The sequence below is a fragment of the Callithrix jacchus genome, chromosome 2 (assembly GCF_049354715.1).
Source record: "Callithrix jacchus isolate 240 chromosome 2, calJac240_pri, whole genome shotgun sequence".
Taxonomy (NCBI): Eukaryota; Metazoa; Chordata; class Mammalia; order Primates; family Cebidae; genus Callithrix; species Callithrix jacchus.
The window spans coordinates 199,358,324-199,430,245 of NC_133503.1; the positions used below are offsets into that span (position 1 = coordinate 199,358,324).

The 71,922-nt window shown below is 47.8% G+C and overlaps 1 protein-coding gene across 1 annotated transcript; it reads right to left on the minus strand.

Moving 5' to 3' along the window:
• Window positions 1-4,466: 4,466 nt before the first annotated feature.
• On the minus strand, window positions 4,467-50,274 carry UBE2QL1 (ubiquitin conjugating enzyme E2 QL1). The gene is made up of 2 exons (XM_002745142.6): window positions 48,962-50,274; window positions 4,467-5,812 (listed from the first exon to the last, which is right to left on the minus strand). Exons 1-2 carry the CDS (start codon window positions 49,736-49,738, stop codon window positions 5,681-5,683), a joined length of 909 nt encoding a protein of 302 aa, XP_002745188.4. The 5' UTR covers window positions 49,739-50,274; the 3' UTR covers window positions 4,467-5,680.
• Between the last annotated feature and the right edge of the window lie 21,648 nt (window positions 50,275-71,922).

Here is a 71,922-nt window from a genome sequence, read left to right on the forward strand (position 1 = left end):
CCAGAATTATTATTCTATAAGTTCTCCAAAGAAATATCTCTATAGTTCAGTAACAGTTTAGGCTATAGTTTTGTGCTAAGCACACTGTCTCACTTACGTTGAGAAACTTTAATGGAAACCTTTGTCGATAATGTTTACGAATCTTTATAATGCAGCTGAAGGAGAAATCTAAATCGCACTGATTCGATTCACTAGATTTGGTTCCGTTACATTTCATTGATTTTTTATGGAGAATACTCGTGATATGCTTCAAGGTTTTCATTTGGCAAACCACGAATGAATCAAGGGACAAAAGCTCAGAGGGTGTCAAGTGGCAGAAAGTCACCCTCCATGGCCCATGGGGAGGACATGCGTGGAGACCCAGATAAATCCTGACAATTGCTGAACACAGACCATGCAAGGACACAGCAAGCATTCCCTGTAGAGATGTTTATTGGTTTTAAAGTTTTGTTTTCCAGAATCAGTGTTCTTTTTTCTCATTAGAGCAGTGCCTCTAGGTTTTCTGACTCATGCACTCACCGTCTTCTGGTGGTAAACAGTTCTTTCCTTGATTTCTGCCACATGCATTTTTCTCTCTTCTTTTGAGGACCACAGAAGAAGGTAACTCTGGAAACAGGGTACACCAGATTCTCCCCGTGAATCTCAGTGAGAGTGTGAAGTTTCGCAGTCACCCACAGTATACAGATCAGCATCCTAGCATTGCCATCACGGCAACCACATTCACGAAATGAAGTCACATTGTAGAGAAGGCAGGAACGAAATGAAGCACCTCAGGTGACAGCAGTTTCTGTGTTAGCCCAATTGGTGTCATCACCAGTGATTGCCCAAGATCTAGAGATACAAAATGATTGCATGTCTACAAAGTAGGATATCCACTTAATTTACCACCAGTAGAAGAAAGGAGAAAGTCACCTCCTGGTTTTAACTCTGCAAGAGACACAGGGTGAACTGGTGGTGGGGGGCAGTGCAGGGATCCGTTTTTCCCTCCCTGAGGCCTTACTGACCTGGGAGGACGACCTCACACCTGACCCCTCAGTGCACCCTATTTGCCTATCCTTATCGTGACCTTGAAAGAAAATCCTGCTTCCCTCTGCGTTGATTGTTTCTGTTTGGCCAGCACACTTTGCTTCCCTGTTTCTTCTGGAACCAAACTGACATCACTTACTGCTTTCCTGAACGTCAACAGAGTTTGTTTGACTTTCCAGTTTAGTGACCACATTCTGTGGATCAGATGGGCCCTAGGCTTAAAAATGATACTCAGTGCTATGTGAACTAGAGGCTGCAAAAATTAGAAAGATATGTAGAAACTACCAGAAAACTCAGAACAGAGCTGTATATGATTTCAGTGTCTTTGGAGAAAAAAAATTACAAAGCACTGACTATGATCCCTGGGCTGAGCCCCAAGCTCCTTACAGAAGCTTCCCAAGGCAGACGGAGGGAATTTCTGGCCTCTGCTCCAGCTCGCTCTGGGCACAGAATGGACACCATGGGTGTTTCTCTGCTGGCTTGGAAGACTCGTGACTGTACTGATTTGATGGTGGGGTGAAGACTGTGCTTGATGAGGGCCACACGAATTGCCTCATGGTCTCATGAAGCAACATAAAGAATCAGAAAGCTGCAGTAAGGCAGTGGCCTGGTGGCTCCTGTCTTATGTGGACAAGCCCCTCCAAGTCTCTGGGCTTGCCTCTTTCACTACAGAGGGTGTAAAGTTAGGCTAAGTGGTCTTCCAGATTCAGACGCTTTACCCTCTCTACAGTCAGGAAGTAAGCTCTGCCCCTTCCAAAAGCAAATTCCATTGAAATTCGCATGCTATTGAATGTGTACACTGAAATGTACTTCCTACACATAGGGCAAGCGCCACACGCCAGGCTAGGCTGTCAGGCGGGACTGTGTCCTGCCTCCTGAGATCGGCTCCACGAACAGGGTCTCTGCAGGTGAGAGGTGGCAAAGAACCTCCAGTTCTCCCGTTCAGGGCCAGTGAGAACAGAGCCCACGTTCCCTGTCAAGGTGCCCTCAACTCCTCCCATTTCTACACCTGCCGTTCTTCCCCTGGCCTAGCCAGAGCTCAAACCTGATTTACTCCAGGAAATCCTTCTGGTTTTCAGTCAGAAAATCTCTGGATTTGCACCACGTCTTTAATTTCTGTAGTGCAGTTTGGCACTTGCCTCGCTTGGTGCCCGTCCTGTGTGCTATTCCTGCCTTCTGAGTTCCTATCCAGGGAAGGGACTGTCCCTTAATCTTCTGCACGCCCTGCATTTAAGAGGAGAATGCTGAGTGAGCAGAGAGATGGTCAATTACTAGTTGAGTTTTGGGTCAGTTGGTCGACTGAATGTGAGAACTGGGGACAGAGAGCAAGTATGTGATTACCAGGTAATAAGTGTATTTTAATCACTGTAATTGATCATTCGGAGTTGATATCCAAGTGGGTTCTAATTAAAGCCTGTTGTAATGTAAATGTCCTGCTGCTATGAAATTGACGCTTAAAGTTCGTTGACCATCTTTAGTCTCCAAAGCACATCTGCTGCATCATTTTGGCCAATCTCACACTGACCTGGTTGGACTACACAGCTGAGGGAACTGCGCTCAGGCAGGTGGAGTGACTGGCCAGCTTTACACGGACATATGCGTTTTTGTCTTTCAATCCCAGGTCTTTTTCACTCGCCTACACATTTTTCTCTTAAAAAAAGGTCAAATTTTGACAGATGGAGCTGAGAACTTTAAGCCTACACCCTGGCTTTTCTGAGTAGTAGATTTTAGAGACAGGAAGTCTTTGGAGGAGTATTGGCGCCTGTGCGTGTGTGTGTGTAACTGGGGGTAATATCCTTGCTGCTCACATAGAACTTCCTAAGGCATAAGCAGGTCTCCATCTTCTAGAAAGTTACAGACAGCCCATGTGCAGGTCTTACCCAGAGGTGGAGAAGACACCCAAGAACAAGACTGGTTGGCTCAGGAAAACAGTTGTAAGGGAAGGAGTTTTGCATTGAGGAGAGGACAAATGAGTTGGAAACTCTGTTTGTTTGGCTCTGTGGGCTCTGGCCTGGGGCGTGGGGCTTTCGGGACATGAACATCGGCACCCATTGTCCAATTATTCCCTTACTGTCTGTCCAAAGAGGGATAGGTTCTTTGTCCAGGCCTCTCCCTCTCACACTGGGCTCCACGGACAGGTGTCCACTTCAGCGGAGTGGAAGGAGGCTGTGGTCAAGGTGTGGACAGCCAGACCGATGCTGTGGCCTAAGGGTGCTTCCAGGGCTGGGCACCGCGTGCTTGCCTACGAAGGGAGTCAAGTAGAAAGGGAGTCCGTGCCCATAACAGCCCAAGCAAGGGTGGAGTTAGTTTCACATTGCTTCCTACTGCTTTTAAAATGAGACATTCTTAACCAATTTCAATGAAAAATGTTATTTTGTTCACTACAGGATTGATTTCTTTTATAAGTTTCTAACAAACCTAATGGAAATGCCATGCAAAAGAATCAAACTCTGAGGATATGGAAGGGGCCAGACTGAGCTGAGTGTCTCTCTGCTCTGTCGCCGGCTGTCACCCAGCCCAACCCAGGGTCAGAATAGTCTCCTGGCTGCACCCCTTGGGGCAGTTCTCAGAGTGAACCATGAACCTGTTCTTCAATCAGCCAGTAAACACTACTGAAATGACCTGCCTTTACATATATTTCTTTCCCTAAAATACAGCTCCTTTTAATTTTCATTAGAAGAGGAAAATATTTAGAAAGCAATAAACTCAGGTGCTTTCCCTAGCAAGATGTTTCTGTCCTACGTCTTTAATCTCTGCAGTGTAATTCCATGATAACCAATAGCTCCAGGGTCCAAGGACCGCCAGGCAAATTTCACATTTCCAGGATGGAGAGTGCCACCGTGGAGGGGTGGATGAATGAACAGTGTAAGTTCACTGGCATCAAATTTCACGACTATTATGACTCACAGGGAACATGAGCAGGCCCTGCATTCTTAATACACTCTCATTTTCATCTGGCAGAGCTGCACGTGTGCACTTGGAGGCAAATAGAAAGTGGTAAGGGAAAGCCAAAGAAGCACTAAGTTTGGTGAATGGCCAGCCCTGCTGAAGGGCGCCAGCCCCTCTTCTCTGAGGAGAGGTCTCTTGGATCCTTGCAAACCTGGAACTAATGAGCAGGTCCCAAAGTAGGCAAAACTGCCTGAAGAACTGAATATATTATCCCAGAAGGCTTCTCCTTCCTAGCGGTTAGACTCAACTGCCAGCGTCTGAACTTCAGCCAATCATCCCTTCAGCTCCTGGGCTGCTTCTGGGGACCATTTCAATCCACCTACTTTTTGCAAAGATTGTGGGTTCCTAAAACTCACTTCTGGTCCCTGACCCAGAATGCTGCTCTTGAATGACAGGCTGTTAGTATGTGCAATATTTACAAAATTTAAGAGTATCTGAAATATCTTAAATGGAAGGATAGCCCACAATGACTGGATCCTTGAGGCAGTGTATCAGGTATGCATGATTTTATTTAAAATGTGTCCAATAAGACTTTCCACTTGGAATGAACATTTTTATCTCTTTCCTCATATTACTAGAAACAGTATTTCTTCATTTCATGGAGTTTCTTAGAAAGTTCTAAGTAACTTAACAGAGGAGAAAAATGAAACCCTGGGGAGATTAAATAACAGGAAATTTACACCACAGCAAGGGTGCTCACCCATCCCAATTTCGGGGGACACACAAGTGACTACTGGGTGAAGAAACAGACCCGGTCATGCAAATCATCATATGATCACTTGGTATCCTTTGGCAGTTCTGACATTCCCTGTCACTAGCACAGATAATAAAATGAGTCAGATGACTGCAGTGAATGGGAAATCGTCTTTTGCTTTTGGTGGTTGAGAGAAGACAGGAACACACAGGCGCAGCCACAGGAGCATTTCCTAACCTCGGATGAGACTGTTCGCCACTGACCATCCACTGCTCTGAGCCCCAGAGGGCGCACCTGGTGTCTTTTGCCTTCCCTCTAATGGCACTGGTTTATCTGTGGACAGCAGCACACCACAAATCAGCATCGAGAGCACATGTTCACCAAGTGGGCTGTTGTAGTTTTAAATCACTAGAACCTGGCAATATTAAATCTGTGTTTTCATGAGCCAAAGGTCATAGCACAAATGAGGTCTACATGTCATCACAGCGGACCATGGGCCACAGAAAGACACATCTTCAAGTTATGTTGACCTTCCAGGAAGAAAAACAGAGATACAGAGCACAGCAAAACACGTGCCGGGGACGCACGGCGGCAATGCAGGCGTTCCTATGAAATGTGAACGGTGCCATTTGCATGGAAATGGAGCGAGCAGGGGCATCGAGTTTCCTGCCGGCTCGTCGGAGCTGCTGTCATGGAAAGAAGCTCAGGGCAATGTGACTGGGGCGGGCAGAGGGGCAGGCAGGCTGGGAAATGTCTCCATCTCAACATGTGTTCTAAAGTGACTTAGAGGTGATCATTCATTTATAATCGAAACATAATCCGAACGGCATTTGCTCCGTCTTCCTCTCTGTAAACACATCTGTTCATAAATAACTTAAACGTCTCCTTGGCATTCAGGATGCAGTTCTGGCTGGAGTAAAAAAGGGTGGAGGATGCACAGCGTTGAGGAGATGTCGGGGTACTGGTGTGTGTGTGGACAGGCGCTCGAGCGTCTACTGCAGGCGGCAGACATCAGCCGTCGGACACGGGCGGGGTGACCCAACCGTATTTTTCATGCGTCTTCACCAGACTCTTAAAGGTAGCTTCAGCTTCCTTGCGACTGAAGGACTTTTTTGATTTGCCAGCTTTTCTACAGATCCGTCCCTGCGTGAGATGAAAAGAAAAACCAGGTTAGAACTTCACTGGGAATTCTGTTTCCTACCGTCTTTATGGAAAGCACACAGAGTCGTGGGAATTTCTGATGTCTGAATCCATGCAACGCACTGGCCACCAGCAGGGTTGGGGCAGCCTCACTGCCCGGATGCAGAACAATTCAGCTCTGGCACCGAACAGATGGGCCAGCCTGGGGCTGGCAGACCTTCTGGGTAGCGGGGTGCTGTCTTCACAAACCCACACACAGCATTGGCTGATCTGGACTTGCTCATTCTGTGGTGCTGGAGAGCAATCTCTGCCCCAGTTCCCGGGACACACGGCAGGAGGGGCCAGCCTTACCAAAAGAACATCAGTTCTTTCGATGGTCTCCCTGAGGCAATATACTGTTTGAGCTTCCTTTCCCTCCATCAAAAGAATGCCTTTAATTATCATCACTTAAAATTCCTCCGAGATAACAGTAAAGATAAAGATATTTATAGAGAGATGTGTATATTTGTATATTTCTATAAATATTTTTAAACTCTAATTTTTAAAATTCAAGTTCCAGAGCCATTAGTGAGTTGAATGGAATTCATGTCACTTCAGTACGAATTCATGAGGCAATAGTGGACATTTTTATGGAAGAAAAGACCTGTCCTCGTCCTCGAGGTCCAAGAGAGGGTAGAGGTCAGGGCAGGTGGTTTGTCACACAATCTAGGGAGGGGGTGGGGCCAGGGGAGAGGCCACGCCCCACAAGAGAGGACAGAGGTGAGGGCAGGTGGTTTGTCACACAATCTAGGGAGGGGGTGGGGCCGGGGAGAGGCCACGCCCCTCACAGTGACCAGGCTTGTTCTGCTCCCTAGGACAGAACACTGGTCTCTACAGTGGTCAAAAGGCACTGACCCATTTTAGATGGCACAAGAGGGCTCTGGACATGAGAAAGAAGAAAGCAGGCAACCATGCCCATGTGACAGCATCTCAGGAAGCCTTGGGACATGTGGTGTGTCTGGCATCGGAGGGGAAGAGCAGATGGAAGACAGCCAGGATTCGGGTGACGCAGTTCTCCGCTCGACCTGTGGCAGCTCTCACTCTTCCAACCTCAATTACTCTTCATTAAGCCTGTTAATGGTAGATCAACTGAAACACTCCCTTACCTGAGGCACATTTACTTCCACTTAGCCTCCCCCAGACTCTCCTGGAGGATCTGCTTCTCCCCGTGGGCATCCCATGCACATGTTTTGTAGATGGCGCAGAAATGCCTGGGAAGACCTGGCTGGGCTTCACCCACCAGCAGGTGCAGAGGTATTATTACCAACCATCGCCTGCTGTTCAGGAACCTTCACGAACAGAATTTCTCTCTGAACAGACCCTCTGCACTCCCAATACGAGGCACTGATACCACAGCACAATGGTGGGCACATGCTGGGATGGAGAATGGGGACCAGGCCTCCCCACCAGCGGCTCCTGCAACACCCAGCAGCCAGGCGCCTTGGACAGCCTTAGATGGCAGAAGCCACGTGGGTCTGGATGGCTGCCAGCAAGCAAGACCCACCCAATCCTGGCTCTCTGATAACCCGCTGACAGCTCCAATGGGAAGGCAGCCGCAACAACCTCTAAATCTACTGGGCAGGTGGTGCCCTATCACCTGAAACGTAGAGTGAAAGAGGCCATTTCACAGGACTGTATTCAGAGCCTTGCCAGGCTTCCTTTTCAATAATTGTCTTTTCAACAGTGGACACGCAGGTCGATCCCTAGCATCGGAGTCAGCAGTCCAGGGTTACCAACTTCTGCTCACTCTGGACATCCCTCTGCTTTCACTTGTGCATCTGTCATTGGGCCCTATTTTGACAGCGGGACCTTTTCTTTTTTTAAAATTTTCTTATCTTTTTAGAGACAGGGTCTTGCTCTGACATCTAGGCTGGAGTGCAGCGGCATGATCGTAGCTCACTGTAACCCCAAACTCCTGGGCTCAAACAACACTCCTGCCTCAGCCTCCTAAGTACCTAGAACTACAGGTGTGAGCCATCACACTTGTCTAATTTTTTATTTTTTATAGGGATGGGGTCTCACTTTATTGCCCAGGCTGGTCTCAGACTTTTGGCCTCAAGTGATCCTTGCACCTCAGCCTCCAAAGTGCTGGGATTACAGTCGTGCCATCATGCACTCTTTTCAAAAACGCTTTATAGCTCACGTAGGAAGAGGTGCTAAAAGGATGAAGGAAGATGGGATGAGAAGATGACAGAAAACCACTTACTGACTGCTAGCAACATCCCCACGCCTCCCTAGGATTCAAGCATATTTGCTTATGTGGTGTAGATATATGATTAAAAAAAGACCACTTAGAGCTAACATATTCATAATCATCATCATCGTGGGCTGAGATCAAAGTCCAAAGTTATTTAATTAAACATATGAAAACACGTCTTTCACATCTTTGTGAGGACGTTAGCATCAATTTCTTCCTTTTTTTTGTTTCTTGAGACAGGGTCTCACCCTGTCATCCAGGCTGGAGTGCTGTGGTGCGATCATAGCTCACTGCAACCTTGATATCCTGGGCTCAAGAGATCCTCCTGCCTCAGCCTCCCAAGTAGCTGTACTACAGGCATGCACCACCACACACAGCCAGTTTAAAAAAAATTTTTAGAGAGACCGAGTCTTGCTTTGTTGCCCAGGCTGGTCTCAAACTCCTGGGCTCAAGCAATCTTCCCACCCTGATCTCCCAAAGCGTTAGGATTATAGGCATTAGCCACGGTGCTGGCAGCATCGGTTTCTACGTCAAGTGAGAGCAAATATCAAGGGTTGGATATTTGGCCAAAATGTATATTTTAACCATCTCTATCCCTTTTCTCTATAATACTGAAAAAATCTATGGTATTATTAGAAAATCCTGAAATAAAGGTAGCTAGACACACACAGGATCGCAATCATCTTGGAATATTCCGTGGCTTTTGGCATAAACCCACACTTTGCCTATTCTTTGTGAAAGTCTCAATTGTTACCAGAAACAACAAGCAAAATTCCTAAGTAACAGACCATCCTTTGTTGCCTTTTCTTCCCTGGAAGAATCATGAACAGAAAGCCCCATGCTTAGTCAATTCAACAACTGGGAGACAGAGCCCGTTATGAGCCAGTCAGAGGTTCCACGCATTCATTGCACTCCACTGTCGATAAAGAGCTCTCCTCTCCTGTCTCCTACACCCACGTTTAAAATGAACAAATACTGTTTTCATAGGTTGCCCGTCTTCTTCTGATTGGCAGTTTAAATAAGACACAGCGAAATGCTGGACTTGGAAACCACTCCCTATATTCCTCCTATATTTCCTGCTCTGCCAGGGTCACCGAGCTGTTTTTCTCACATGCCCTTGCTGTGCTCACTGCACCAAGGAGAGTGGGACCGCTCCATCCCAAGTTCCCTGTTTGCTGCAGATGTTTGGGCACTTCCGTTCATCCTTCGAGGAAATGTGAACTTCTGGTTATCAAGTGCAGACAATACCCATGTCACACATCATGAAGGACATCCAATAAGATAATACATTTGAAAATACTGAGAACTTTGAACGTCATATAATAGCTGCTCTTCTTATTCTCATAACATTTACCTTTCTCCCTTTTCTGTTTCTATTTAACTAATAATCAAGGAATCTAGTCTGAGGTATTTTCTTTGAGTGACTCTTGTTTCTTCTAAAATATCTCTACTTGTACTTAATGTTAAGAGTCACAGATGTGCCTATCACTCATCCACCACAATAGCTTTGTGCTATCACTCAGAGTTTATGGCAACACCTTTGATAAGTAGCACTTTCTGTCTTTCCTGAGCCACACATGGTAAGTGTATACTTATGAACAACGACAGCATTTTGCCCTCACAATCTTAAAAGTCTCACTGTAATATTGAAGCAGAACAGTGTTAATGAGAATGAAATTCTCCAGGGCTGTATCTGTCAAACAAAACCAGTAGGTGGTACTTTGATTTGATTCTTTTTTTCCCTTATGGCCTTTTGAGGGCCAATAGCAATTGATTCAGCATGAAAACATTTTAACACAGCTAATAAGATGAGAAGTGGCCCCAGCTCAAGTCCCCCGTGCAGCCCCCATGCACTTGAATTTCAGCCTGGCACATCTGCGTCTCCCTCAACTGTCTCATGTTTCTCATTCATTCATTTTTGCATTCATTCAATGTGTCGGGTGCTGAGTCTAACAAGATAAACCAATGCCAGGTCTCTGCCTTTAGGGCTCAGAGTCCATTATGGGGAGATAACCAGGCATATTGCAGCTGCTGGGGCAGAGGATGTGGAGCATTGAGGGTTCTCACTCTTGGTACTGTTGACATCTTGGGCCAGGTAATTCTTTGCTGTAGGGATGACGCTAGCGTGGAAGAAGTCGGCAGCACTCCTGACCACTGCCCGCTAGATGCTAGGAGCACCCCATGAGGAAGGACAACAAACTGTTTCCAGACATTGTTAAATGTCCCCACAGGAGCAAAATCACTCCTGATTGAGAACCACTGGTGTGTAGAGCAAAAAAGTCAAAGCCAGGAAGAGTGAGTTCCTTCTTTATTCATTCAGCAAACGATCGCTGCGGGACCTCCCCTGGGTCGGGAACTGTCCTGGTGACCCGGACGGCAGAGCTTTCTAAGAATAACTCTGGTCCTCATGGAACTCACACCCCAGAGGGTTTGACGGAGTCTACATTGGGGAAGAGAGAAAAAAGGAGAGAGAAGAGGGGTGGTGGCAGCGATTTGTGCGCTGAGAAAGATTCCCACTGGCAATAATGTAAGCTGAGCCTTGAAACATAGGTAGGCAGGTGTTTATCAGACTGTGGTGGGAAGGGATAAGGGGTCTCAAAGTGAAGGCATGAAATGGCTCACTATACTCAGGGAATGATGGACAAGATGCTGGGGGTGGGGGGTTGGGCGCACAATTTAAGTGTGTGTGTGTGTGTGTGTGTGTGTGTGTGTGTATGTGTGCATGCTTGTGTGTATAGTTGATGGGGAAGGAGTTGCATAATTCAATAGACCTGGCTTCAAATCCCTGTTCCACTACTTACTGGCTGTGTGACCTTGGGTGAATCACTTAACTTCTCCGAATTTTGATTTTCTCATATACAAGACAAGCATTTTCATAGCATTACACGGCACTAGATTCTGTAAGAATCTAATGGTAAAACACATAAGGTGCTTGGTGCAATGCCAGGCACAGGGTGAACACAGTAGATGGGGTTTCTTATTTCTTAAGCTCTCACGGAAGTTCTTCGCCTCGGGTAAAGATGGTTTCATTCTGTCCTCTCGAAAGAACACACAACATTTCTGTCTTTTCATGTAGATTTTATGACTTATTCTTTCACAAAAATGTCCGCAGATAAATTCAGTGTGTTGTATTTGCATGGCTTCTTTCTTTGCCTTTTGAGTGATGCCTGTTTTAATAGGTTGACATTACGTCTATACTTCTCACTGGATTAGATTTTTCTTCTCATTCCTTTTCTTTGCAAACGTACTTTCTTGTTATTTTTGTGTTTCGTTTGCCTGTGAATTACAGACTTTTGCCCTCTAAAAATAGTTAAAATTTCCAGACTCCTTATGCAAAGTTTTGAGTTTCCTGAACTCATTTCCTGAGCCAAAATTATAGAGCTGCTACTTGCTTTGAAGGTCTTTGAAGGTGTAATTGTCAGTCTAAAAGCACTCGTAACCTTGAACTCCCTGACACGGGTCATAAGCATGTGCGGGGCTCATTTTAGACTTCCCCCGAAACTTCTATCTGGGGGCAAACATTAAAGCTCACTAGGCTCTTGGCTTGAGGAAAACCAATGCTTGCAAGTGTCTGTGAGAGGAGGGCTGCTTTGGAAAGACACTGGGGATTGCACCTTTCTTTTAAGGTTTAACGTTCAAAGCAAATCCTAGAAAAAAATCAACTTGTAAGTTTCTAAAGGGCAAATGAGAGTCTACTAAGAAACACATTCCCAAATCAGACCAGTGACACATAAGCCACTGCCAAGCAGGGGACTTCAGCTGGATCTGGTCCAATGAGACAGGAAAGAGAAGGTTCCTAGGAAGGCGAATATAGCCCTTCTTGTGAGTCTGAGTGTGTGTGTGCGTGTACCCACGTGTGTGCAAATGTGAGCACGTGCACAGGTGTAATGCATGTCCATACATGTGCATTTGCCTATGTGTGCACGTGTGCTTATGTGTGTGTTGTGTGCTTACATGTATCATGTAACATGTGAGCATGTGTGCTCATGTGTGCACATGCAGGTGAATATGGTGGTTACATTCAAACTGCAGGGACAGATGTGAGCCTCCCTGTTGTGGAATGGCTGCTGACCAGAACCCACCTTAACCTGAGGGAAGGCTCTCAGCTCTCAACGGAAGACAGGAAGCCCCAGGCCACATAAGCCAGTTTGATGGGTGGTCCCTTTGCACAGGGAGAGCTTCAGCCTGGTGGGCTCCGAATCTGTCAGAAAACCATTCAGCACCAACCAGTGCAGGGAGGGGACAAGCAGAGAGGGCTGAGAGAGCAGAAACAGGGAAGGGGAAAAGGATAGGGTGCTGTTGGAGCTGATGAGCCTCCAGTGAGGTCATGTTGAGGTTTTGTCTGAAGCTCAACCCCAGAGACTGCCAAGTCTCCACCCTGCCCATAAATGCTGCAGCGACTGCTCCGTGCTCAGCTCGACTCTGAATCTTGGCTGCTGCATGGCTGCTTCACAACCCATCTCATTAAATGCTGGCCTGGGCAACCTTTGCGGTGAGAAGGAAACTGCTTCCATCAAGGCACTTGCCAAGGGCTATAGAAGAGCTGGGTTCAAATCAAGGGCTCCCGAGACTGAAGACTGAGGCACCACAGCGGACCACACATGTGGCCCCAGGGTGTCACGAGGGGCAAGACCAAAGAGAGGTAGCCTCAGGGCCAGGGCCTGCGGAGGGGCCCAGAATCCGTCAAGGAGGGAGCTGGAGGCAGCCACATGGGCTGGGCGGCTCCCTCCAGGGAACCAGGACTTGTTGTATGCAGACCAGCCCTCCCTGCTCACCTTTCCAACGCCAGCACCGGGCACTCAGGCTTCCGTGCTCCCCATTGGGTTTCACTCTAAGTTTGTGCATAATATGGCTTGGGTTCCTTTCATCATTTAGACAGCCAACAGCAGACTCATTCATACGCACCCCCTGTGACTAGTTGTGATTTAGTTCCTAGATCTGGTAGCTAAAAATAGTGTTGGGTGGTTTCTGGAAGGTGTCAACTCGAAATAGTCACCTCGGAAGCCATAAACTTGATCTTTCCGTTACACTTTCAGAACACACTCTGCCTCAGAGACCTGTTGACTCACGCCCAAGCCAAACACAGACAGGCGACCAGCGAAGTGGCTTCACAGAGTAGACGACTAGAGCATCCCACTGGATCTGAGGTGTAGAGGACAGTGCATTGGGGGGTGGGGCATGACGGGCCATGTGGCTATGTGGACCAGCCACACAGGGACCAGCCCATGGTGTGGCTTTAGGTGGAAAAGACCACTCTCCTCCAGGTGGAGAGCGGCTGTGTTCCCATCTTGATAGAGATATATAGTTTCTGCAGAAAAATATGCACTGGGAAACCCATTCCCATTATAGTGAAATTTCTCTCTCTAGTAGGAATGTTTGCAGGCCGGGAAGTGGGGTTGGTAGGGCTGTGAGTGTCCAGGAGAGGCAAGCAGAGTCCCAGTAGGTGATGGGGTGTCCTCAGGAAGAAGGCTGGGGAGGTCCTGCTGACACACAGGGAGCACGGTCCTTCACTCTAAACCTTCAAACGCACCCTCTGAACATCACATCTGTGACCTTCTCATTCTTTTTTTTTTTTTTAAGACAGAGTCTTGCTCTGTCACCTAGGCTGGAGTGCAGTGGCGCCATCTTGGCTCACTGCAACCTCCACTTCCCAGGTTCAAGTGATTCTCCTGCCTCAGCCTCCCTCGTAGCTGGGATTACAGGCCCTTGCCACCACACTCAGCTAATTTTTTTTTTTTTGTATTTTCAGTAGTGACAGGGTTTCACCGTGTTGGCCATGAGGGCCTCGAACTCCTGAACTTGAGTGATCCACCCTCCTCAGGCTCCCAAAGTGCTGGGATTACAGGTGTGAGCCCCACGCCCGGTCAGGGCTTCTCATTTTGAAAAGCGAGCTTGAGCCTACCGAGATGTGAAAGAGAGTGTACAGAACAGCTAAGCATGTCTTTTCTTCTCTGGGTGCTGACAAGAGCATTGGTCCAATCAGAGAGTGCTGCACTGGCAGTAGGGAGGCTTTGCTGGGGTGGTGGGTGGTGTGCAGCCATGGATGTGCCATTTCCCATTTGGAGCTGGGAGACAAGATGAAAACATCTGATACCTCTGCAGAAGCGGGTGTCCTCCAGATGACGGTACCTCTGCCTGGGCCTGGAGTTGGATCACTCCTGGATGGAGGGCTCCCATGCACGCAGGGTGCTCCGCAGCCTCCTTGGGTCATTCCCGGCCACGTGCACCGAGGGTGTTCTGCAGCCTGCTGGCCTTCATTCTCTGGATGCCATTAGTACCCCACTTCTGAGTGGTGGCAACCAACAATGTCTATGCATATTGCCAAGACTTCCTGGGGGGCTGAACAGCTGTGGAGAAGCCCTGCTCTAGAAGGTGTGGGGAGTGGACCGCGGGAGTGCAGAAGGGGGCACCTAACCGGGGCTGGGCGCCCAGACCATTGGAGGAGACTTCCAGGAGGAGGTGGTGCAGGAGCTGAAGGCAAAAGACAGCAGCAGTGATCCAACCAGAAAGCAGGAGGGGGCAGCAGGAGCAGATGCTGCGAGAGGGCGGGCAGTGAGCAACTGGAGGCTCCCAGGAGCCGGGCTTGCTGGGGATTGGGGGAGGGGAGACAGGGGTGGGAGGTGCCCTAGTTTCCTGGGCCTCCTGGAACAGAAAACCCTAACCAGGAGCTTAAAACAACAGAAATGCACTCTCACAGTTCAGGCAGCCAGAGTCTGACGTGGAGACGCGGGCCTGGGGATGGGTCTGGTCCAGGCCCCCTTCCCAGTGCTCAGGGGCTGCTGGCACCCTGTGTGTCTTGGCATGTAGGCACAGTGCTCTAATCTCTGCCTCCGTTGCCACATGGTGTTCTCTGTGAATCTGTCTCTGTATCTGTCTCTGTTCCCTCTTCTTACAAGGACACCAGTCATTGCATTAGGGACCACCCTAACCCAGCAGGACCTTGTCTCAACTCGGTGACGTCTGCAAAGGCCCTATTTTCAAATAAGGTCACATTCACAGGCACAGGGAGTTAGGACTTCAACTATTTTTGGGAGGACACAACTCTGCCCACAGCAAGCATAAAGCTGACCGAAGGGTGTTTCACCCGCTCCTCTGCACTGGGACCATTCTGCAGGTGGGAGCAAACAGGGCCAGGTTTTCCTGTGGATGGGTCATTTAGGAGGCGGTGCGGCCGGTCAGGTTTGGGGTGTTGGCCAAACCTGGTTATTGTCATGGTCCAGAGAAGATGGCAAGGGCCTGGCAGAAGCCACTCAGGTGAGTTCAACTAAGGCCACGTGGGCAGGGTTAGGGGAAGGATCAGTGGGAGGCCTGAGCCCCTCCAGGCTTCTGATGCGGGAGGAACAGGTTTTCGGGATAAGATACTGAGTTCCATTTGGGTTGGCTGGCTTTGGGGTGTGCACAGAAATCCAGGCAGGAGGCTGCTGTGTATAGCAGTGGGAGGTCACACCGGGGAACCTAAATGATGAGTATGGCGAGGTTCTGCAAGGAGGGGTGTGCAGGGAGGGGAGCATGCCTCCGCTCTGCTCTGCAGCCATAGACCGTGAGCAGGTCACCCTCCCTGCACCTAGCGCTGCACCTGTGTCACATACCTGCCCATACCTCCTGCGTGGGGATAATGAGCACCCGCTGTGCAAGGCGAGATGGGACGGAGGTGGTGGGCCACCATGCCCAGTGACACGGGGCCAGGCCTGCAGAGAGATGCTGTCTTAGGAACAGGCTGTGCGGTCTCAGGCAGGTGTGTTTGGCTGGGGATAGTCAAGAAGAGAAGCAAGAAACCTAGGAAAGGGGGATTAGGGAGGTGTGGCTGCAGCAAAGTGTGCACAGGTGAGATGGCCCGGGAAGCACGCGCCGGAAAACAGTCATCTGAGATGTGTGATGGTTACCTGGTTTATAATAATATCAAGACTTTAAAAACTCTTTTTGACCTTATTATATATATTTTTAGCAATCTCTGCACATTAAGAAAAATCTGGTTCTTTAAAAAAGTGTTGCTTAGCCACGAACAAGTCCAAAGAGAGCAACCTGTATTCCCCAGAGGTATACAGAATACTTGCTGCCCCACAGACCTCGAGCTGGGTATTAGGTAATGCCGGCACTCAGAAACTGTCTCCTAAAACTATGAAACCTCTCAGGAAGACAAAGCCAGCATCAGTTTCAGGTAAACTTTGGTGCTATTCATCAGGAATGAAAGTGAAGCCACTCTACTTAACAGTATACAAAATCCTCCAGTTCTGGCAGCGCCAAAGGCACAGTTCATGGACGCTTACAAAACAGAAGTGTCGCTTGCCTCTACATTTTAAAGAAAGTTCTAGTAAGTACTGAATCTGTTTTGAAACAGATGGTACTTTCTTGGAGGAAGCAAGCCCAGATAAAGGAACTTTTTACTAAAAATGTAATGATATGAGATAATCCTTTCAAGGTTACTTTTTGGAGATCCCACTAATACTTACACTTTTGCATAAGCAGCCGGTTCCAGTGGGTTTCGTTAACGTGCACTTTAAGACAGGTAAGTGACAGACATGCTCATTAATGGCATCGTGGTGGCTGTGTCGAGGGCTGTCTGAGCCAGGCCCTGTTCTCAGGATGGGGCAGACACTCTCACTAAGCCATGCCAGGACACTCCACCAGGTGGGTGCCACAGGCATCAGCCGTATTTTACAGACGAGAAAACGGAGACACACAGATCAAGGTGCTTGGAATCCCTCAGCTAGGGAGTGCCAAGAGCCAGGATCCCAGTGCAAGAATCCCTGGCTTTGGAGGCCACACTCTGAACCCCAAGGCCAGGCCAGCTCTTAGAAATGTGGGAAAATGTCACAGATTTCAGAGAAGGCAAACCGGATACTGACTATTTACTAAAAAAAAAAACAACCGTGACCCCCGACTGTGCCCCCTGGTGTGGGACGCTCCTTGGCCACTGCTTCCCTGTGTACCTCTCACTGTCGTCTAGACAGGGAGCTCCCGCCAGCCATCCTGTCATTTGCCACGTGGTTTGTTTAAGTCCTGAGATTATCAGGGCCCTGAATCTACCTCTACCACGTAGATTCTGGTCTTCGCAGCACGTGTGAGGGCCGCAGTACACGCTGCCTGCCTGATGCAGTGGACAGGGCGGGTGACATCCCCGGTGAGTCTCTGTTCTGAGATGACCGGGGCAGTCTGTGTTTTTCATTTTTGCCAGGCCCAGAATGCAAAAGGAAGCTGCTTTTCATGGGCTGGACCCCAGACGCTGCACTCCACTCTCTAGGCTGAAACACTCCGAACAAAGCAGCCCCTGGCCTGCGTTTTCTCCTTGTGAGATCATTCCAGCTGTCTGCATGTAGGATTCTGGAGAAATCTTCATGAGCGCACCCCGGCCCTGTTATAATGGACAGACTCGCCAGAGGACACAGACATCAGCGCCCCTTTGTTTCCTTCAACACTTCACTCCTCGGACTTGGCTCCATTAAGACATGTTTCCCTGACTAGCCCTAGAGACCCCCGCTTTCTTCCTGATGTCACCTGCAGTTGGAGTCAGCTCTGTCTGCTCCTATGCGCAGTGAGTGATTTGCAAGAAACAGTGGTGTTCTCCTGCCCAACCGGACCTCTCAGATCGGAGTCGGGCCGGCTCTCTCCCATGCACACTTGGTCTTCCTCAGGGTTCCATGTTTTTCCTCCTCCTTGGAACACACACTGAACAGGGAGAGAAGCAGGGCCATCGCTGTCTCAGCCCACTCATTATGGTGGCTTAATTCTCACTTCCGCCCTCCTGTTCTGGCAGGTGTGACTCTGCTCACTCAGCTGTGTGGCCTCCCATACTGCATGTCCCTGGATACCCATGGCTGCCTCCACCCTGCCACACCTCCCTGATTTCAGGATTGGGCCCTGGGGATCCAGCACACTCCCGACGCTGCACATGATAGTGGGGAGGCCCCCAGCACAGGCAGCTCTGTCATGAAGTCTGGCCTTCCTCACTCCCAGGAAGGATGAAGCCCCTGAACAGGAGGGAAGCAGAGCTGAGTGGGTGGGGGGAGGTGCCAGGGAGACCAGATGCACCCATGGGCACCCACTTGTTACGTCTCCTGCCTTTTGCCTGTTTCCTGACAGAATGCATCTGCATCTCCTGGGATCTCTCTCCCGAGCACAGGCAGATCATCTCCCTGCAGCCCCACACCCTTGACCGTGTTCTGCTGTCACTATGATCACCCCCACCATTGGGTGATGGGGACACTTCATTTCACAACTGCCATAGCCCAGCCTCACTCGGAACAGTTGTCTCAGCACAGATAGTAGGTGCGGCAATGCCAGGGAAAGTCCAAAGAATGAAGGAGACCAAGAATGTCACTAGAAAATGTGACAGGAATCAGAGCCTGGGAATGAATTTGTCAAAACAGAGGGCAGCCACCATCTGCTGTCTGCCCCTGCTGGCAGGAGCTTCACAACTTTGACCAAAAAGCCTGAACTTAGTTGTTCTGGAAAAATTGCATCAAGAAGGAACACACGATTTTCACAGGCAACCCAGGTAAATGGCACCTGGTGCCTTTCACGGCTGAGCTGGCTTCAGGGAAGGTTGGCACTTGACGGTAGCAGGTCACGGCTGCACTCTTTTTCCAAGCCACGTTACTTAAAATGACAGAGAACGCTCATGTCACACAACACGCTCAGCAGTAGAGTTTCCCAACGCAGAAGGAAACTCAGCAATGTCAAATAAATGCAGCTAATGAGATATTGGAACCACTGGAAGGCTTCGAATATATTTTCAGGGAAACATCACTGTGAAAACATGATTTGGGCACAAATTCTATAAAAGATAGTTTACTTTTTTGAATAGTCTGTTTTTGCAATGAAAACACAGCAATAACGAGACTCTACATGGGTTATATACTTCACCTACTTTGTTACTTTTGTGATTTTTTAAAAAGAGGAAACTGTGCTTATAAAGATGTGAGATTTAATTTCTGCCCCTAGAGATCCCAAATACCTGCCAAGCAGGTATCTGACTTTGTTCTAGGAGGATGGTTTCTGGGAGACACCAGGTCTGTCTGTTTTCTGTCTGTCTTTCTTGAGGCACTGAGTGAAGCTGAAACTCGTGTGGTACGGGAGGTGGATGAAACCTCCTGGAACAGCTTTGCATATGCGATTTGTTTCCAAAGAAGTACTCAGATGTGCTTGGTCTTTGGCTTACACGTGCCATGTGGGAGAACTCTTGAAATTCATACCTGCAGCATCTCCCTGCGACCCAAATGCCAATGCCACACACCCACATCCTGCTGGACACTTCCACCAGACCAGCAGCTGCTGTCTCCATGTGGATGCTGTAACATCCAGTTCATCAACTGTCTCTATTTTAACCTCTTTATTTTGAAGAAAGTCCCACTGACTTCTAGTCAACTATTTCTTTAAAGTCTGGGATGTCACAAAAAGCCCAGGTCCAGCCTCTTGGGTTTTGGAGGTGGGGGTGGTGGTCGTAGGGACTCTGGGCACAGCTGCCCTCTGCAAGCTGACCTCCAGATGCCCCTGTCCTCAGTAGGCTGACCTCTGAGTGCACCTGTCCTCAACAGGCTGACCTCCAGATGCACCTGTCCTCAGCAGGCTGACCTCCGGGCGCACCTGTCCTCAGCAGGCTGACCTCTGGGTGCACCTGTCCTCAGCAGGCTGACCTCCGGGCGCACCTGTCCTCAGCAGGCTGACCTCTGGGTGCACCTGTCCTCAGCAGGCTGACCTCCGGGCGCACCTGTCCTCAGCAGGCTGACCTCCGGGCGCACCTGTCCTCAGCAGGCTGACCTCCGGGTGCACCTGTCCTCAGCAGGCTGACCTCCGGGCGCACCTGTCCTCAGCAGGCTGACCTCTGGGTGCACCTGTCCTCAGCAGGCCAATCTCCAGTGCAAGGGGTTGTGCTCTGGATAAAATTTGCCAAGAATCTTTGACATGACTAAACAGTGACTTGGTCTGCAATGGCGCTCCATCTACATCAATCAGGCTGACTGGGAGGAGGTCAAGGCCAAGTTCAGTTCGTGAGGCCCAGTGAGGCCTGGGGGGGCATGTGGAGGTCAGGATGGAGAAGCACACAGGTGGGCTGTTTGAGACAGTGGCATGGTGATCACTGCCCCTGAGGGTGTGAGCACTGGTGTGGGCATGGGGGTGTGTGGAGGGTCCTCCTTGTTGCCCCTGTCCCTCCCCAGGACACCCTCATGTGACTGTGGACCTCCAGCACTGATGTGGGCTGGTGGTCTGTGGGTTCCCATGTGAGCCATCATGGTGAGGATGGGGTGAAGGTGGGAATTTCAGGGTCCCTGGAGTTGGGGTCTGGTTTCCAAGGGGAAGGGGATGTTTCCACTTCTCTCTATGCCAAGAGGGAACCACTCCTGCCCTTGTGAATAGCAAATCGTTATTGGTGGCAGCTAGTGTCCAGTGAAGACAATGCAGTTTGCTTTTATAAATTTCAACTACATTTCCTGCTGAAGAAACCAATTAATTAGCAAGTGGGCGTCTCTCACGTGACATGACCAAAGGTCACTCCAGGCAATGAAAGGAACCAAAAGGTCCTGGCACAAACCTGCTGTGCATTTGCAGGGTGCATTTCCCTTTCTGCAGCAGTTCACAGATAATCATACGGTAAGCTCAGAAGCAGCAAAACAGCATATGCCTGAGAGGTGCTGCATGTGGCTCTTCAACTGGGGCCTCCAGAGTTTGAGTTTTATGAGGTCATTGTGTTGTTGAGTCAGGACAGCACAGCCCTAGCAAAGCTCCTTCCTGCAGCCACACCCACCCAGAAGCTCCGTGACCTGGGGGCAAACCCAAATACATCCTTAAAATGGGATGTTTTTCCCCATGGGAAAATTAGATCTTTAAGTGCTGAAGAACTTTGAATAACCAAACACCTCATGATAACCGAGCGCCTGCCCTGAGGGCACCGCTTTGACCGTTTTGTGCCTTGGCTGCTCCTGAGGTGCAAGCTGCAGAGGCAGTGGGGGCGTCCCATCTGCACAAACATTGGGACCCCCCCACCTCCCTGCTCAGGCTCCGCCCTCTAGGAAGAGGGGACCCCCAGTGCCACTGGCTCCCTGAGCTTTCCAGACCCTCATCTGTGACTAAGCAGCCATACTTCACTCCGATTTTGAAGTCCCCAAGGTGTTTTAGCCAGATCAATGGATGTGATGAACTTAACACAAGTTATCCTAATATACTTGAAAAATCAGTGTATTCCATAAAGCATTCTTTCTGACAGGGCTTGGGGTCAAATCTGCTAGCAGGGGCCAGGCCTTGGAGAGCCTGTGTATTTCTGCACCAGAGCCTGGTGGCTCTGACTGGTTCTCCAGCTTGCTCCACAGGGGCGGGGCTTGTCATGGGCAGGCTTGTCTTCCTTTCCAGCTGCAGGCTGGGGGATTGTTCCCTTCTAGCACCAGGCAGAGCTCTGGCTTCAAGGCCAGAGTCTCATGCTCCCTTTATCATGCCCCTCCCACCTCCCGCACCCCCCCTGCCCGCCCGCTCACACTTGCCCATCATCCAGCCCTGCCTTCCTACCCCTGTCCTCGGCTTACACTGGTTTGTTAAATTCAGAGCTCAGAGTAAGAATCCACACAGTAGTGTGCTACAAATACTGGATAAAAGGAACAGACGGAAGCTACTTCAGGGCTACACAATATCATTCGTCTTTCCAGACTGGCTGGTGTTACACAGGTGATGGTTCCAGTGTAAATGAAACCCGTCACATGCTTTATGTTTGCAAGTAAACATGGGGCAAAGATACGGCATAAAATAGCTTACTCAGTGTAGACAAAGTGAGTTGGGGATCTTTATGGAAAATGCTGTGTTCTCTTATAAAGTCTTAAGAATGTAATCGAGAAAAAAAGCGGATCCACATTCAAATTCCTAGTCTCTGGTTGAAAAGCTTAGAAAACTAAGGGACTGATTTTGATTGACCTCATAAAATTAACAAGAGATTTTCTATAAGCAACTATGATGGCTATTATTACTTTTAGGTCATTACTTTGGGAGATGTTCTGATTTAATTCTTTTATTTGTATAAGGGCATTGCAACCCAAGCTTTGCTTTTTGATTAAGAATCATAGTAACCAGTGAAAATAATTCAATCAGTGATTTTTACAAGTGTCTCCGGAAATCTTCAAACAGCATTTATTTTATGATAGAATATAAGGAAAGCTGTGTCAGTCACTGCCTCAAGGACCTCACATATATACACACACTCAGTCCTCACAGGGGAAAGACTGCTCCAGCCTCTCCTCATGATGGAGAAGTGGAGGCACAGATGTAAATAATTGCACGATGTCACACAGCTGGTAGTCGTCAGAGGTGGGCCATGACCTGGTGGGACTCCAGCTGGGTTACAGGGTCTGTGCTCACAGTGATGGAACCTCGGGGTGATGCCCCACAGGCGTTATCCCCATACTCAAGTGCTCGTTACAAGTGGCACACGACTGCCCACCGGCCCCTCTCGGGTGCTTACACCTATGTACTGAGGAATGAATGACAGAGCTTGTGAGATTATCACTATGAGTCTGAAGGCCCCTGCGCGCCACAATTAGAATTCCAAAGAAAGGATGGTACACGTGTTGCCATTTTCCAAAATGTGTCCCACACAGTATTATACACGTTACGTCACCTAATTCTCACCCAAGAGGGAGATGCACTTGTGATTTTTCAAATGATTGAGTGGAGAATGAAAGAATGAAGGAACAAGTAACTTCTCCATGTGGTCCATTGTTGACCACGTAATTTTTCAAATGTTTGTCAAGAATTTTACTCTGAGCAGTGAACTCCTGTTTCCACATTAGGGTGTGCCCTGAAATCTCAGCAGTTTAACAGAGGAAAAGCATGTTCTGGCACTGAGTCTGGGAGCACACGGCTCCAGCCCTCCTCATGATGGAGAAACGGAGGCACAGATGTAAATTGCACAATGCCGTGCAGCTGGCAGGTGCTGGAGGAGGGACCTGACCTGGAACTAGAGTCAGGAATTAGAGGCAGGAAGAGGTAGTGCCTCAGCAACCCAAGCCTCATCCCGGAACTGGAACTGGAGCCCTGTGATGTCTGAACATTGGTAAGAAATATCAGCACCTTGCTGGCTCTGGGAATTTTTCAATAAGGCCACCTAAGCCAGGACTTCCCAACCTTCTCTGGCCATAGACTGTCCCCCTCCCATGCCGTGCATGCACTCCTAGTTGTTAACATGGGTGCTTCACGCCGGATGGGAAATCCACATGCAGGCACAGACGGTGGTGTGCCAGCTTCAGGCTGTACCACTACATACCACGTGCACAGGCAACATCATTTTAGCCCTATAGGCTTAAAGCTTCTGCCGGCACTCCAGTTCTGATCTCAGCTTCCCAATAAATATCTTTTGGAGGTAAACATTTTCAGAAAACTGGACTTTTAAAGTACAATCTTTCAATTTTGCTGGAAAGACCCTATGCAATATGTTATGTTTGCAGCCAATGGTTTGTTGGAAACCTGTTGTGGAAGGTGCTAGAGTAGATATCAGAGGGAGCTAAGAAGCAAGTTATCAGAACTGCCCTTTTCCTAGTAATGGAAAAGTTAATCCCAGGTGTATATGGTGATATTTTAAATGGCATAAGAACAATTTTACAGATTAATTTTCCTGGCTTTGCTGTTGTGATATTTACATTGGCTTGTGGTAAAATTCAAAGGTAACAAAAATCAAGCTTCTTCAATCTCCGTACTTGAAGCAGCAAAATTAAGTTTTGTGCTGCGTTTGTTTGCCTGGCTCTCAAGGTGCTGCGTTTTTCTGCATCACTGGGATGTGACTTTCTGTTGACCTCATTACTTGTACATGCTAGAATTGCCTACATAGAAAATCCTAAAGCCTCAGCTATTTTTGAGGAACTGGATTTGGTAGAGAGCGTTAGCGCGCCACAAATAGCCATGTGTGTCCTTACATTTCTGCCTCCCTTGCAGTCAGATGGGGGCCTTGAAGCCAGTGCTGGCCAGTGAGTGGTGAGCAGGAGGAGGCGTGCATGTTCCGGCGATAAAGCCGACCTGCTCCCCTCGCTCTGCTGTCACCCGCAGCTGCTGCGAACTTGGAGGCTGTGTGCTCCAGATGGAGAGTGGATACTGGCCCGTAGCAGACTCTCTGCCGGAACATACTTTACTTGTGTTAAACTGCTGAGATTTCAGTGTACACTCTCATGCAGAAATGAGAGTTCACTGCTCAGAGTAAAATTCTTGACAAATGATGGAAAAATTACATGGTCCACACAAAGGTAAGATGATTTTGAAAAGAAAGAGCAGAAGGGGTCATAGTCTATTGGCTGTTGCAATAGGAGGCCACATTCCTAAAGGCAGTGTAATATTTGTACAGGAGCAGGAAAATTGGGGAACTGAGCAGAAGAGAGAATTGTATTTACATGGGACTGTCACGGGGTAATGATGGCAGCAGAAAGCCGTGGGAAAGACCAGGTGGCTCAGACAGCGGGGTCAGGGAAAGTGTCTACTGCAGAGCAAGGCAGCTGGGTGTCTACCTGGCAGCTCGCATGGAGAAGGGCTAGAGATGAATGAAATCTAAAATGCAAAAGGAAAAGCTCTAAGGCCAGTGGGAAAAGGCTCAGGAGGATGCCTTGTGATGGGATGGTGAGAAAATGGTCTTCCCAAACAGTCTTGATCACAATATAATTTCTTCAAAATTAGGTATAGTTTTTTTCCCCAATAAAAGATGACAAACAGAAGAAGAGAAAGAAAATTTTGGGAGAAAATACTTGTGATATCTAACACCTGCACAAGGAGTTAGTAGCTGGAGAAAAGAAAAATTCTCTGGAAATTGAGACGAAAAAGCTAGACAACCAGGAAGCAATGTAGGGAAGGGAAGGAACATCAGCAGGACGTCTAAAGAAGAGACCTGGGCGGCCGACAAGTACGCAGCGTGCAGTCCAGATCCCAGTAATCAGGAAAACACGAGGAAAGAGGTTCGAAGCCTCTTGGGTCCCGTCAAGGGGCAACACTGACTGAGGAGGATGATCCTAGGTGTTTACAGGGAAATGTGTCAATCGGCCGCTTCCAGAATGTCAAAGGCATTCTGGAAGTTTCTGGCAATACCTCGAGACCATCAACATGCTGAGGCTCATGTGCTTGTGAGCTCACAGCTGGGCATCAAGCACAGAAGACCCACTTGCAGGTGAGTAGCCATGTTCCTGTGACCACAGGGAGGTGGGAGATGGCCGGCATCCCCGGGGGAGTCGATGAGCAGAATGTGATCGATTTACACCTTAAAACAAAAAATGCTGGTGTGTAAAGCAATGGACCAGATGTCTAAACAGTGACACAGCTGGCTCACCAGTCCAGGTTCTGGGTGAAATAACTAAGATTTGGAGCAAGGCACAGAGGACAGCACTGGCTAGGCCGATTAAACACACGTGTGCATGGGATGCCATCACACACCTGACAAGATGAAGAGTATTTAGCAATATCTGCTAGATACAGAATGGACTCCCATGGGCCTTGCATGGATGGACTGGTGGGCTATCATTAACCTCTCCCTACTCCTGAGATGAAAAGTGAAAGTCACAATAAAAATGTGATTTACGGGAATGTGTATGCAGGAATTTGTTATGCATGTGTAAAAATGTGATAGTTTCCAGATACAGCAATAATAACAGATTTGAACACACAACGAAAACAAGATCTCACCTATGGAATCAGCAAATATTGTGCTCCTGTGTTGGGCAGCCTCTGAGCTGTTCCCCGAGTGTCTCCAATTCCTGTTTGACTTCCTTCCCCTGAGTGTGAGGGACCTGAGCTTGCTTCTATTGCACAGAGGATGGCAGAATGATGGAAAGTCACTTCTGTGATTAAGCTACAAAAGGCTGCAGCTTTGGTCCTGGGTGCCCCCTCTCTCTCTCTTCCTAGCTCCCTCTGAGGGAGGCCAGCTGTCATGCTGTGAGCTGCCCCATGGAGAGGCCCACAGGCAGAAAAACTGAGGCCTTCAGCCAACACCACCCAGGAACTGATTCCTGCCCCCAGCATCTGAGTGCTCATGGGAGCAAATCCTCCCCAGTCAGACCTCTGGATGAGACCACAGCCCTGGCCTACTGTTCCCCTGCAGTTCTGTGACAGATCCAGAGTCAGAGGCACCCAGGCATGCAGCACTCAGATTCCTCAACTTCAAAAACAAACTGGGAGAGAAGAGATGTTGGTGGTTTCAAGCCACTGAGTTTTAGAATAATGGGCTATGCTGCAAGAGATAACAAATGCAGAGGCCTAGGAATCAACTTGACAAAAAATTCCTGAAGATAATAAAATAGGCTAAGCGTGGTGGCTTATGCCTGTAATCCCAGCACTTTGGGAGGCTGAGGCAGGTGATCACGAGGTCAAGAGATTGAGACCATCCTGGCAAACATGGTGAAACTCTGTCTCTACCAAAAATACCAAAATTAGCTGAGCATGGTGGCATGTGCCTGTAGTTCCAGAAACTCAGCATGCTGAGGCAGGAGAATCACTTGAACCTAAGAGGCAGAGATTGCAGTGAGCTGAGATCGCACCACTGCACTCCAGCCTGGCGACAGAGCGAGATTCCATCTCAAAAAAAAAAAAAAGATAAGATAAATAACAATCAAATGAAAAATGGACCAAGGACAACATGAGAAAGTCAAGTGGTCAAAACCCACTCCCCAAATCCCAAAGAAACAAATACAAAAACCCCAACTGTGTGAACGATGCCACACCTGAATAAAATAGAAAGTATGTAAGCTAGAAAAGATGAGATATGCTTTGCCAGTGAGATTTGGAAGTACTGAAATCATCAGGGCTGGAGAGGCCTGGAAGGTTTCCAGCCTCCTGCTGCTGATGGGCCTGGAACCCTGGGTAACCGGAAAGGCAATCTGGCAGCACTGTATCCAATCAATTTGGAGGGTGTTCCTGCCCTTTGATCCACTACCCCGCTTTTGGGAGTTTCCCAGGGTATTTGGAGTACAATGAGCAAATGTGATACACAGTTATTCCCTCCCTAAACAACGCATGTCCCCGTTCACAGCACCCTGCACGCTTGAGGGCTCAGCAGCTTTTTGAAGATTTAGTTGACCAGGAAGATGTCCAGGGACCTTATGAGAAAAGGTGTGCATGCCTCAGGCCATCCTGTAGAGCACGGGCCCACTGCTGAAAAAACCATGTTGACCTGCGTGAATGTGTGTGCACATGTGTGTGTGCATGTGTGTGTTCATGGGTGTAGAAAAACAGCCAGTATCTCTAACAGGTGGGATATAAAACTTCATTCTCTACCTTAGCATGTACTATTTTCTATAATCAGAAAAAATTCTTACGAGTTTTACAGGTTAGACAATATGGCATATGCCATTATAATTCTGTGCACTGTCACAAAATTCGTGCTTTTCCCGTCCTCTTCATGAGATACCGAAGCACTGATCATCATGGCAGGAATTGTAAAATGGGAATAGTAATAGTAAGAGCTATCATAGCATTATACAATTGGCTTGCTCCAGGCCTGGACACACATGGTTCAGCTGGAGGTGCCCAAATGCACAAGCCTTCTGGGAAGCACCAGTCTTCTGGGGGTCCAACCTTCATTAAGAGGTCAAAGCCATCACACCATGTTCTGCTCTCTAAATAGCCCTGAGCCTCTAGAGAAACTGTGCGCTCAGTGCTGGTCCACACAACAGAGCTGCCGCTGGGCTTGGAACGCCATGGCTCCTGCATCGCTGTGGTCTCAGTCTACATTCACCAGAGACCATTGCAGGGTCCTGCCCGGTGCGGTCACACAATGTCCTCTGTGTTCACTCTCATCGCGGACTGGCGTCTGATTCCAACGGAATAACATCTGTTCACCTGAACCAAATTAGAGCAATCTCCTTCTCTAATAAATTGTTATCATCAGAAGGGCAGATCAAAGTTGGCAGCAACAGAGAAAATCTATTTATATTGTTCTCCATTTAATTGGCTTTTTTGGGTAAAGTGCACTTAGAGGAAGAAAAAAATCCCTACAGATCATTTAAATTATGACACTGTGAAAGTCAGGGGTGTTGTCCTGAAATTGAGATGTAAACATCTAAGTGACACTGTGAATAAAAAATGTACGTAACTACTTTAAACATACATCTTCGTTTTACAAAGATCCTTAGTGTGTGTACATGGACACATATATATGCAAAATCTAAGGATATATACATACATACTTACATATATATAAAATATAATCTGAACTCTACGGTTCAACACCATAGCTTGTGTGTGTGTGCGTATATATATATATAAGCCTTAGAGCATAAAAATATGCATAGATATAAAATATTTAGATATATGGACACAGGGAGGGGAGTACTAAACACTGGGGTCTATTGGGGGGAAAAGGGGAGAGCCAGTGGGAGGGGAGCTGGGGAGGGATAGCCTGGGGAGAAATGCCAAATATGGGTGAAGGGGAGAAAGAAAGCAAAACACACTGCCATGTGTGTACCTATGCAACTGTCTTGCATGTTCTGCTCATGTACCCCCAAACCTAAAATGCAATAAAAAATTTTTTTAAAAAGTGTATATATACTTTATATATATATATACTTGCTACATATACTTTTTATTTATATATAAAAGTATATATATGCAATAAAAGTGTGTATATGTATATATACTTGCTATATATATATATATATACACATACTATGGAATTTTCAACAATAAAAAAATATTTAGATATAAATACAAAGATATAAAATACAGATTATGCTTATATACATATATGTAATAAAGAACCCAGGCTTATACGATTTTGATGGGCTCTGACATTAGATATAAAATATAGATTAAAATATTTAGATATAATACAAAGATATAAAATATAGGTTATGTTTATATACATACATGTAATAAAGAACCAGCCTTATACGATTTTGATGGACTCCGACATCTTTGAAATTTATGGAAAATCCCTCAACTCACGAAGCCTCTGGGAGGGGTTGGCCTGGGTGCCTGAGCGTGGGAATGATGCTCATGTAGCTGCCCAGCTATGCACCTGGACACATGAAGGTAACAAGGGATATGCAGAATAAGCCAAAGCTCAGGCAGCTATACTGCCCTCCATCATTGCGGGTGGAGGAAACCAAGTTGGCCCTGCTCTTGCAGAGGGCAAAATTCCAAGAGGGCAAGAGACAGGAGGCCGGGCAAACAAGAAGGACGCAAAAGATGCTGAAGCGGTGGGCTGGCGGCATGTACCTGTCTGCCAGCCTCTGCGGGAGTCACCGAGAAGCCCGTCCTCCCCTCTTCTCAAGTCTTGTGGCAGCCTGGTGGTGACAGCTGAGGACATTTTAGTGAATCTGTCTACTTCTGAGTAAAATAAGAACGCATGTAAAGTGCAGATGACAGAACACGACTGCTTTCTCTGATGTGCCTTGTGACTGCTCTGGTGTCTCATCCAACTCTGGGTAGGTGCTTGTTCAAACAGTTTGATCAATCAAATTAGCAATTAATAATCATTTTCTGAAGTGACTCTAAGTCGAATGAGTAAAATTCTCTTAAAAAGTAGAATTGAAGGCTTTCAGAAAGCATTTTCCACCTAAATTTGGCAAGACATTTAAAATGATGAAAATGATTAAGAAAAAGCATCAACTTGGTACATCAGCATCAAAACCAATGGGAGGAAAACATTCCCCATGATCACTTCAGCCTCTGCTCCTCACTGGAGGGCCACCTTCAAGGCTCACTGATGCTCCAGGTGGTTGTTTGAAATAAGAATGCAGCAGTCAGCCCCTGTCCCTTGCCCTCCTGAGTGTCTACACTGCCTGCCTGAGTCCATCTGTCCACACTCGCACTTTGCCAGATGCCCCTTTCCTCTGTCCTCAGGCCAGTGCACACAGCAGGATCATCTGTTCGCCCACCCCGCTCCGCTGCTGCAGCTCCAGGGAGGATGACTGGGTTCCCTGAGCAGTTAGCAGTGGTGAGACCATGCTCTGAACCTGAGTGAGGGACCAGGGTGGGGGGGGGAGGGGGTTCTTATTCAGCCAGGACAGGGCATTTTCAAGCAGTGGCTGGAAAGGAAGGAGAGAAAGGAACACTGGTAACCTTGGCCATGTGCAGAGGAGCAGCAAGAGAACAGGGATGGGAGAATTATAGAGACGGTGACAAGGGAAAGTGAGACAAAAAATAGTGTCATCCAGGGATAACAGGGAAACGGGAAAAGTGCCAAAGAAGATGGATGGAGCCCCTGCACATTGACCGGGATGAGAGCAAGGAGAGAGGACCAGCAGGCAGGGCAGGGAGAGTCCTGCAGGCAGAGGGGAGAGCCAGGGAGAAAGCAAAGGTGGTCCAGTGATCTGAAAAAGGAAGAAAAGAAAATTCTGGGACAGCTAAGAACAGAACAACCTGCAAAAACTAAAGTCTGTGAGCAGGAACAAAGGGGCTGGGAAGTAACACAGTCTGGGGCACGTGGGGCTGGCAGGCGGAGGGTGGAGAGGCTGGGGAGCGGGGACCGGCAGGCTGAGGGTGGAGAGGCTGGTGCATGGGCGCGGCAGGGCAGATAGACAGGGGGACGTGTCTAAATATAGACGGGGATGTATGAGATGCAAAAGCCACAGCAAGGAAGACAAATGACACCAACTCATGTGCTTGGAAAGCAAGACTCTCCTGTGGGCTGAGCTGAGCCCTCCCAGATTTTTATGCTGAAGTCCTAGTCATCAGCACCTCAGACTGTATTTGGAAATGGACTCTTTATAGAGATGATTACCTTAAAATGAGGTCATCAGGGCAAGGCCTGATCCAATGGGAACGTGTCCCTCCAGGAAGAGGAAATCCAGACACAGGTAGAGGGGAGCAGATGACATCTAGGAGCCAAGGAGAGAGGCCTGGGGCTCCAGCCCTGCCCACGCCTTGGTCTCCGGCTTCTTATGGAGAACGCATTTCTGCTGTTTAGGCCCCAGCCTGTGGGTACTTTGTCTCAGCAGCTCTCAAGTAATAATATAGGTTAACACAGGCTCCAAGAATAAAAGTCACAGCTGAATGGAAGGAGGAAAGGGGAGGAGAGGGAGGGAAAGAGAGCAGGGAAAGAGAGAAAGAGAGAGAGACTGTGAGGATAGAATGAATTTACACAGTAGCACAGAGAGCTCCAGCCAGGGGAGGACCACAGTGAAATGAAAGAGAAGACATTTACAGAGAAGTTCTTTAAATGACACCCTTAATGCCAAAGTACTCAACAATGTAAAGACCAAAGCCTCATGTGCCCAGTGACAGTCCCAGCCCCAGGACGGTCGGCAGACTCCTCCACTCACTGCCTCTCCGGTCAAACACAAACCTCTCAAACTCCCGCCGGGTGGATTTTCTGGCAAATGGTGTGATGACATTTCAAGGGCACGCGATTAAAACCGAAACCCCATAAAGCTTATTCTCATGTACTCAAACACTCTGACCAATGAATTCTGTGTTTAGAAAAAGAATTCACACGACGTAGGGCCGCAGTGACATGGCCTTGGCAGTCAGCATCACGAGAAAGCCCTTTGATGGCACTGGCGCTGTGGCTAAAAATGTCCACTTTCCTGACACTGCAATTACGGTGCACTCCACACCCTTTGCCTTTCTCTGATGACTCTTGATCTTGCAGTGACTGAAGGACATCAATTCAAACTCATTTTACGATAGGTGCTGAAGCCTACTAAGCACGGAGTGGGGAGGGGTGGCTGTTCTCGAAGGCCCCTTGTTCCCACCCGCCAGGGGCCACACTGACCAGCCCCACCTGGGGGAGCATCCAGCCCAGGATGGAGAGACAGGACACAGCCCCCAGAAGGCCCACTGGCCACAGCCAGCTGCAGGTGGCATGCTCTCGGCTGGAGAAGGGATGAGCAGCCTGGCAGAGGCAAGGGCAGAGGCGGATGGGTGGGGGGTGGGGGACTCCAACAGGACAGCTGGCCTTGGGGTGCGAGGGGGCTCATGGCCAGCTCACACTTTCTAAGTGCTGAGCAGACCACTCCCCATGATGGCTGCCTGGGGCTGCCAAGGACTGGAGGTGACTCTGGTTCCAGTTTTCGGAAGAGGAAACAGGGAAGGGAAGAAGTGGCTAGTTCCACTGTGAAGACACTAGGCACAGCACTGCCCTGGCTGCTGAGTCAGAGGGGAGGGCTCAGCTCCTCCACGCCTCCCTGCACTGCTCAGGGCCCTGGGAGGGTGTCGAGGGCAAAGGGAAGGAAAGGGAAGGGACAGGAAGGGAGAATAGAGGGTGCAAGGGGAGTGTGAGGGGAGGGAGGCCGCCCGGGGCTCCAACAGCAGAGGGAGACAGGAAGGAAACAAGCAAATACACAGAAAGGAAAAGTGGAGGCCAGGTGCCTATAATCCCAGCACCTTAGGAGGCCGAGGTGGGTGCATCACCTGAGGTCAGGAGTTCAAGACCAGCCTGGCCAACATGGTGAAACCCTGTCTCTACTAAAAATACACACACACACACAATTATCTGGGCTTGGTGGCTCATGTCTGTAATCCCAGTTACTTGGGAGGCTGAGGCAGGAGAACTGATTGGACTGGGGGGATGGAGGTTGCAGTGTGTCAAGATTGTGCCATTGCATTCCAGCCCAGGCAAGCAAAGCAAAACTCTGTCTCTGAAAAAAAGAAAGTGGCAACGCTCTGCACAGCGTGAAAAGCAAATGTGGAAATGGGGGAAGGGTGAGGAGTCCAGGTTCCATCCTCCCGGAGGTGGACGCACGTTTAAGGTGAGGTGGGAGCTCTTCCGCTGCGCCTGGAGCAGGCCGAGGGAAGCCCAGGCTCTCAGGGTCCTTTTCCAGCAGCGATTCCCACGATTCCCATGCAGGAAGTGAGCAAGGGGTCATCGAGGGGAGGGAGGGCAGCTCTTTCCTCTCCAGGACAAAGAGCAACTGTGTCTGGATTGCTGACTGCAGAGAGGGGCACCCCGAAGCATCCCACAGCCCCCAACAGAGGCTCTGTCAAAACGAGGTGCAAAGTGCCCTCCATCCCCAGGCCCTGGGGAGTGGAAACTGAGGTTGACAACCACTGGATCCTGGGATAGAGTCTTGGAGAAAATTACTTTTTGCTCATCTCCCAGGTTTCTGTTAGGAAATTAAAATATTCACTCCTATTTAGACTCAGTCTGATCACTGTCTGCCACTTCCCTTGGCTCTGCAATCCATCAAGAAAAAGTTTAAGAAAACTAAATTGTTTTCAGCTGTTTCCCAACTCTGCTTAATTATGTAATTCTAAACATTTATTGTTTCTTTTGAGGGCCTAAGAAAACTAAAATGCTCGCTGGGTGCGGTGGCTCATTCTTGTTATCCCAGTACTGTAGGAGGCCAAGGAGGGCAGAGCACCTGAAATCAAAAGTTCGAGACCAGCCTGGCCAAGATGGTGAAAGCCCTTCTCTACTAAAATTATAAAACTTAGCTAGGCGTGGTGGTGCACGCCTGGAGTCCCAGCCACTTGGGGGCGCCGAGGCACGGGAATCACTTGAACCCGGGAGGCAGACGTTGCAGTGGCCGAGACTGTACCACTGCACTCCAGTCTGGGTGGCAGAGTGAGACTGTCTCAAAAAACCCTAAAATGCTAGTTATAGTTAAAAAGTGCCTGAGCCTGGTGACAGTGCCTCTGTAGTCATACATGAGATGTCATTGATAAACCATTGAGTTGTAGCTTCTTATCAAGGGACCAGCGCAGATGGCCCTGCAGAGCTATGGATGCCGTTGACTGCAAGAGGTTAAAATACCCGGAGCAGAAATTAGCTGCGCTCTAAGTCCCAATGAATCTCTCTTTTTGAAACATCCTTAAGGCATTTAAAATCCTACTGAGGGTGACCTGAGGCACTCGGTGTCACCTGCCATTGAAACCCAGCGAAGGCAGACAGGGCCCTCCCTGCCACCCCTTTCACACCTGCTGGCTGCCAGGATGTGACTGACTCCGAGCTCCGTAAGTCATCTCCTTGTTTTTTCTCTCCCATCTCCACAAATTGTTCAAGTCCTCCTCTAATTGAGAAGTGCAGCCAGCAGTGGCCAAAACCCTCAACTACAAAGCACTGAAATCAGCTACTTCGGATGAAGACCTTCAGAATCTAATCAGACACAGGCCACGTATGTGCTGTGATTCTGCAGGAACTCACTGGGAGCCGTTTCCCCTTCCTTTTGGACCATCTTGCCATCTTGAATTTGGGATTGCTTTTTGAGATGGGATTGTACATCTTTTCTAGTTTCGTTGTTCCTGCTGCAGAAGTTAAAACAGTCGTGTATCAAGGAAGAGGATTTTCCCCAAGTGGTTAGCAGGTGCCAAACGTTATCACAACTCAAAAGAGGTCTTGGCTTACAAGTGACCTTGTTCGCTAGGCCTGTTTTCCAGTTCTGCCGAATTATCTAAGTCTCAATATTTGTGTTTGTGTTTTTTAAGAAGCCCTCAGAAGGCAGAAGAATCACTTGAATCCTTGAGGCCAAGGTTGCAGTGAGCCAATCTCATGCCACAGCACCTCAGACTGGGCCAAAAGAGCAAAACTCCATCTTAAAAAAAAAGAATAATCCGGAACAAAAATTTGGTGCAAAATAACAGCACAAATATGAAGCCTACCTGGGTTTTGGGAGACCTTCGGACTGAGGCATGGTTCCCAGTCCTGCTGCTCACAGAGTGTGGGAGGGAGTGGTAGTCACAAAAGTCACAAAAATCAAGGACTTCTGCACCACACAGAAAAGTGAGGGCATCACCCTGTTCCCCAGCGCCTTCCTCACCCAAGGCCCTATACCAAGAACATGCCAGGCTCCACTTCACCTGTTCATGCAGCCCTCTGTTCACTGCTGTCCTCCAAACTCAAATTCTTTCCCCAGCCTTTCCTTAGAATCACTTTATTGTACACTTAAAACATGTTGTCAAGCTCTGGAATAAATAAAAGAATTTACTCACCCCATTTCAGGGTGAAACCTTCCAGAACAATTAGAAATATTAAAAAAATACTATCAACCTGTAAATATCATGACGTACTGGTTTAAAGGAATAGCAGGTAATAGTGAAGTACATGAGACTGAAGGGAGATAAAGAAAATTAAGACTGGGAGTGATGTGCCAATCTTCACTGTGATTACATCAAGAAAATAACAGCATCAAAAGAAAGGAAGAGTCAGTAGCAAAGAAAAGGATGATTTAGAGACGCTGACTTCGGAAAGCTTTGACTTACGAAAAACGCTGTCTTCCATTTATCGTTCACTCAAACCGTGCTTGACTCGTAAGGTAGTCAATTGCACAACATTATTTTTGTGAAGACCAAACAACTTACAAAATAGCCTTTCACACTAGGTTCAGAAGCTGGAAATGTCAGAATCATTTTCCTGCAGCAGAAATCTTCCATTTCCTCCAGCCTCCCTGGGCAACTTAATTTCATGGCGGTGTATGGAAGTTTCCATAGAATTCTATGGGGAAAGTCCCACGAGGATTTTGGGTGAGGCTTATTCTGCCCTAAGTGCATGCCGAGTGATGGTGGTCTTTTTCTTTCTCCAGCCTTTGTCCAGCCCTGCAGTTAGTGACTTCTCATACCTGGTACTTGGCAACCCCCTGCACACATGAGGCAGCATGGGGATGAGGAGCTGGGCCCTGGCAGCTCCTCGAAGAGCACTGGTCTGCTTCAGCAATGTTACCCTCGGGAGCTTGAGCACACAGGAACGGCCCTCACTCCTCAGTCCAGGACCCTTCCCTGGCCTGGGTTTCTGGGACAGCTCACACGCCCTGTGCATTGGAGAGCTGAATGCAATCATGGGGTGAGGGTCCTGCCTGGCTCTTGCCCTTAACCTCAATGGCTGCCCCACAGCTGCGGACAGATCCCCCTCCTTTCTTGATCTCAGGCCCCTGGCTCTTGGGGCAGCCATTGGCTGCTTTCTTCACACACTTCCTCCCACATCTGGGTTTGAGTCCTAGGTTGAGACTGTCTTTCCTGGTAGAGTCCTGACCAAGTCCCAGTTCTGAAGTCTTGGAGCATCTTCTGGCCACAGAGTCAGCACGAGGTGGTCTGAAAGGCCTGCCAAGGTTAAATGGCCGTCGCCCTTGCTTGGGCTTGTCCAGTCTGCTGGCCCTCATCAAGGGCAATAAGGTCAAGTGCTGACCAACAGCTGCTGCAGAGCTTGCTGCGTTCACCTTTCCAACAAAGCTGCGGGCGCCGAGGGCTGGGAGAGCCTGTAGCTTATCCAAATGGGACATCTGGTGGAGCTGGGAAACCAGTGGGTCTCTGAGACCTCGAAACAGTCTGTGGCTGGAGCCAAGGTGGGGATGGGGGACCTTTAAGATTTTTCTGAGGATAGGGTGATCTGAATCATCTCCACTAAAAGATTATACAACAGCTAAATAATGTGTTTAACAGGAGCAAAAAAGAGACATACATAAATATGAACAAATGGTCTGAGCACTGGAGGGCAGGTCTGCTTCTGCTTGCTTACTATGCTGCTGATATTACAAACCCAGAGCAGTAGTTATGGCAACACTACCCAAGCCCAGGAACTGATTTGGATATAGTTGCGGGCTCCATTTCCATGTAAAGTAGAATACTTTTCTTAGAATGATATGCAGGGGTGCTGAAAAACACTGGGGACAGGAGGATGCTTTCTGCCTGTAATGGTCTCAGATGAGGAAATTCTGGTATTTCTAAACTATGGGAAAATCACTGGGAGTACAACAGAAACAGCACAGACATCCTGGAGGATCAATGAACTGTATCCCACACCCTGTTCTGTGAGAATGCAGATTCTACCCACGTGCGTCTTCAGACTGGGGAGAACCCTAGAGATAGCTAGTCAGTCTCTTCCCAAATGCAGAAAGCCTCAGCCTAGTGTTTGGGCCCCAGCTGACTGAGCAGTTAAGAGAACACGAAGCAGGCATTGGTATTCCACTGCGGAGTAGCCTCCAATTGTCATGACATTATACATCATATCACAGATGTTACTGAGAAACTCGGCAATTTCTGCAGGTCGAATATTTCAGTGAGGTTTCTCTTACATTCCTCTAAAGAAAGGGCCTTTCTTAAAAGTGCGAATATTAGAAAGCCTCCATGTAATTGACTACAGTGAATTTCCTTTCAATTGTCCTGAAACAGTTTGTGTTCATTCTGTGTAACTTGTGATGATTGCTGCAGTCCACAACTTTTTACAAATTTTAAAATTCGATTCATGGACCAGTTTTTCACCTTGAAGCAAATGGTATCCAAGAAGTTTTCAAGTGGGCATTGCATTTTGTAACAAAGAATGAATATCAACAACATTGGATGGCTATCAAGAACATTGGGTGTGCACTTAGAGATCACAGAGATAAATGTTTTAAATAAGAATATTCTTCTATGTAATTTGCTAACCAGCAAAAGAAATGAAGCTAATTTAAAGATGCTGCTGATGTAATGGAATTCTTATGAAGAGGTTAAAAAATCCAGGTATCAGTCTGCACTAGGACAATAACAGAATCCCAGAAACCAGCCCCTGATGCTGCAAAATCATTTGATGATGGAGTCAGCAAAGGTAGCAAGAAGCGTCCACAGCAGTAGCTTCAAGAGGGCAAAAAGGAGGCTCTTCTGGATTTCCTGTGAGTATCTGTAACAATACAGTCATGTATGGAAGCATCTGAGCCACCTGGGGGTGAACACTGCCATGAAACACACATCGTTATGAAATCACGTCTCTGTGTGCACTGGATACTGCTGCGTCTTGGTCACGCGTTTCTGTGCATTTAATTCAATAAATCTTCTTTAGAAGCAGAAACATCTATCGATCACTTCCTCTATCCAAGAAGCAGAGGCACATCGTTTCCTTTGATCCTTGTGATTCATATGAGCAGTGGGGTTTCTGCTTCTCCCCTTTAGGGGAGGCCCCTGATGCTCAGGGAGGTGGGGGGCCTGTCCAGGAGTGAGCCATGCTCAGGAGGGAGAAGGGGCTGAAGCCTTGCCTCTGTATCCATATCCCCGGCTTTATCTCAGCTCCACCCAACAATAACATGGGAGAACTGACACACCTGTTGGGCTCCGAAATCTTCATCCCAGTTGTTGTTTCTGCCCTGAGCTGCAGAATAAGGTTTAAGAGCTTTCCCAAAACAGCCATCACCTAGAGCCATGAGCAATACCTCCAGTTCTCAACCTGGGGCCCATGCACCCCTTGGAGTATATACATTTGGATGGGAAAGAGTCTCCATTTTCACTAACTTCAAATTGCAATTCAGCACTTCCTGTAATTAGGATTGAAAGTTAAGAAACCACAGCAGTATCAGTGATGCCGTGGGTTTGTTACCAATAGAAATCCCAAATGTTTAAAAATCGCATTACAGTTGTTGTAGATATTTTGAAATGTCACTGATGATCATTATTGTCAGATGAGGAGAGTTGTTAGACCTGACTCCAGATCTTAATATTTAATGTGTTAATAAAGTGCTTTTTAAATTTTAGTTTATTAGTTTTTCAAAAAATTTCTGATAACTCTATTTAAGTATAATTGGTTTCCTTTGAAATCCTATGCATTCTGTTTTGTGCAACTGAAGACATTCTGGGAGGAGTCCACAGGTGTCCCCAGATGCCTCGAGGCCATGCAGTCCTCCAGGTGGCTTCGAGGGGTTTGGGGCAGCAGGAGGGGACTCCTGTGGTTGGTCTCCTGTTTCTCTCTGACGGATCATTGAGAATAACCAAGAGCCCTCCATCTCCCTAATTTATGAAAAGGCAGATGCCAGGATATCCTTTTAAATGAAATTACTAATAAAATAAGTACTTTAATTCAATTCAGTAGAATTCAAACTCCCTTTTTATTAGATCAGTTTTATTTGTGAACTATGATAATGCCCTTTAAGCTTTGTGAAATTTTGATCTTTATGGTTAGAGTAGCCATCCTGTATGAATTCTCTAAGAGGACGATGTTTCATAGTGTGCGTTATAAAGAGATCAGAAGAGGTCAGCAGGGCGCTGGAGGGGTGGGCTCGCAGCCACCAGTCTCTGCAGCTCACCTGCATTAGTTTTAGGCATCGTTCACATTGGATGGAGGCACTTCCCCTGGAGGATCCTAACCCGCTGTTGAGGATGAGGCTCCTGGCTTTGCTGTGCTCTTTCCCAGCCAACCTGGAGGAGGAGGGCTCCCTCCCCAGGGGTGCTGTCAGATGCAGGCACTGTGAGCTGCTGTGGAGGGCTCTGATAACCAACAGCCTTCTTGCACAAAGCCAGGTTAAATACTTTACAATTCATTTAGTATTTCAATGACTCTTAAAAAGTTACATTTTAAAGGCTTCTAATACTCAACTAGTTACAGTTAATTTAAGCTTGTAACACACTCAATTCTGGTGAAGTTTCCACTACAATATTTTTACTTCTCCTTGGCGGAGAAGCAGAGTTAAGGAGGGTATGTCATGAATCATGGAGAACTCCAGCACAAATTAATCCTTGCAGCAATTGATATTTACTTGGTATAGTGATATACAATTCCCGACAGACAGCTTCTGGGAAGCAATATGGGCATCCAATCTGACACTAAGAAAGCAATCTAATACACATGTATCTATCTGTAAGGCAAAAGTATTTGGTTTAATACTTTTGTGCACAAAATGTCCAAATTCATAAAATATTAATCACAGTGTTTCCGTAGAACCAATGCCTAATAAGTTCCATGACTCCATTTTCTGATATTTGGAAATGTCTGATCTTCATGACCAAAAAATGAAAAGTACCCTTAAAATATTTTTATGGACATTTTCCCTTCAATTCTCAAATGAGTTGAGGACAATTCAACTTTACATGTAACTGATCCTTTACCAGACAGTATTTCCTTAGCTTCTTCATCAAAGAACTCAGCGAAAAACCTCGAGAATGCCTGCCAAATACTGTGATGAAGAAATTAGTATTTGTTTTAGAGAAATTATTTTAAAGTAGCCATTTCTTCAACTGAGTGACTTTACCAATGCAACAATTATGTTCAAAAAGCATTTCTTTCTTGAATTATTTTCAGAATCTCTAAAATGCCTTTCCCTTTTGTTTACAGAATAAATAAAGCCATAAAAATTATCTTTCTTCTACAGTGTGAAGAAATTAAGACATTCACCCATTTTGCACAATCAGTACAAGGGGCTTATAAAAAATCTGGGCCAACATATTTGTCCAACATTGCTGAAAATTCCGTACCACGTGTCAGATTTGATGGATGCACCATTTGTCCTCTTGTGGATTGATTCTGAGTGTTGTAGCAAAACCATGCACCATGGAACTGAAAGGCACCCCTAACATCCATATGTACCATGAGGAACAATCAGACTACACATGGTACTTGGTTGGGGTGGCTTTTACTTGCCAACTAGACACCTCCTCAGAACCAGGTGGCTCTGGCACTGGACTGGTTTCCTGGTGACAGCTCAGCTCTGTGCATGATTCAACCTCCACAAGCCTCAGTTTCTTCCTCTGTACAATGGGAATAACAACAGCACCCACTTCATAGGCTGCTGCAAGGATTTAATCAAATCATTCACATAAAGCATTCTGCACAGCAGCTGACCCATGGTTAGCTCTTATATTTCATCGCAAGAAGGGCAAAATGAGGAGGATGGGGAGTCTGCTCACGGAAACAGATCTGTGGCAAACATTTATTTGACACACACGAGGTATTGGATATTTAGCAAAGGGAAGGGGCAATAGAGTTGGAATTATGTAAACTGGCAGGATAAGCACAGAAACAAACATTTTCTAGACAATGCAGAACTTCCTCCTCTGAACTGCAGAAGTCATTGCTTTTATTGAAGGAGTGGTTGAGGGACTGTTTGCGGAGAAGCTGGGGCACCTGGGCAGGGTTTTGATGGACGGCCAGGAACTCACCTGGGAAACATGGGCAAGAGGGGCTTCCAGGCAGGAGGGGCTGGTGGAAGAGAGGCCGCTGTGCGGGCTGTGGCAGATGTAGGAATACTTCATGGCTGGACAGTGCTGGGAAACCTAAGCTCTATTTCACAAGGTTCATAACAAAATGTGATAAAGCCTGGTCTGCATTTTAGAGGGGCCATGCAGGTGGCATCAGGGAGGATGGATGATGGGGACAGAGAGACTGGATGGTGGCACTGCAGGAATCCAAGCAGATGACAGGCACCCACGAGGCAGGAGCCCAGGGCTGGAGAGGAGAGACTAGCACTGCAGAACAGGAACGGAACAGCCTCTGTGAGTGTGGCTCCTGACCTCGCCCAGACCTGCTGGCTGGGTAAGGGACAAGGGTGGGCAGCTTCTTCCAGCTTCTGCAGACACACCTGCCCTCATCTCTCAATCCTTTGCCACCTGATTGGTAGTCCCAAATCTGCTCTCCCAGTCTGCTGTCCTCCTCACATTCAGCTGGCTTCCTCCTATCCTCGTGGGATTAGTGGACCACAGAGAGGACCAGGAGAGTACCGTGGACAATGCGTAGAATGGGGAAGGGTCGTCATGGGAATGCCAAGGGCCACGTCACTACAGTGCTCAGTGAATGAATGAATGAATGATGTATGTAACAATGAGAAAATAACTGAACAGTTAAACCTTAGCGTAGCTTGCCGACCTAGTAGGGAAGTGTAGGCATTACTGGAAACATTTCTGCCATTGCTACAACTCCTTGTTCGGTGTGGGCATGCCTGACCTCTCCATCTATCAGCAATGAAACCAGACTCCAAAATACACTGAGTGACTAATGCCCCATCTTAACGTTGAGTCTCAACCTCCCTTAAGGACTGTGCTCCCTCTAAGTACATCATTCGGAATTTCTGAAGACCCTGCTGATCCCTGGGACCCCACTGTGCTCATATCCCCACTGCACACCCAGGCCACTGTCCATTGTCAGATCCACAGATATTTCCTAAATATTAACAAAATTATACCTGTGAGGCTGCCTGGCATGCCAAAAGGAAATGTGAAGGGGTTTGTCCTCTCTCCATAGAAGGTACATTCTCTGTGGCAGGCACTTGATGTGTATCTAATCCACTAATGACGCCCAGGAAGTGCCTGCATGATGGGACCGCTTGAATCCCATGCTGTATTAATTAGCCACGGCTCTGGAGGGTCAGCTCACACCACTCTCTGAAGCTGCGTCTCAATGAGGGTGGAGTGAATCATCCCTACGTTTTTTTTTTTTCGGGGTTTGCACTCCCTCGTAGTCTACGAGAGCAGTCCAGGGAGGATAGCTGGATTTAGGATGGCATCTCTATATAAGTCGGGCTTTGAAGGAGCTGAGTCAGGGTTTACCTAGGAGAGGGAGTCTGATCCAGGTGGGGAGGGGAGGTTGGGGGATTAATTACTACCGCTTCTGAAGCTCTGGGCTGTGGTTACTGGTGGGTGAGGCTGTGCCTGCCAGGTGGAGAGGGAGAAGGTGGACCATGGCCAGCATCAGGCAGCTTTTCCAACCCGGGCTGCCCATTAGAATCACGAGGAGCTCCTGCGACCAGCCTCTGCCAGAGCCTGATCCTAGACCACAAAGTCTGAGTTTCTGAGGGGATGGCCCTGGTATTAAAATAATTTGCATACTCCCTGGGGCATCTAATGTGCTGCCAGGGTTGGGAACCACTGGCAGAGAAGGAAGGACTAACACTGGTGACCAGCCATCCTCTCCCCTCCTGACTTCCACATCAACACGTCTAGGGAAGTGACAAGCTCTGATTTCAGATCTGAAATGTGGCTCTAAACCTGGCCACGGGTGGCAGTTTTGTTTCCTTGACTATAAAAGCCATTTCGGCTGGTGCCTAATCTGCCCTTGACATGGTACTAGTGAGGCTGGTGTGGACAAGTCCGTTTCTGGGTAGAGAAAGGAGGCACTGAGCAGGCTGTGGGTGTCAGGCTTTCATTCAGACTTCAGCTCATTGCCCACGTGGGCACATTCCACCAAGAAACAGCCATGAACCTACACTGTCCTTACAGACAAAACCAGATCTTCCCCATCACTTAAGGGAAATGAGAAAAGTACACACAAATACGCTACACCCTCTTCCTGCAAGTTCAGATTCTCAAAGTCTCACAGTGAAGTAAAAGTGGCTCCTGCCATGAGCTGCCAGGCACCCCGGGCTGAGCTGCCGGAGCTCTCCAAATGGGTGTGGGGCTATTTTTAGGATGCAGTCCTGCCTGCGTCCTCCTGCCTGCCCTACTTGATAGAAGAACAAGTAGCTATGTTTTCCTCTGAACAGTCCAGCATATCGATACCTCAAGCTGCAGAGTCATCGGTGGTGGCAATAAGCCCCGTCCCCTGTACATAGCGCAGGACAAAACACAGTGACTCATAAGCACGCTACCAAAAATCCACGTCTCCCCTGACAAATCAGATGGTGAGACCCACCCCTGCTGGTCACTGTTCTTGCTCTAGGCTGTTGGAGCTTCCCTCTGGGTGTGCAGCCATTTCTCTACTCAAAGCTGCAGGCAATGTTCTCCATCCAGTGCGCTTCATCTATTGCTTTTCAAACTAGCACAGCAGCTAGAAACAAGATGCGCAACTGGTTAAGAAATTCCTGTTTGGATTCCTCGTGGGCTGAATTGTTTCTCCTCCAATCCCCAAGGTACATGGTGAACTCCTGACCCACAGTACCTCCGAGTGTGACCTTATTTGGAGATAGGGTTTTGAAGAGGTAATTAAGTTAAAGTCAGGTCAGGAGGATGGGCCCTAATCCAATCTGACTGTGTTCTTACAAGAGGAGGGGATTAGGACACAGACACGCACAGAAGGAAGGCCATGCGAGGACACAGGGAGGACACAGTGTCTCCAAGCTGAGCAGGGAGGACTCAGGAGAAATGAGCCCTCTGACACCTTGATCTGGGACTTCCAGGTCCTCTGTTATGGCAGCCCCAGCAACCTGATACAGGGCCTTTAAAAATTTTGTGTGACGTATAGCTGGGTGAGGTGGTTCACACCTATAATTCCAATACTCTGGCAGGCTGAGGTGGGAGGACTGTTGGAGCCCAGGAGTTTGAGAACAACCTGGGCAACATAGTGAGACCCACATCTCTACAAAATTAAACAAAATTAGCTGGGTACGGTGGACCTGTAGTCCCAGCTACCAGGGAGGCTGAAATGGGAGGATTGCTTGAGCCCAGGAATTAAAGATTACAGTGAGCTATGATCATGCCACTGTGCTCCAGCCTGGGTGATAGAGGGGACTCTGTCTCAAAAAAAAAAAAAAAAATCTGTGTGTTATAGCTGGTTAGAAGCCCACAGATTTTAGGAGCCCAAAGGGCTGCTCATTTTTGTCACCCTTTCTGATGAGACTGCTGGTTTTATAGACTTAGGTAAAGTGCTATTTCTAGGCCTAGTATTCTGGAAGATGGGCTTCAGGTTGTCGGTGGTGTCTGTGTGGTCATGCGCCTGCACTGCCCTTCCCAGTTACAGCACGGTGGAGCCCCTTCCAGACCTAAGGTGGATTCTAGTGACATCGCTGAATACCACTTCACAAAGCTGACTGCAGAGCCCTTTACTCTTTCATTACACTATGATAAGTCTTTTATTAAAAAGCATCCAGAAACCATCAGGCAAACAGAACTTGTCCTGAAATTGCTGGGCAATTTTAAATTCAAACACTAAGACCCGAGGGTGCTTTAGTCCTGATGTTCTGTGAATCTTCTGCAGATAGGTGGCTGAGCATCTCTCCTCTGTGGACAGAAAGGATTATCACAATGGTCACAGTTAATAAACCACCACCTGGAAACAGCAAGGTGCTTGGATGGAGTCTGGCTTGACTGCCATTTCCAACAGCTTTTACTCGCTGATGAGATTTCAGAGCCTTGCCACTCACGAGTTGTTATAAGAACAGGATGCTGTATAAACTCCACCTGACTCCGTGAAGCTACAGTTTCCTCACCTGTACAGTGAACATCAAAAGAGCAGAACCAGTGAGGGTCACACATCCCACGTTTTTAGCTGGCCCAGGGCTTGGCACAAGCAAGTAGGAAAGGCTCCCTGCTGCCACTGCAGTTATTATCGACACCGTGTGCATGCCGAATTGAATTGTAGGGTTGGCTCTGAAGGGCCAGGGGAGGAGTGAGGAACTGTCACTCAACTGCCATCTGGTTCCCTGCCCCTGGCGATGCCTAATTAACTAAAAAGGGGACACTCAGGAGGTGAGCCACAGTGGAAGCAGGGCTTGGAGTCAAGCAGCTTTTGGGGACCCAGCTGCTCACACAACTGCAAGAACAAGGCCCCTGGCCAGTCGCACCATCATCCCACGCTCCAAGCCTGGAGTAGAAGCCAGTGCACTCTGACGCTCTTCATGGCCAGGATCCCCCAGTGTTGGTGCTACTTTGTCTAGGTTTATAGAGTCTGAAAATGCGGTTTTTGTGGGTTAAGCTACCTACTAGGTGCAAGCACTGTGCTGGTGTTACAGGCTACTTTCATTTCAAAACCAACATCTTTCAGCTTTTGAATGCCAAAAATCTTACACTGGAGCTATGGGTTATATTCTTTTGGTTCAGTAAATAATAAAAGATGCAAATAATTATCTAAGTATACTCTCAACACTGTTGCCAGTTTACTCTAAAGTACAGAGTTTTAAAATCCAATTATAAAAACCTAAGAGTTACCTAAAAATGCCCCAAGTCAAAAGAGGGTTTAGTAATAGACAAAGGGGGAAGATATGCATATCATTACTTCTACACAGAATATATCACATAGGAAATTTATATATTCATTTAAGACAAGCACAATTCATAAAGCAACATGCAAGAGATTTTGGTAACACAGGCCAGTCAGTTAAAAGCCTCATCAAATGACTGAATTTATCATATCACGTGATAAACCTAAGCTTTTTATTGTACACAAAACTGTTAAGCAGATATTTTTATGTTACACACAAAAACTCTTAAAATTGTTTTATGATTTCTCTAGAGGTATCTTCAGTTCAGGAAGTTCAGCTGAGCAGTAAGTGTTTTCCTCTACGAAAGCCTTTTCTAACTCTGTAGCTTATGAAAACGAACCCTGTAAAAGAAATCCGGACAAGTATCGGAACAGAACTGAAATATAATGACTCTCCCTTTTTTTTTTGAGACGGAGTTTCGCGCTTGTTACTCAGGCTGGAGTGCAATGGCACGATCTCGGCTCACCGCAACCTCCGCCTCCTGGGTTCAGGCAATTCTCCTGCCTCAGCCTCCTGAGTAGCTGGGATTACAGGCACGCGCCACCATGCCCAGCTAATTTTTTATATATTTTTTAGTAGAGACAGGGTTTCACCATGTTGACCAGGATGGTCTCGATCTCTTGACCTCGTGATCCACCCGCCTCGGCCTCCCAAAGTGCTGGGATTACAGGCTTGAGCCACCGCCCCCGGCCATGACTCTCCCTTTTAAAGTAATTATCGGTTTGGTAGCTGTCCCAGTTCTCCTTGAATACCTGATCAGGCATTCTGATTGCTTTCCCAAAGCACATTACCTCTAACTGAGGAAATAATTTGGTAACGACCATATGTGCTCTGAACGAGTAGTAGTGAATTTGCGTAAATGGACAATCAAGCGCAGGTTTCCTGAAACACCGTCAGAATCCTTTTGTGCACAGAATCCTAAAACATTAATGACTGCTCATTTCTTCCGTTCTTTCATTGCATTTTGAATATTTTATGTATGCCACGCATTACCCTCTCTCGGGCAGCTGTATGTTGGAAGCAGCATGAAAAAATGCAAAGAAATTGAACTGGTACTTTAAAAAGTGCTGAGTTTTTACCTCTATTTCAGATGCGGAATAGACACTGTAACGTGATACGCTAGCTGGAAGGCAATGGGTTCAATCCGGATTTTATCAAAATAAGCAATGAAGAAGTTGATCATTACTTTCAATAAAGAAATCTCTGACTTGCAAACTGTATGTGAGAATCTCAATTTTAAATACAGAGAAAAGGAAATATACTTATAAGGACCTGTGTATTTTATACATTGCCCATTGGCATATGGCCCGCTGGCATACGGGCACCAAAGGAATGATTATTATTCACGGCATTAATGTAAAAATGGAAAACATTTCATTTCCTAAGGTCTCTCTCTCTCTCTCTTTAAAAAAAATCCCCCTTTTTCATTTCAAACCTTTATTTTCTTGCATCTTTCAAAATATAGGCAGTGGTCCAGTTGACCTCTAAGCTCTCTTCCAAGCCTAAAATGTGAAGGTCCTGCGATCCCAGAAGGGAACGCCACATTCCTCCTCCCCATCCCCAATGTCATCTTGACTGTGAAGAACGAAAAACAGTAAGAGACTGTTCCGAAGGGTTCTGATTAGTCAGGATGCAAGAAGCAAAGAACCAAGCCATTTCTGCACAGAATTCTTCCACATCATTCGTATAAATCCTGTTTGAAAAATAAAACTAAGATCCCCTGACCCCCATGCTCATATTCTAACACATGCACCTTCGATCAGACTCAACGTTTAACTGCAGGATGGAAAAGAAACCTCTGATATGAGAGCACCAAGTCTCCCTCTGCTGCAGATCTTTTTCTAGAGTTGTTACATCCATGCTATTTCTAACTCGGGAAATACGCGGAACCTAAACCCTAGAAAAGAGGGACTGGCAGGACGGGTCAGGAATTACCTGACCTTCTCTGCTGGAGTTAGGATGCTATTTGCTTGGAATCCCAGGGGTTCCAGCTTTAGTAAAATTGGCAGAACAAGCATTATTTGATTAGTGTGAAAGAGCCTGCAGTGAAGGGGACAGAGAAACAGGCCAGGCAGGGAGGAAGTGATGGCTTCTGATGGGCCGCCTGTAGAAAGATCAAGCCGAGGTCATCTGGGGTCTTTTTAAGAAAACAATGATTTTTCATAAATCAAAAAGATGCCCATATAGCAATGTAATTTCCTTAAATGATGCTTAATATTGGCTCAGGAAAACACCAGAGAACTAGACTGCAGTCGACAGCATAGAATTTGAGCAGATAACACCATCAGGCACTCACCCTGCTCTCAAATACTTTGGAGTTTCTCTGCGTAAAGCTGCCGTCTGATGCAATAGGTGAGAGGACTCATGCGAGCTGTTTGGCCCTTACTTTGGTATTAAGTTAAAATCTTTAGCCCTAATAAAGGATTTAACTGCTTGGAGCAGTGGGGTGGGGGGATGAGAAAACAGAAACAAGATCTGAAAGAGACCAAGACCTGGACCCTCGACCCCAGCGGTGGTGGCCGTAAGGGGTTCCGGGAAGGAGGAGGCTGCTGGAGACTGCTGCGGGGAGAACAGGCATTTCCAAGACGGGGTCTGGTCTTGTCCCTTAAGGGAGTGCCCAAACCACACCTCCGCCTGTCCCAAGGGTGAGCTCCCAAGAGCGAAATTTCCGCCTTTCCAGTAGAGGCAGTCCAGAAGGTTGGAGCGGGTTTACAAACAGGCAGCTCGCCCTCCCCAGGCCAATCACCTGCGGACCTCCCACCCAGGACCTCTGCGGAGAGCCTTGTGTGCGTGCGCGCGCGCGTGTGTGTGTGTCTGTGTCTGTGTGTGTGTGGCAGGGGGGAGTTGGGGGTTTGGCGGGGGGGAGTTGGGAGATCAGCTGGGTTGAACACTTAAATTCTGAGGTCCAGGAAGAGTTCTCACCTTCATGGAGATTATAGGAACAAGAGGCTGAGGAGCAGACAAGGGAGGGAGAGCAAACGGGAGAGGAGGGGAAAGAAGAGTGGGGGAGATAGGGAGGGTGGAGAAGGAAGGAAAGAAAAAGGAATTGGGGTGGGAAGAGAAGCGGGGACAGAGAAAGGGGTGAGCGGAGAAAGAGTCGAGGAGGATATGGGGGAGGGAGGCTAAAGAAGAGGGGTGGGAGAGAATTATGAAAGGGGTGAGGAGAGAATGAGCCAGATAGAGAGACCAGAGAGACAAGTAGGGGCAGAAATCGAGACCAGACGCGGGGCCGGGAGAGACGGGACAGAAAGCAGGGGCAGGAAGAAAACACTCAGAGAAAAGAGGCGGAGGCGCTCAGAGCATCCCCGTGGGGCGCCGGTGTAGACAGAGCCGGGAGCGAGATGGCCGGAAGGGCCCTCACCTCCGGGCCCTGGCCCCCGGCCCCCGGCGGAGCTTTAGACCGGACCGCGGCCCCAAGCCCCCAGCCCCGGCGCCCCGGCGCGCGCGCCTTACCTGGCCCTTGACCAGGCTGGCCGCGAACTGGCGCATGACGGCCTCCACGGTGTAGGCGCTGGACCAGCCGCGCGGCGTGAGCAGCTCCATGCAGATGGCGCCGCCGTCCAGCACGTAGCCGTTCTCCAGGCGCGGGCTGAGCACCCGCATGAAGGGCGGCGAGAAGGGGAAGTTGTCGGGGAAGGTGAGGTTGAGCAGGATGAACTCGGTGTTGGTCTCCTTCATGTCCTGCCACAGCACCGAGTCCTTGTCCACCTGGTGAAGCTTCACGTTCCAGTCGAACAGGCTCTCGTCGACCAGCTCCACCGAGATGAAGCGGTCGCTGAGGCGCGCGATGTCCTGCAGCTCCTTCATGAGCCGCCGGCTGCGCACCTGCGTGCAGTGCTGCTGGCGCGCCGCGGGGACCAGGCTGCCGCCCGTCGCCGCCGCCACCGCCGGGCCCGGCCCCGCCCTGGCTCCAGCCGCCCGATCGCGGGGTCCCCCGGCACCCGCCGCCGCCGCCGCCGGCGCCGCTGCCGCCGGCGTCTTGTCGCGCGGGGCCACCTCCGCCGCGCGCTTGCCCTTGCCCTTGCCCGGCCCCGGGCTGGCGTCGCCCGCGCCCCCGGGGTGCTGCTGCTGCTGCTGCTGCTGCTTGTGGCCGCCGCTCTTGGCGCCGCCCTTGCCTCGCAGAGACGCGCTCTGTTGGCCGCCGCCGCGGTGGTTGTGGTGGTGCTTGGGGTCCTCGGTGTCCCGGTTGTGCAGGCGGATGAGCCCGATCTTCCGCAGCAGCGTGGCCATTTTAGGCTCGGCGCCGACGGGGGGCTCCCCTCTGCTCCTCCCCCGGAGCCCGGGAGCCCGGGAGCTGGGGGCGCTGGGCGGCGGCGACGGGCTACCGCTCAGCGGGGCGCGGCAAGGGCCACCCCAGGCGGCGGCGGCGGTGGCGCAGCGGAGCGGGCAGCAGCACGCGCGCTCGCCGGCTGCGGCGTAGCCGCTGTCATATGACGGGGCCCGTTCAGGTTCGCGTTCCGGCTGCCCGGGGAGGGGAGGCTCGGAGGAGACGCTGCGCGGCCGTCCGTCCCCGGGCCAGTCCCCAGGCACGGCCCGTGGAGTCTCGGCGTCGGCTGTCCTTTGTGCGCTGGCCCCGAGTCGGAACGCCGCGCCTGGGCGAGCAGAGTCGCCCGCAGTGCCCCGGAGGCAGCGAGTGGCCGCGGGCTCGCGCCTGGCGCTCCTGCGGGCTGTGCCGCTCTGGCGACTACCGCGGGGCCCGGGCAGCTGCCGCTCGCGTCGCCGCCGCGGCTGCGGCTGCTGACATTGCAGAGGCGGCTGCTCCGTCTGAGCAGAGCGCTGCGCGGAGGGGGCGGCCCTGCAGGCCGGGAGGGGGGGCGCGGGGCGGAGCCGCTGGCTTGCCTGCGCCGAGCCGCCCCCGCCGCCCGCTCCCGCCGCGACACGCGCGCGGCCGCTGGGGGGAGACCGCGGTGCGCGCCGGGCGGGCAGGGCTGGGGTCTGTGGGGGGCGCGGGCCAGGCCGGGGAGCCCGGCGGGGGCGGGGCGCGGGGCGTGAGCCTGGCGCGCTCGCGGGGGTCTCAGGCACCTGGCCCTCCTGCCCGGATCTCTGTTCTCCGCGACCCCCAGCACGAGCCTTAGACCCCACTTAACCCGGTGAGCGATATCGGGGAAAGGGTGGGAGGCAGCCTATTGACGCCTTCGGGTCGGAAGGAGCCCGGGGTTCCGGCACAGCTCGGAGCAGGCGGGGGCCGCTTTCTAAAGGACGGATCCGAGAATCAGGGCCAGTGAGTGGGATGCCCGGAGTGCGCCCGTCGCGACGCCCGAAGAGAAGCCCCCAGGGTCACCACTTTGTTTCGCCGATTCACCCCCTCCTCGCCCGCCCCGCTCCCCTTCCGCCCGCTCCGCCGCGGGCCTCCGCGTTCCCAAGAGGGGTCCCCAGAGGAGGGGTCCGCAGAGCACTGCCCGGTGACTCGTTACCGAAGGCTGCGGAGAAGCGCGCCCAGCGCGGGCGGCTGGGGCTCGGGGGCAAAGCACCCTCTCTGCAGACCCCGAAGTGTCCGCGGCACCAGATCGGTTCGCCTTCCACTTGGGTGCTCATATCCTCGTCCTCCCTTCTTTGCTTGAACCCATTAAACTCTCTCTCTCTCTAATCTGGTGAAATTTCAAGCAAAAGCAAGTTTAGATTCCCAGGAGCTGGAAGGACTGGGATCCGCAAAGCTTCCACGTTAGCAGGAAGCATCTTGCTCTGCACTGTGGTGTGAGTGTGGTGTGTGTGGTGTGTGTGTGGTATGTGTGTAGTGTGTGAATGTGTGATGTGTGCGTGTAATGTGTGTGTGCAGTGGAGTGGGCTGCACATATCCTGTGTGTGGTGTGTGTGGTGTGTGTGTGATGTGTGTAAGCATGGTATATGAGAATGTGAGTGCATTTTGTGTGTGGTGTGTATGTGTGAGTGTATGTGAGCATGTGAGTGTGTGGTGTGTTTGAGAGTGGTGTATGAGTATGTGGTGTGTGAATGTGTGATGTGTGTGTCAGTGTGTGTGTGTGTGTGTGAGTGCATGATGTGTGTGTGTGTGCGGCCGAGCTGCCCAGTGGTGAAGCTGTAGTGATGGTGAAGTGTAGGAGAGATGACCCCGGAAGGCTAAATGGTTTAGGATTGTAAACCTGGCTGCTGCGGCTGCTGCTGCTGCTGGTGGTTTGGCTTTGAATTGAGGAGTCTCCGAGTTCGCCAGGGAAGCCTTTCATTCTGGGAGCCTTCATGGTGACTTCTAGTTTTTAACTTCTTTTACCATTTTTACCTGTTCTAAATCAATAGAAATTTTCACTGAAAAATAACTCTTCTGGCCACAGTGGAGACAGTTACAGGCCTGCAGGATCTGGGGTTGGGTGTTTTGGGGTTGTGTGTTTTGGGGTTGCTTGTGGGAGAGACAATTGATAGCATGAGATAACAGAGCAGGAGTGTCTGCATGCCTGGGTCCCCGCCAGGCGACTGGACAGACAGGTGCCTCTGCGGAGGCCTGGGGCCTCTGCTCTCAGGTGGGTGCCGTGCCAGGGGGAATCTCAGCTGCGACAGTAGGGCCTATTTGTCCTGGTTTCATGGTTGGTTTTGTTTTGTTTTGATACCCTGCTCTATCCAGCCCTTTTGTTTTTTCTTTTCTTTTTCTCAGATAGGGCAAGAAGGAGGATGACAGTGTCTCTCTGTAAAGTCCCGTGGGCTCATCTAACATGAGGGACGGGACCGGTTGGCAGGCACTACATGTTTTATTATTTAACTTCTGCAGAGAACCTCTCAGGTTTCATTTGACGCCTTTTATTGGTGTAGAAACGAGTTTCAGGGGGGCCCAGCAGCTTCCTCAGCTCAGCCACGTCCTGAGAGGCCTAGCTGGGGTCCACAGCCAGTGGGGACCCCTGTGCTAGCTCTATGCTCCTTTACCTGATACCCTGCTGCGAGGCTGCATTGCTGGGGTTCAGATGCAGGCACAGCCTCTGTCCTGCCCCAGGGGGTGAGAAAGCATCTCCTGGACTGATTGTCCAGATTTCAGAACCCACTGACCTGGGCCGAGGCTTCAGAAACTCTTTGTAGCAGTGACAGCAACTGATCCCACTTGAAACAGAGACATCATCAGATGTGGTTTGGGAATGGTTTTGCTGAAATTGCATGCGCTCTCTGTGAGGCCTCTTCCAATAACTCTTGAATGAAGTTATTGCTAGGGAGATCATATAACTTACTGTCTGGTTGTAGATTTTTTTTGTAAGTTGAAGGATCACAATACTGATGCTGGGGCTGGGCTCACGCCTGTAATTCTTGCACTTTGGGAGGCTGAGGTGGGCAGGTCACTTGAGGCCAGGAGTTCAAGACCAGCCTGGCCAACATGGTGAAACCCCGTCTCTACTAAAAATACAAAAATTAGCTGAGTGTCGTGGTGCACACCTGTAATCCCAGCCACTTGGGAGGCTGAGGTGGGAGAATCACTTGAACCCAGCAGGCGAAGGCTGCAGTGAGCCGAGATTGGGCCATTGCACTCCAGCCTGAGCGACAGGGCAAGACCATCCCTCAAGAAAAAAAAGTTTTGCTGGGACAAGAGGGCAAGCCAGAACGAGCTAGTGTAGAGATGGTCATCCCATCCCTTGTTACTGTCCCTCACTCTTAGATCACCTTGGATCAACTCTTAAAAAGGCAGAAGCCGAATGTTAAAGATTGGAAACAACCTAAATCTACAAGAACAGGGGAAGTGTTGAGTAAATCATACTGAATCTACTTAGAGTATGTTTTGCAGCAAATCATACTGAATCTACTTAGAGTATGTTTTGCAGCAAATCATACTGAATCTACTTAGAGTATGTTTTGCAGCAAATCATACTGAATCTACTTAGAGTATGTTTTGCAGCAAATCATACTGAATCTACTTAGAGTATGTTTTGCAGCAAATCATACTGAATCTACTTAGAGTATGTTTTGCAGCAAATCATACTGAATCTACTTAGAGTATGTTTTGCAGCAAATCATACTGAATCTACTTAGAGTATGTTTTGCAGCAAATCATACTGAATCTACTTAGAGTATATTTTGCAGCAAGAGCATCACAGTTATCAAGATTATATCGTAAAATGGATATAATTCATGATCTATGTAATAATTGTCAGTGAGAAAATAGAGTGCAAAATTATGTCCATACAGCAGCTTCAACTACATAGAGCTAGGCACAGGGAAAAAGATTAGAAGGAGAAATTTTGAATGGTATTATCATGTTAGTACAGGTAGGAAATCTCAATGTAGTCCTTCCTCAGTTGCCTCCAGCCCATAGATCCAAATATTTGCTTACGTGACAGGATGCTCATGTCAGGAGTGAGCAGAAGGGCCTGTGTGGTTTGCAAACCCTCCTCCTTCTCCTATCCCAGAAGATTCTAGAGAGTTCTGCTTTACCCATGGCATGAATGGATATTTACCTAGCCCAGCAGTATGTAGAGGTTACATTGTGTTATAGTTATTCCATTATATATGATTTTCAAATATTCTAAAATGGAATGTATACCCGTAAAAATGAAAATAAATTGTTACCAAATGTTGTCATTTTATTGAAGACTAGACTTATAATATTGAGACAGTTGAATTAAGTGCATTTATCATAGTTAAATAAAATAATTTCTAAGGACAACTGTGGGTATCTAGCTCCTGCTATGCTTTCGGGTACTGAGGGATGGGGAAGGGGAGTGGTTGGGGAATCTGCAGACAACCTGCACCAATCTAGCATCAAAGGAAAAAAGAGAGGGATGCTGGCCATCACAAGAGGCCCATAATCCAAGAATAAGTCCTATCTGCCAATGACTCCTCCCGTGAGCATTCACTCAGTGGTCCCAGGTGCCCCTGTCTCCAGCTGCAGTTTTTATGAAAACACGAGCTGCAGTTTGCCCATTTGTTTTCTGTCTCAAAAGCTGCCTTCCAGTATTTCAGTTGGTCCTATTTGCTCATGAGCACCAGTCTCCTAAGGTCACCAAGACCTTGCCTCAAAATACCTTCCTTAAATGTGTACAGCTTATTTACTCCCCTGAACTAAGGTATGAAGACTACTGTCGAAATTAAAAAAAGATTTTCTGCTAAAATAAATCACTGCAAGGGAGTGTAGTGTGGGTCTGTGATGTTCCCAGGTCACGTGCCCTTTGATGCCATTCACTTCTCATCACCAAGCCTGGCACTTAGATGGCACTTATACATCTCGAGCACTATCCCAAGCACTTTATATATTTGGGCCCATTGAATCTTTGTGGCAGCCCTATTAAGTAGGTACCATGCTTATCCTTACTTTATAGGTGAATAAACTGAAGCAGGGAGAAATTAAGCAGCTGGGGTAAAATAATGCAGAAAACAGCGGAGCCTGGATTCAGCCCCGGCTTTGGCTACAGACAGAGCCTGTAGCCACTGATCCAAGAGCACTCACTGCCTGCAGTCACTGTAGAGACAGCGGTGAAGAGATCCTAGCCTCCTGGAGCTGGGGTGCTAGGGAGGGTGCCTTTTTCTTTTTTTTTTTTGAGACGGAGTTTTGCGCTTGTTACCCAGGCTGGAGTGCAATGGTGCGATCTCGGCTCACAGCAACCTCCACCTCCTGGGTTCAGGCAATTCTCCTGCCTCAGCCTCCTGAGTAGTTGGGATTACAGGCACGCGCCACCATGCCCAGCTGATTTTTTGTATATTTTTTAGTAGAGATGGGGTTTCACCATGTTGACCAGGATGGTCTTGATCTCTTGACCTCGTGATCCACCCGCCTCAGCCTCCCAAAGTGCTGGGATTACAGGCTTGAGCCACTGCGCTTGGCCAGGAGGGTGCCTTTTTCATCCTCTAATCACTCTGCGGCAAATGGCTCCAGATGCTGAAGGAAAGAGCTTGGGGATGTCAAGGGATGTCTCAGGCTTATCTCTGTGTTTGCTCAAGGCACACAATGGGCACACACATTTTTGTTGTTGAATTGAAAACCCAACCCAATCTTTATTTTACAGCACAGACATCTGAGGTCCCAGCAGTGAGTCTTGCTCAGAGCCACACAGGAGGCTGTGAGAGAGAAAGCTGCGACCCTGGTCCTGACACCTTGTCCAAGGGGTTATTCTCTTGGCATCACAGTGCACAGGCTGCTAGGCCTCTATGAGGGGAAGGGCAGAAGGGAAGAAAGAGAAGAAGGTAAAGAGGGCTCAAAAAGAGGGAAGGGTGGCAGGGAAGGAGGTCAGGCAAGTGCTGCAACCTGACGTAGGTGGCGAGGACTTCTGTCATGCTTGTCATTCACTGGCACCACTGGTATACCCTTTCTGAGCTTGCAGAATTTCCCTCCTGAGACAGACTGTCTTTTCCAAAGATGGCCATGCTGACTTTGATTGCACTGCTCTCATGGAAGGCTGTGCTCCACATTCTGTAGTACTGAATCTGAGCAGCAGCTCAGATTGCTCTGGCCAGTGTGGGGACACACGGAAGCCATGTGGCTTCCAAGACTAGGCCATCATAGGACACTGCTCTCCTCAGCTTTCTTTCAGGATGTCTCCAGAAAAAAACCCAGCCACCATGTTGAGAGGAAGCCCAAACCACACAGAATGGGTACATTGTGGGTGTTCTAGCATGAACCCAGTTGAGGTATTTGCAGACAGCCCACAGCACCCACCAGACATATGAGTGAGTGGGTCTTCAGATGATTCCGAACCCCAGTCTTTGAGTCTTACAGCTGAGGAACCAGTCATTGTAGAACAAAAACAATTCATCCTACTTTGCCCTGAATGAATTCCTCACCCACAGATACTGTGAAAGATCAAAAAGAATATTGCAGATTTAGATCAGGCAAGAGAAAGAAATAAAGAGCATACAAATAGAAATAGAGGAAGTCAAACTATTCCTGTTTGCAGATGACATAATTCTATATCTAGAAAACCCCATATTCTTGGTTCCAAACCTCCTTCAACTGATGAAACAACTTCAGCAAAGTTTCAGAATACAAAATAAATGTATAAAAATCACTAGCATTCCTATACACCAACCACCATCAAGCCAAGAGCCAAATCAGGAATGCAATCCCATTCACAATTACCACAAAAAGAATGAAATGCCTAGGAATACAGCTAACCAGGAAGTGAAAGATCTCTACAATGAGAAGTACAAAACATTGTAATCAGAGATGACACTAACAAATGAAGAAACATCCATGTTCATGGATAGGAAGAACGAATATCATTAAAATGGTCATACTGCCCAAAGCAATTCACAGATTCAATGCTGTTCCTATGAAACTACCAATGACATTCTTCACAGAACTAGAAAAAAATTATTCTAAAATTAATATGGAATCAAAAAAGGGCCTGAATAGCCAAGGTAATCCTAAGCAAAATGAACAAAGGTGGAAGCATCACGTTACCTGACTTCAAACTATACTGTAGTGGTACAGTATGGAACCGGTACAAAAAACAGACACATAGACCAATGGAACAGAATAGAGTCCAGATGTAAGGCTGTACACCTACGGCCATAGGATCTTCAACAAATCTGACAAAAACAAGCAATGTGGGCCAGGCAAGGTGGCTTATGCCTGTAATCCCAACACTTTTGGAGGCCAAGGTGGGTGAATCATGAGGTCAGGAGTTTGAGACCAGCCTGGCCAACATGGTGAAACCCTGTCTCTACTAAAAATACAAAAAATTAGCTGACCATGGTGGTGCGCGCCTGTAATCCCAGCTACTCTGGAGGCTGAGGCAGGAGAATCACTTGAACCTGGGAGGCAGAGGTTTCAGTGAGCTGAGATTGCTTCACTGCACTCCAGTCTGGGTGACAGTGTGAGAGTCTGTCTCAAACAACAACAAGAAAAAAACCAAGCAATGGGGAAATGACTCCCAATTTAATAAATGGTGCTGGGATAACAGGCTACCCACATGTGGAAGATTGAAACTGGACTTCTTCCTTACAGCATATACAAAACTTAACTCAAGATGGTTTAAAGAGTGAAAGGTAAAACCTAAAGCCACAAAAACCTTGGAATATAACCCAGACAATGCTATTCTGGATGTAGGAAAGTTAAGAGCTTCTACACAACAAAAGAAATAATCGACAGAGTAACAGACAACCTACAGAATGGGAGAAAACATAGGCAAACTGTGCATCTGACAAAGGTCTAATATTCAGCATCTATAAGCAACTTAAACAAATTTACAAGAGAAAAACAACCCCATTAAAAAGTGGGCAGAGGACATGAATAAATACTTTTCTAAAGAAGACATACATGCAGCCAACAAGCGTATGAGAAGCTCAACATGACTGATCATTAGCGAAATGCAAATCAAAATGACAATCAGATACCATCCCATACCAGTCAGAATGGCTATTATTAAAAAGTCAAAAAATAACAGATGCTGGCTAGGTTGTTGAGAAAAAGGAACACTTACACACTGTTGGTGGGAGTGTAAATTAGTTTAACAATTGTGGAAAGCAGTATGGTGATTCCTCAAAGAGCTAAAAACAGAACTACCATTTGACCAAGTAATCCCATTCCTGGCTATATATCCAGAGGAATATAAATCATTCTTCCATAAAGGCACGTGCATGCAAATGTTCATTGCAGCAGTATTCACAATAATAAAGACATAAAATCAACCAAAATGCCCATCTAGGACAGACTGGGTAAAGAAAACGTACATATACACCCTGGAATACTATGTAACCATAAAAAAGAATAAGATCATGTCTTTTGCAGGAACATGGATGAAACTGGAGGCCATTATCCTGAGAAAACTAACACAGGAACAGAAAACCAAATACTGCATGTTCTCATTTTTAAGTGGGAGCTAAATGATGAGAACACATGGACACAAAGAAGGAAACAACAGACACTGGGACCTATTGTAGTGTGGAGGGTGGGAGGAGGGAGAGTATGAAGAAAAATAACTATCGGGTACTAGGCTTATGATATGGTTTGGCTGTGTCCCCACCCAAATCTCAACTTGAATTGTACCTTTCATCTCCCACCATGATTCTGAGGCCTCCTCAGCCATGTGGAACTCTAAGTCTAATTAAACCTTTTTTTCTTCCCAGTCTCATTATGTCTTTATCAGCAGTGTGTAAATGGACTAATACAGCTTAGTACCTGAGTAATGAAATAATCTGTACAACAAACCCCTGTGACAAGAGTTTACCTATAAAACAAACCTGAACATTGCCCCTGAACCTAAAATAAAAGTTAAAAAATTAAATAAAATATATCAAGGATTTAGGCCATTATATTTTAGGGTAATTTGCGATACAGCAATAGGTAACCAACACAGCTTGTCATAATCCTTGCTTCCTTGGAGCCAGAAACTTGCTTTCTCAGACTCCCTTGCAGCCAGGCATAGGCGTGAGACCTGGTTTCAGCCCATCAGACACCCCTGAGCAGAACTGTAGGCTGGAAGAGGGAAGCCCAAGGAAAGATCCTTCTTGTGAGTAGGTGGGGAGCCACAGCAATGGTTAAGGTCCCCATGGGACTTCCGAGCCCAAGGTCTAGACTGCTTGTACCTGGCTAAAGCTCGGGGAGCGGGAGGGTGGGGGGATCTTCCCTGGGGTGGTTCAGTGGTATAATCTTAATTATCCCACTTAGGTTATATGAGTGCCATTCTAGGCTGTGTAGATTCCTAGTCAAATTTCTGACCCTCCTTTTTCAAGTGACATCTCTATATTCCTTTTGGTTGAGCTGGGTTGAACTCTGTTGTTTGTAAGGAAGAACTCTGGTTTATACACCTGGTAGCCAGTTTAGGCGGCCCTTGCTTGGAACAGTTCCTGACACAGAGTGCACACTCCAGTCATTTTGGTGTTGTTATTTACTGTCCAGTGCTCCCTCACTCACGGACCCTCCGGCTCCTCTTACTGTTTCAAAGTCTTCACTTTAGTGATCATCCCAGTTTGCTGTTTTTCATACAGCCCTCAGGGTGGCAAGTAGGTCTTATCTCTTCACCAAATTGGGTCAATTAGTGGAAGTTGCCAGTAGAGAAGCGCTGTGTTAAGGATTGTTGTTGACTTAGAGGAGAGTGTGGTCATCGATGAAGAATGTCTGCTCTAAGTGCAGGGGTGGGGTTTGGAGTTTCAAATACCTTGCTGCCTTTGACTTAACTTCACGGAGTCTGGAACGAAATCATTCGGTGAAACTAATTCACAGGAATTTAAATAAAATGTAGTTCCCTAGGAGCATTTATATTTTAAAATAATACATCTTGCATTCACTGGTCCTTTAACAGAAAGCCATACAGAGGATCAAGTAGGAATTTTCTCCTTATGGACGAGGACATGCAGTTAACTCACGGCTTTCATGGTGGCTCCAGCAGCTGCCTTTTCCAGATTCCAGAAGTGACTGTAATGGAATGACCTGGAAGTGACACACGCCACCTTTACTCATAGCCCATTCCACAGGAGCTCCAAGGGGCCCGGGAAACGTAGTCTTCAGCTAGATAGTGTGTGCCCAGATTAGACCCACTAGAAATAAATAGGGACATATGGACACTGGGGACCAGTTAGGAGTCTTTACTACATGCATTTTCCTGAGTCGATCATAATAGTTCAATTTTGGAGAGAGAAACTGTAAAATCAAGAATTTTGGATTCTGCATGGATGCGTGTGATCTTTATTAGGCTTTTTTTCTAGCCTGCATCTGGGCAATCTTCTACTCTGCCCTTCTGATAGGGAAACAGGTTCCTGCCCTTATAAATTAACACCATCTTGCAACTCTCTGGGGGTATAAGCTATCTTCTCTTGGGTTAGACATGGCATGTCCCCTTAGGGTGTGCGGGGCTCTGGTTTGGTGGCCATGAGAGGTATTACTGGGTGAGTGTTGAGAAGAACCAGTGTTCCCACCGACACGGTGGGTTTGTGGACTGCCTGGAACCGCCTTCATGCAAATCTCTGAACGACTGCTCTCGACCTATACCATACTGAGCTTTCTTAGCAAAGAAGAAGGAACCTGAGATGGCTTTTGTAATTATGGAGTATAGATTTTCTCTGGCAGTTGAAGGAATTCTTGAGTGATGAAATGAGTCATGCATTCCTTTCTGAAGAAGAAACTGCTTGGTCCTAAAGAGATTTCCAGAGATAATAATTTAATTTTTCCTGTCCTTTTCATCTTTGCTTGAGGCAAAGACAGTTACTTTCTGGTTGTGTGGAAGTGTAAAGTGACAGCTGATATTGCATGTCAAGGTAGCGTCTCTAGTCAATGCTACCTTAAATATTAGGTCTAAATATAGGTCCAAATATAGTATTCTGAGAGAGAAAAAGTCAGTTCTGCTTCCTGACATGGCTGTGGGGTGGTGAGTGAAATAGTATAATTAGTCGAAACTGAGAACGTGTATTATATTTATAGTAAGCATTTTTAAAGCATTACAATGTAATGAAATCTTTTGAATCTTTTTGCCAGCAGTTTAAGACAGTAAATGCCTTCTTGCTCCCATGTCGATCTAGAAGACTATAATTAGACTGAGTGCGGTGGCTCACTCCTGCAATCCCAGCACTTTGGGAGACCAAGACGGGCAGATCACTTCAGGCCAGGAGTTCGAGACCAGCCTGGCCAACATGATGAAACCCCATCTCTACTAAAAATATAAAAAATTAACCAGGGATGGTGGCGTGCATCTGTAGTCTCAGCTATTGAGATGCTGAGAAGAGAGAATCACTTGAACACGGTAGGTGGAGGTTGCAGTGAATTGAGATTGCACCACTGCACTCCAGGCTGGGCAACAGAAAGAGACTCCATCTCAAAAAGAAAAAAACTATTTTAAATAGAGAGTTAATTTACGTATAGTGAAGTGCACACATCTTAGTTGTACAACTCAGTGGGTTTTGAAAAATGGTTTGGAGCTGTGTAACTTATCCCAATCAAGGCATAGGATATTTCCATCACTCTAGAAAGTCCCCCGTGTTCCTCTCTGGTCATGCTCACCCCATCCCTCTACCACAGGCACCCTCTGTTTTGATTTCTCTCATCAAAAAATAGTTTTGCTTATTTCTGAACTTTGCATGAATGACTGATACAGTACATACTCTTATATCTGGCTGCCATTAATCCACATATAATCGCACGATAACATTGGCTGATGCTGTTGCATTGGTCAGTAGTTTCTTTCTATTGGCCAGTAGTATTTATTGTATGGATATTCACCATCTGTTTATCCATCCTCCTTTTGGAAAACATTGGGTTACTTTGGTTCTGACCATTCTGCAGATGAACAATGAACACTGGTGTGCAAGTCTTCGTAGACACTTATTTTCATCTGCCTTGGGTACAAGCCAAGGAGTGGAATTGTTGCATCAAAGGCTAGTTCTATGTTTAAATTTATAAGAAACTCCACAACTCTTTTCTAAGCTGGTTGCACCATTTTACATTCCCAACTGTAAAACTTAGAAAATGAGAAAAAGGACCACAAGTGGACCTGGAATTGGGAGACATCTGTGAAAGACGGTGGTAGATAGCAGCAGATGGCAGACAGGTGTGTCCTGCCACAGAGCTTGGAGCTGTTCCAGAGGAAGCAGGAATGAAGAGCCAGCACGGACTGCAGATTGTCACCATGGTGAACCTGGCTGTGCCAGCAGGAGGCAGCACTGGGAGAAGCACCCAGGCTCAGGACAAAGGCTGGGTGCAGCCAGGGACCCCACAGGTTGAACTGGGAGCTGCTAACCTTGATGGGAAGTTCCATTCCTTCCTTCTGTAAGTGTGCACTTCATTCTCAACCAAAGGTTTGAGGAAAAGCAACCTTAAGCAAAGAATTAACACCCAAGGAAACAAAGTTAAAAGAATGAGAGAGGGTGTGTGTGTCCAGGGGAGACAGAGAGAGAGAGAGAGAGAGAGAGAGAGAGAGAGAGAGAGAGAGAGAGAGAGTCAAATATAAAATATATACAATGAATGTGCTCAAGAGAGATGAGATAAATGTGGTCACTCTCAGTGCATAGATTACGGAATACATTCATACTGAATGATGTAATATGTGCATAAATAAATTAGTCCAGGAATGGAAAGCCGGGAGGGGAGAGAAAGTCAAATATAAAATATATACAATGAATGTCTTCAAAAGACATGAGATGAATCTGGTCACTCGGTGCAGAGATTACTGAATACATTCTTACCGAATGATAGAATATGTGCATAAATAAATCAGTCCTGGAATGGAAATTCAGACGGGAAAGCTTGTGCCCTAATCAAAGCAATCCCCACTGGTGATACCACCTTTCCAGAAACGCATTTGTGCAGCTTTTCTTGTGTGGATCCAGGTGCTGCAGATAGGGAGGAAGAACGGCCAGGCAGCTGACCCTGGCGCAGCCCCACATTGTTTTGAGAGATGTGACTGCACAAACCGTCAGGCAATACCTGGAAGAGAAACCGCCGCTCATTGCCCCCACGGTGGAAGGAGTCGTGACTACAGCAAAGACCGTGATGATGCCGCAGCTGCCCTGAGCTGGGAATCTCTGACACGCGGTCAGGGCAGGGTTTTACCCTTAGTGTGTGAAATAAATTCGCCCACAGGAGAGCCCCGGCACAGAGTTCTTTCAAATGCAAGGCAAATGGCTGAGGTTAGAAAAGAATAAATGCTATTCTAGCTTAATTTAAGTTGTTTACTAGGAAAAAAAAAAAGATGGGAAAAAATGTGTTAAACATGATAGCGATTTCGGTGGAATGCAGAGTCATAATAATTAAGGTGGGCGCTCTTCCCATCCCATCGTGGCTTTAGAATCTGATACTATTCTGAAGTGCAAGAGTATTAATTTAGCTGAAAGAAGGCTAGCTAGAGGGGGTGGGAGGCACTGGTGATTAGGGACCCCAAATATTTATTTCAGGGGTCAGTGATATTTTTGGTCTGAGCTGTCTCTATGCCTCTATACCCATATTTAAGCTTCACTTTGTCTTTTGTTTAAAATATACATTTTTGATTTGTTTTGTTTTTTGAGACAGAGTCTCACTCTGTCACCAGGTGCCAGGCTGGAGTGCAGTGGTGCAATCTCGGCTCGCTGCAACCTCCATTTCCCAGGTTCAAGCAATTCTCCTGCCCCAGCCTCCTGAATAACTGGGACTACAGACTCACGCCACCACACCCAGCTAATTTTTGTATTTTATTAGACATGGGGTTTCACCATGTTGGCCAGGATGGTTTTGATCTCTTGACCTTGTGATCCCGGAGTGCTGGGATTACAGGCATGAGCCACCGCATCCAGTCTAAAATGTACATTTTAATGATAGCTATTTCTACAAAAAGTGTATGTGTTTGGACACATGGGATGTGTGAGTGGGCTTTCACACACACAGGCACAAGGACAAGAAAAATCTGTAGTACTTTACTCGAAGTAAATCAACTGTTTTTGAAAATGTCTACAACATCTCCTTTTCACACTGGAGAAGGTGGTCTGCTTCTGTGCGCATCGATACTGTGGCATTCCTTTCCTCTGCCTCCAGCTTGCATCTTTATGGAAATCAGCTCATGAGACAACAAATGAGGGATCTGTGGGGATCGCTCCCGCGTGAGGCCCCTGGGAAATGGGCCTCGCCATACGGTGAGCTTGAGCCCGGACACAGATCCCCGGTTGGGGGAGTCGAGCTGAGGGAAAGCAGGAACCGAGAAAGAAACTATATGCTATTCTAAATAATTAATAGACATTACTTTATGGATATGAGAACTTGGGAGGCAATGTGTCCACTTTCAGCTTCTTATGGTTTATTGCTTGACTGTGTTCATTCTGGACCCTTGTTACCTTCATTGTAAAATATTAACTTAAGTATTTACACTTGGTAACTTACCATAGCTTACAGGGCGTAACTGTAACTTACTTACCATGGCTTCCAGAACGTGACTGTAATCTACTTACCTTGACCTACTGGGCGTAGCCTACTTACTGAGCTTAACTTACTTACTGGGTGTAACTTGCTTACTGTAACTTAAGTACGTTAATCTGGTGTAAACAACTTTAACTTCAGAAAATTATATAATGAAACACATTGCAGAAATAAAATTGCTGCATGAGCATAGCGCATGTAGCCCTCCAGACCTCGCCTTTTCTATCTCCTTTTTTCTGGCGCGCGCTCTCTTCCAGGTTTGGGACCCTCTCGCTGGACGAGATTCCCGGGCTCGCGTTCAGTTCGCAACAAACAAAACTATACTAGCTTGTTCGTTGCTCTGTGGGCCAAGCAGAGGCACTGTGGTTTTACCACCTGATCATGGTCCTGCCATCCCACAGAGCTTCCTGGTCCTCCATGGGATGTCACACTTGCTCATGTGAGTCATTCTCCAGATCTTCCCTGTGCTCTCTCTTAGCCAAAAATGCCACCAGGAGCATTAACCCTTTCTGCCAAGAGGGTGAGTGATGGGTGAGTGAATGACAGAGTTCAAGTTTAACCTGATATTTACCCTTCCTATGTTTATAGCGCTGGGATATTTTCTCATTTCTCCTATCCCAATTCAGTCTAGGGCATTCTAGTATTTCATTTTTTAGAAAATGCTAAATTGGGCCAGGATCAGTGGCTCATGCCTGTAATCCCAAAACTTTGGGAGGCCAAGGCAGGTGGATCGCTTGAGGTCAGGAGTTCATGACCAGTCTGGCCAACATGGTGAAACCCCATCTCTACCAAAAATATGAAAATTAGCCAGGTGTCGTGGTGCACATCTGTAATCCCAGCTACTCAGGAGAATGAGGCAGGAGAATTGCTTGAACCCTGGAGGTCTCCACCTTGCAGGAAGCCAAGATCGTGCCACTGCACTCCAGCCAGGGCAACAAGAGCGAGGCTCCGGCTCAAAAAAAAAAAAAAAAAAAAAAGCTAAATTGATTTCACTTCTTTCTAATAGGCTTTGATTTACAGTGTTAAAATTCTACATTATATCATCTTCTACTGATTAAATGGAACATCCTCTCCGTCCACACATCACAAACCATTTGTTTCATTGAAACCGTTGATAGGAAGGAAAGCAGTATTCTGGACTATGACTGGAATACTCTATATGAAGCTGTCTTTCAAAGAAAGAGAGTGGACCTACCAAGACTTCGGGAGAAATCACACTCAGTTATTCCTGAATCGTGTGGAACCTGCCCACTGCTTGCCCACTGGGGTGTGAACCAGCCTGGAGCTCACCCTGTCCTAACCTCCCCGTGTGCATGTGTGGGCGGAACAGCCAGAAAATTTTACTTTGCTCTTTGCATTCACAAGTAGTTGCAGAGGGAATGCTTATAAGACTTTTCTCCGAGTCTTATCTCACTTTGCAATCTCATCTTTTCTGAGAAAATATTCTATTTTTTTAGTGCTGCTTTTTTGTCTAGGTCGGCAACTTTTTTTTGAAGAGAGATTTATTCAGAGTTAGCCTCTGCAGAATAAAAAATTAGGCAATTTAAAAAGATAGATATTACTTTCTCAAAACAGATAAGACACAAGTTGTACATATATATTTTTTAAAAGCAATTCCCGTCTGCCCGATAGAGAAGAATAACTCTGTTGGAATTGAGGTTTATCGTGTAGTTTTATAATTAGGATGCCTCTGAACAGAATAATGTCCTTATCAGAATTCATGAGGAATGCCTTCTAATATTTTCCTTTTATTTTCAAACTCATTATGTAAACGGCACTTTGCTTTTCAGAGAGAGGAATTTAGAATGCAGAAGGTTGTCTTGCAGGGCAGAGCATTTGCAAAGATGTTTGTATTTTCTAAAGGGTTTTGAGAGGAGGAGGAGCTACTCGAGAAAGCCAACAGCCAGGTCGTTTTGATCAATATCACCCATGTCACTGTCATCAAGGGTGCGCACTGAGCTAGCTGGAGGCTCCCAACCCCAAGGCCAGTTCCTGGCTGCATGACATGTGGGTGGAACCCAGCCAGCAAGGTTGCCCTGTGGCCCCCAGTGTCCCTCCCTCCTGCAGGGTTCCTCCACCTTCCCGGTTCTGCCTGTCTCCGGACCACTTACAAGCTCTGATCTGGGACTTGGCTGCTCTCGGACCACCGGTCAAGAGCCTCCCCTATCCCTGAGATGCCCTTGCCTCCCCTTCCTCAGTTACCTGTGGTCTCCTAGCAGTGTGGATTATTTGAATTATTCTGCCATATTTAAATGAGCACGGGCTGGGGGTCAGGAAAATGCCGTGTTCCCCCCGCAGACACACACACAGAATTTACCCTGTTCAGGGCTGTGCCTCCTATAAATCCATACATTGACGCCCCAACCTCCAGTGCTTCAGAAGGTGACTGCACTGGAAATAGGGCCTTTAAAGAGATAATTAAGGTGAAACAAGGTCATTGGGGTGGGCCCTAACCCGGTATGACTGTGCCCTTATCGTAAGAGGTAATTAGGAGGACCTGGGAGGACTCTCAGGAGAAAGGCCTCAGACAAAGCCACTGCAAATGCCTTGACCTTGGCCCTTCAGCTTTCAGAATGGTGAGAAAATACATTTCTGCAGTTGAATCCCCCAGCCCGTGGTGCTTCATGATGGCAGCTCTCGCAGACTGACACCCCCGCTGCAGGAATCTGTTCACCCAGTGGCATTTTGCACAACATGGAGGGGAGCTGTCTTTGAGCACAGCTTCCTGGCTAAGCCTAGACGGCAGTGGCTTCTGTTTCCAGCCCCTTCCCTCAGCTAGTTGTAGTTGATGGTGTAAGATACAGGCAGACCCTGACTTTGGGAAGGGCTGTGTCCCCAAGGCCCACTTTTAAGTCTGTTAGAAAACACACTGGATTTGTCCTAAAAACACTACTATGCACAGCACTTAGGTCCCCAAACCACTACCCAGTGGCTTTAAAAATCCGAATATATAGAATTATTTACTGGCTAGTCTACGTCCTTTCTCACAACCCATCAGACAGACCGACCAAGCCCCGCCCACAGAAGGCTGCACTGCTTTCTGTTTTGCTGGTGTCACCGGGGCTTTCCCTGGGCTTATCCAGCACAGGTGCTGAGACCCGGGATGGTGGGGAGGGGTCCTTAAAGTCCTCCATTCCTGTATTTGAAAACTCTTGTTTAATAGCTAGCTTTGCTTACTCTTTGCTGCCAAGTAGGTTATGAACAGCCTGTAGGCAGGGTTCTCACTTTCTCCTCTTCTGCACCCCTCAATGGCCAGCAAAGCCTGGCATCTGTAGGTGCTTGAAAACGACCTCTGAGATTGTGTGGATGGAGGAGGCTGTGGTCTCAGTGGAGGATGTTGCGGACCTGAGGGGAGGAGACATGTCCTCCCCTTTCCTTCCCTGTCCCTCCCCTCCCAGATGGGCCTTGGGAAATTGCAGCTGGGGAGATAGAAAGGTCTTCCCTCTCCTATCCCCCTCTCTGTCTTATTGAAGGTGGAAGGGCCGGGCCCCAAGGGCTCTGGGAGAGGAGAGGAAGGAAGGAGGGCAAACTCAGGAAAGGAGCTGCCCTGGGCTGCGGCCAGCCACCTGCCAGCAAGGAGAGTCTGCTTTGCTCTCCCATCTCCTAGCAGGAAGAGCCTCAGAAAGCATCCAGTCTGTCCCTGGATTCAGGGACAGGCTCCTAAGTGGCCACACTGTCACAGAAGGGCTTCAAAGGCTGCAACAAAAGCAGTTCCACAGACCTCTGGGGCCCAGCGGGCTCCTAAGCCTGGTGCCCTTCTGCTTGGCCGGTTCCCCAGCTCCTCCATGTCCCCACCAGCCCCCGGCCTGGGAACCTCTCCAAGGGAAGGCAGAGCAGTGATGAGCTAGCTCAGGCTGGGAACCAGAAAGGGCTATTTTTAAAAGTCATACACAGAAGCTGAGTCTGTGACATAGAACAAGTCTGCATGTAAAGACAAAATGTGATCCATCTGTGACGCATTTCAAACATCACAGAGTCCGAGGTCATGATGGCATATGAAAGGAATGTTCTTAAAGGTCTAGGATCTGCTGAATTCTATAAAATAATAAAATTGGGAAATATTCAAATTCGGGAATAGTTTATTAAAATATCCACACTTGAAAGTAGTGTCAAATTAGAAATACAAAAACGTGACAAATTGCCAAATATCACTAATCATTAGGGAAATGCAAATCAAAGCCACGGGGAGGCCTCATCTCAGGCCGGTTAGAATAGACTTTACCAAAAAGACGAAAATGAGCGAATGCTGACCAGGCTGCCGAAGGAGGGAACTCCTACACGGGGTGCGGGAACGTGACCCAGTATAGCCACTTGGGGAACAGTAGGGAGGCTCCTCAAAACCCTGCAAATAGGAATATCACATGATCCAGCAACCCCACTAGTGGACGTTTATCCAAAGGAAAGCAAATTGGTATATCCAAGAGACATCGCACCATCATACCTTGGCTCTTTTCACACTAGCCAAGGTATGGAATCCACCTTGATGTCCAACAACAAACAGATGGATAAAGAAAATGTGGCACGTATGCACCGTGGACCACTATTCAGCTCTGAAAAAGAATGAAATTGGGAGGCTGAGGCAGGTGGATCACCTGAGGCCAGTAGTTCGAGACTAGCCTGGCCAACATGGTAAAACCCTGTCTCTACTAAAAATACAAAAAAATTAGCCAGGCATGATGGCGGGTGCCTGTAATCCTAGGTTCTCAGGAGGCTGAGGCAGAAGAATAGCTTGAACTAGGGAGGTGGAGGTTGCAGTGAGCTGAGAGCATGCCACTGCACTCCAGCCTGAGGGACAGAGCAAGACGCTGTCTTAAAAATGAAAAAAAAAAAAACCAGAATGAAATTCTGTCAGTTGTGGCAACATGGATGGAACTGGAGAATGCTAAGTAAACGCAACCGGGTTACACATCGCCTGTTCTCACTGCTATGTGGAAGCTTAAAAAGGTGGATCTCACAGAATTGAAGAGCAGAACAGAGGATCCTAGAGGTTGGGAGGGGGAAGCAGATAGGGAGAGATTTGCTCAAGGACCCAAAGTTACAGGTGCACAGACTGTAGAAATAAGTCTTAGTGTTCTACACCAGCAGTCCCCAAACTTTTTGGCAGCAAGGACTCGTTTTGTGGAAGATGAATTTCTTCATGGACCACAGTGGGAGTCGGGGGCAGCTTCTGGATGAAACTGTTGCATCTCAGATCATCAGGCATTAGATTCTCATAAGGAGTGTCCAACCTAGATCCCTGGCACGCACGGTTCACCACAGGGTTCACACTCCTTTGAGACCCTTATGCTGCCGCAGATCTGACGGAGCTCTGCCCTCCGTTCATCTATTCCTCTGAATTGCTGGCTGTGCAGTTGGTTCCTAACAGGCCACAGTACTGATCACTGGCCTGGGGTTTGGGGACCCCTGTTCTATACCATTGTGGGATGACTCTAGTTAACAATAATATATAGTTTCAAACAGCTAGAAGGAGGACATTGAATGTTCACAATACGAAAAAGAGTGCTAAATACTTGTGATGATGGATATGCTGATCGCTCTGATCTGATTACTATGTATCTTGTTATATATATTGAAACGCACAATTTTATGAAATTCAGCAAACCCTAGGACCCATAAACATGTACAGTTGTTATGTGTCAATTAAAAATGCATGAATAGGGAGTGTCTTGAAAACAAGCCTGAAAGTATTACCCTGTCTTAAGGAAACCTCCCTGAAATGGTGGGTGAAACTCGTTTATTTATTCTGAAATACAACTCTTCAAGGTCCTACTGCCTCCTAAACTGAACTCAAGGGATAACAGTTTAATCTCGCTTTCTCTCTCCCTCTCTTTTCCTCTCTTTCTTCCTCTGTCTCTCTTTCTTCTCAGACAAGAACTCTGAATATGGAAATTGTCAAGCCTGGAAAAATCCATGATCCACTCAACCAACTTTTGTCATTGACCACTGCACCAAGATTTTTCATACTATTTGGACAAGCAATTGTCAAGTGATGATTGAAGATGACACACAATATTAGGCCTAGTCTCAAGGGGGTTTCCAGAAAGATGTGGCAGTTGCATAAATGTGCTCTAGACAGCCCACTTTCCCGTGAGAATGGCACAGAAAGCATTGCTCCGGACCTCAGGCAGTATCTTGCGGCTGAAATGGATTCTCAGCTTGGACTGACTTTTGTGAGTATGGAGTTTCACAGGTTTGCTCATAGCTACGAGGCTGTTCTTTCACCTTAGGTTTGCATCTCTCATGATCTGGCGAAGCTGTTTTATTTCAGTAGAGATTTTGGTGAGTGGTCTGTTGGGCTGATTTTCTGGGCACCACCAAAACAATTAGTTCTGGGACTAAGCTATTTAACTTCTGTGAAACGTATGTTCTCATCGATACAATGAGGAAAGTACCTCCTCATAATGATTGCTAGATTAGATGTAACAGTTCCAAAATTCCTAGCACATATGAGTCACTCAGATATCTGTGATCTGAAAGACAGTAGTAATGGTTCCCTTCAGCTTTATACTCTCTCAGATGTCTATGGCATCATGATTCAATCAGGGCATTTTTGACTTTGGCGCTGCCAACATTTTGGGCCGAGTGAGTCTTGATGGTGGGGGTTGTCCTGCACATTCTGGGGTATTGAGTGGTACCCCTGGCCTCTACCTTCTGGATGCCAGGAACGCCCCCTATGCCAGGTGTGATGGTAAAAAAATGTCTCCAGATGTTGCCTACCATCCCTGTGGGGGCAAAATCATCCCTGGTTGAGAATCACTGATTTCACCTAAAAGGATAGAGTTTTTAGATATGAACTTCAGACTCAGTGAGTTTAGGGGATTCTCCAGATGCCACCCTGCAGTTTTCTGACCTGTCTCTAATGCATGCCAGCCCACCTCAGCCTCCCTAGTAGCTGCAATTATAGGCATGCACCACCACGGCCTGGTAATCTTTGCATTCTTTGCAGGGACAGGGTAGTGTCATGCTGCCCCGGCCGGTCTTTAACTCCTTGGCATAAGCAATCTGCCCACCTCAGCCTCCCACAGTGCTTGAGAGCACCCAGGTTGTCCGTGCGGAGAGGAAGAGGCACTTGAACAGAAAAAAGACACTGCTCAGAACTGCTTAGGGACTGAATGGCGTTGTTAGAAATCTGAGTAAAGGATGTGGTTTTGAGGCTGTGACTACCGCTGAAGAGGAGAACTGGTACTGGGACGCGGTACTGGAAATGTTACATCTAACACGTCCTTTGCCACGTCCTTATTTCCTGTGACCACCCTTAATTTTCTGTCTGCTTCCAGAGAAATGTTGGAAAATTTGTATGAACAGTGGTTGTACCAAGCATGATAAATTTTATTTTATTTTTTATTTTTTTTTAATGTTTTTGAGATGGAATTTCACTGTCACCCAGGCTGGAGTGCAATGGCATGATCTCGGCTCATTGCACCCTCTGCCTCCCAAGTTCAAGCGATTCTCCTGTCTCAACCTCTAGAGTAGCTGGGATTACAGGTGTGTACCAGTACATCTGGCTAGCTTTTGAATTTTTCGTAGAGACAAGTTTTCACCATGTTGGCCAGGCTGGTCTTGAACTCCTGACCTCAGGTTATCCACCTGCCTCGGCCTCCCAAAGTGTTGGGATTACAGGCGTGAGCTACTGTGCCTGGCCATAAACTTTATAGTGCTTCCGCATTACAAATGTGATTTG

What these genes read in the sequence shown, in the direction of transcription:
- UBE2QL1 (XM_002745142.6), bottom strand. Translation starts at nt 49,738, where the DNA reads ATGGCCACGCTGCTGCGGAAGATCGGGCTCATCCGCCTGCACAACCGG. An exon ending in CCAGCCTGGTCAAGGGCCAG is followed by an intron (nt 5,813 to 48,961) that starts GTAAGGCGCGCG and finishes CATCTCACGCAG; the next exon opens with GGACGGATCTGTAGAAAAGC.